This window comes from Lygodium microphyllum, chromosome 1 (assembly GCF_053477565.2).
Source record: "Lygodium microphyllum isolate KBCC chromosome 1, Lygodium_microphyllum_v1.1.10, whole genome shotgun sequence".
Lineage (NCBI taxonomy): Eukaryota > Viridiplantae > Streptophyta > Polypodiopsida > Schizaeales > Lygodiaceae > Lygodium > Lygodium microphyllum.
Genome location: NC_141135.1, coordinates 191,575,555 through 191,647,643, shown reverse-complemented (window position 1 = coordinate 191,647,643; position 72,089 = coordinate 191,575,555). Strand labels below are relative to the sequence as shown.

At 39.3% G+C, this 72,089-nt stretch overlaps 1 protein-coding gene across 2 annotated transcripts; it reads left to right on the top strand.

Moving 5' to 3' along the window:
• The first annotated feature begins 19,436 nt into the window (after positions 1–19,436).
• Positions 19,437–24,587, top strand: LOC148042108 (receptor-like kinase TMK3). Of its 2 annotated transcripts, XR_015691957.1 has the most exons (3): positions 19,437–22,190; positions 23,018–23,713; positions 23,920–24,587. XR_015691957.1 is itself a non-coding variant. In XM_087685572.1 (2 exons), exons 1-2 carry the CDS (start codon positions 19,805–19,807, stop codon positions 23,578–23,580), a joined length of 2,949 nt encoding a protein of 982 aa, XP_087541698.1. In that variant the 5' UTR covers positions 19,437–19,804; the 3' UTR covers positions 23,581–24,587. The 2 variants fall into 2 exon arrangements, 1 of the variants encoding a protein (XP_087541698.1); XM_087685572.1 differs by having other exon boundaries at positions 23,018–24,587.
• Positions 24,588–72,089: the final 47,502 nt, after the last annotated feature.

Below are 72,089 nucleotides of genomic sequence, written 5' to 3'. Positions count from 1 at the left end.
TTTCTTAGACTTAGGCTCAAGCTTACTCTACTAGGTCTTTTGCTAGACTATAATTTCTAGTATCTTGCCACCCAATGGCTTGTTAAAAGACATGTTCATCAAATGCAATGGTGTTTTTATAACTTTAGCCTAAAATCCACTAGTGAGACTAACATTAGAGAGCATTCTACAAAACCTTTTTGAAATAGTAATATTCATCTTCTTGGCCATATTATTTTGAGCAAGATTCTCAAGAGCTATCAACTCTCTCTTGATACGATATCTTGCACAAAATGTCATAAAGGTATGCAAGGTGTACTTTCTACCATTATCGATCCTCAAGCACCCAAGCATATTGCCTAATTGATTCTTTGCAAATGCGAAGAACTTTTGAAATGCATCCAATACATCACTCTTCTTGCAAAGAGGAGAAGCCCAAACCTTCCTTGAGGCACCATCTATAAAGGTGACAAAGTATAAAGCTCTACCCAATGAATTTGTGGTTATTGACCCACACAAATCACTATGAACCAAATCAATACTCCTACTATCTCTCTTATGTGACATTTTAGTTTGATGTCCAAAGAGACAATGCTCACAAAAGACAAGATTAGAAAAATTTAGACAAGCTACTTCAAATGACACAAAGCTTTCATTTGAATGGCTAACATGTGCCCCAAACAATGATGATATAAAGAGACATATGGATATTGAGTGACACTACAAGACAGTATTTAACACCAAAATTATACAAAAGATAGAAAGTACCATATATTAGCCCACTGGCCACAATAAGAGATTCCTTGCAAATATTCTACACATGATCACCAAAGGTCACTCTCTATAACCACATGTATCAAGTTGTCCTATATTGATCAAAATTTTTGTCAACTTTGGAACATGCCATATATTTTGGAAAATTAAAGAAGAATTGTTTGGCAATGACAAGTGTATATCCCCAATGCCAATAGTGCTACATGAATAATTGTTTCCAAGATGGATATGTCCTCTCTTTTCAACATCACAAGTAGAGAACCACTCCCTATGTAGAGTAATATGAAACGATGCTCTAGAATCCATAAGCCAATTTTGAGACATAGCATTATCCATAAAAACCAAGAATGCATCACCAAAAGAGGATACAAATAAGGCATCACCATCACTACAGCCATATGCATTAATCTCCTCTTTACTTTGCTTTTCTCTTTGCCATCATCCTCATTTGTCTTCTTTCCTTTTTGCTTGTTCTTCCACTTGTAGCAATCCTTTTTTTGGTATCCTATCTTGTTACAAAAGTAACAGTCTACATCCTTTTTGTTACATGACTTGCTTCTTGAATTACCTCTCTCATGAAAGTTTCCCCTAGCATTTGACCTTCCTCTGAGCATAAGTGCGTTGGAGCTCTTTGACCTTGCATTATTCTTTCTTTTCATCTCCTCAATGAACCGGCTACTCTCCACATGAGCACTTATAAGATCACCTATGATGGGTGCCGAGTTACAAGTGGCAGTCTCAAAGTATCCCAACTCTCAAGCGACTAATGAGAACATGGCCTTCACTAAATCATGAAAGAGAACCTTTTGAGATGCCAATTGGTTGAAAATGGTTTTGAACTCATTAAGGTGATTAGACATCACGATCCCCCTCCCGCATATATATGGAGATCAATTAGTTTTTTCAACCAATAGACTGACAAGGCTGCACTTTCATTTTCATATAGGTCACCAAGCTCTTTCCATACAACATATGTACCTACCATACCTTTCACATTAAAATACAAGGACTTTGAGAGTATCAATATAATAATAGAGCATGCTAGCTCATTCAATTCCTCCCATACATTTGCAACCATGTCCTAAGACTTAATCCCACTACATTTCATCAGCTTTACTTGCTTCTTATGGACCAATATATTGTATATTTTCTCTTTCCAATATAAAAAGTTCATACCATTAAGCATTTCAATATTGAATAATGCATTCTCTAAATTTGATAAAGAAGCCATAATGACAAAAGTATGTTTGCACACCAAAGTGTAGGAAGAAGTAGATAGATTGCCTCTTCAAATTCTAGCTTATTGAGATAGATGATTTAATTTTGATGTTAAATATTGATATGGAACAATCATTTGAAAAATTCAAATGAAGATGCATGGTTCCCTATTGGCATATTCCCTCTCAATAATGAAACTCTAGATAGAAATCTTATCACAATTAAAGAGCTTCAACCACCTTGGATCTAACTCTCTCTCACCTAGCTATCTCGCACTCTAACTCTAAAGCAATAGTGCATGCTTTCTCCCTATCCAATAAGGCAAAGAACTCAATGCTATCTCTAAGGTATAGCAAAATCTCCTATTTACCTTTTCACATTTTAGTGAATGCTTGAAGGCTTGTAGGTAGCTCCATAATCCACGTAATGTACTCCTTAAATGAATGCCTTAAGTCCTTCATATTCTCACTGAGCACATGCACTATTAAGAGAAGACGATGGAGAGGATGAATGAAAAAAAAGAAGTAGTAGAGCTTCACCTTGTTGAGTCCCTCACTCTTATTCACAACTCTCTCCACACCCAACTCCTGTTTAAACCTCTTACCAAATGGAAAGAAGAGAAGAGAAGAAAGAGATGGAGATGAGCTTCTTTATCCTGAGCCCTCACTCATGCACTCACTCTCTCCCTCATTCTCAACAATAGTTGCTAAAGATAGAATACAAAAAGCATGAAGAGCAGTTGCTCCACGATTACACTCACATGAACAAGGTCTCTATTCACATTTTTAGCTTATATATATATATATATATATATATATATATATATATATATATATATATATATATATATATATATATATATATATATATATATATATATATATATAAGGTTTAGGGTTAGGGTTTCCACCAAAAGTTGGGCATCCTACCCACCTTTGTGGCTCATGACTATTCCTTCCCTTGCTTAGTACTCCCATTTTGGGTTAACTGGACCTAGTCTAGGCTAAAGTGAATAGAGTCATCTTATCCATCATTGGTGAATTGTACATATTATAATTTACATGGGAGTGAGCTTGAGTCTCACAAAATGTTAGAAAATAACATTATCTTCTCACTAAAGTGCCTAAAAGAATATGATGAAACCTAAAAAATAATCCTAACTTTGCAAAGAATTCCTATACCTTGTTCTTGACTTACTTTGACTTTGTCACTCATATTTTTGGTTAACAGTCCCTTTTTTATAATCCAAACTATGAATCATGGAACTTCCTAGCTTAGACCCCCAATTGAAGAAACTCTTCCAAAACCAATGAACATCTACTGACTTCAATCCAAAACCAATCCATGGTAAAAAAACCCTAGCCCCAAAAATTTCAAAAAAAGTGGAGATGGTTGCTTACTCAATTTTGATGGCTTTAACTACTCACCTAGAAGTTCCTTTACTTACTTCCGCAAAGTTAAATGCAAATCTTGATCATAAAGAGGTTCAAATGGAAACGATCTCTCTGTCAGCCGAGTGAAAGCACATATCATTCCCCTTATGTTTGGGGGATCATGAATTCAGAGATTCTCACCATATTTTACCTTTCTTATCCATTGTATATTTCTCAATGTTTCCATACTTCATTTCTTTCTTGCTTACTTACATACTATTCTTTGTGTTGGCTTCTCACCGTTGTCATGCCACTAGGCGGATACAGTGTGAAAAACTTTGGAGTGCATCATCATCCGATTTTCTTATTGATCTAGAGAGTTAGTGTCATCTAAGTCATTAGTGCTAGTGCCTATGGCATGGATGGTCCAAAAATACTAGATTTTTGGATAATTTTAGCCTATTTTTAATATTATTTATTGTAAATATCCTAAAAAGCTAGGGAAACTTCTAGAATAGGCTCGCATGCAAAAAACAAGTTGCTTTTTCAATCAGTTTTGAATTTTCATGAAAAGAAAAGATGGACAAAATCGCGTGCGTCGTGATCACAATTGGCAGGCAGCAAACAACACTTTGAATTGGGAGAAGAAGAAGGAGTGATTTGGGAGATTTCTGAGCAGATGTCCTCAAGTTTTACCCCCCTTTTGGAGTCAATGAAGCCATCAGATTTGGGTTCATAGTAGCAAAGAATAAGCTATTGTTTTGATGCACGTTTTTTGGTCTACGAGGAAGCTCCAAGAGATCTGATGCTTGGATATTGCTTCTGAGAGTAGTGCCAGACAAGGGAAGCTCCAGGAGATCTAATGCATGACAAGAATTTGGTGACATAACTGGTTGGGAATCACCAATAGATACATATTCAACAAAAGGACAAAACACGGATGTACTTGTGGAAGAGAAATAGAAGAGAGATGAAGATAATGCAAGGATATCTAAGGAAGTGACAAGAAGAAGTGTGGATTTGTCTAAAGTTGCAAATCAGCCACCTCCCAAGCATGTTATGGAAGAGCTCAGTCAGGAGTAAAAACATGATTAACAAGCAAGAGGGCAAACAACTGGGATATAAGTTGCAGTCTGATATTGAGATAAGCACAGATGCCTTGGAAGATCCTGTAGTGGAAGAGTCAGCCATTGCATCTACAGATTTTCTTAATGTATCTAAAGAGGTTTACGAAGATCATGTTTTACTTAATGCAAGGACTCAAGTAGAGATTAGTGACTCGTTGGATGCACATGATTTGCAGGATGATAATGTTATCGTTTATGAGATAGTTCATGAGCTCAAGGATATGTCTTTAAAGGATGTTAGATATGATGCTCCACAGTTGGAAACTATTTCAGATGCTTTATCAAAGGCCTTGATAGGCAATTCTAAGATTCTTCAAGATATGGATTGCTTCACTATTTTTGGTAATGGTCAACATGTGTTGGATGCAAGTGAGGCTTAGTTTATGTTTGATGAGGTACACAATTGTTTGTATAAGTAGATTTCTATGCGCTGGACTTTGAAAGAGCAGGCATGTTGCTATGTTTGTTGATGGGTTCATTGATATCATGTATATGGAGATTCAACAGCCTCTATTGTATGATGCACACCCATGGCCTTATGACCCTCAAGGGGGTACTAGGTATGGCTTAAGAGTTATGTAGATGTTGAGTATTTTGATCTATGATCCAAGGGGATGCTTTCTTATATGCATGATAAGCGGCAAGTTGACGTTATGGGTATTTGACTTGGGTGGTGCATCGATGGCACATACCGAAGGAGGTGCAGGTTTAGAGGGGGTGGATGTCGTGCCACTAGGCGGACACAATGTGAAAAACTATAGAGTACATCATCATCCAACTCTCTTATTGATCTAGAGAGTCAATGTCAACTAAGGCATTAGTGCTAGTGTCTGTGGCATGAATGGTCCAAAAATACTAGATTTTTGGACAATTTTGGATATTATTTATTGTAAGTATCCTAAAAAGCTAGGGAAACTTCTAGAATAGGGTGGTATGCAAAAAGCAAGTTGCTTTTGCAACTAGTTTTGGATTTTTCATGAAAAAGAAAGATGGGCAAAATCGCGTAGGTTGCGATCGCAGTTGACAGGTAGAAAATAACACTCCAAACTGGGAGAAGGAGAAGGAGTGATCTAGGAGATTCCTGGGAGAAGGAGAAGGAGAAGGAGGAGTGATCTGGAAGCGATAACAAACTCAAAGGTATGGTGGATCCAAAGATGGTTGATATCTTGCACTTTGTTATGGAGTATCTACAAATAAAGTCCTTCAAAATCTCTTAGTATTTGGTGGCAATGTCGATGTTGCATGCGAATGGAGATTGATGGAAGTGGAACTCTCTTTTGCTTACATACTTTAAAGCTAAGGTGCATAGGGTGGTTGGTCAATCCAATAATGTCAAAACCAAAATTAAACATCTCTCTCTCTCTCTCTCTCTCTCTCTCTCTCTCTCTCTCTCTCTCTCTCTCCAACCATGGTTAATGAGTTGGAGAATTTTGACCCCTTTAGTGATGAGGCTTCTATTACCAATGCTTGAGGTGTTGCAGTTGAAGCTATGGACTTTTAGCTAGTCATGTATACAACTCCTTCTCCAACCTCTACTTTGAGTCTTGTTTTAGCCATTTTGACATTGGCCCACGCTTTGATTCTAGACCTAGCTCTAGATATGGTCACCTTGGCTCTTGCCCCTCCTTAAGTTGACTCAATTCCAATTTCCTCTCACAATGAGCTTTTGGTCCAACTGACTTGGCTATTTATTCATCTTCCCTCCTTTAGACCCCTGTGAAACCCCAACTTTCTTCTACATCCTCTTCTTGGAGCAAATGGACTTGACAAATGGGTTTGAGTCTTTGACCTAACCCTACTATTTTTACTCACGATCTACTCAAGTAGTAACCATCGGTGTCCCTACTTCTATCACTTTGAGCTATCCCTTGTTGTTTGGAGTTGTGGTAGTGTCAATCACCTTAGCTAATTCTACTAAGCCTTTGGTTACTCTCCCCGATTTTTATAATCACACATTTGGAGACACCTATGTCTTGAGCAATCAAGTCGTGTCACTCAAGTAGGAGAATAGTCTACATGCTTGCATTGTAAATAACAAATATTGCTAGGCCAAATTTGAGGCTCAGGTTAAAGTAGAGTGAGAACATATAGACAAGGTCTTGGTAGCCCATAATCATTTTGCACTAAATTTGTAACATAAAATGGTAGACACCACGATAGAAATTGGTGTGCTGCACAATCATATAAATGGTGTAGTCACCAAATGAGAAGGTTGTTACCCATACCTCAATTCACATGGAAGAGCTACATGAATCTCCCATGTAGGAGATGGAGTCCCTATGGGAGGAGCACATTTAGAAATTTTGGGAAGCCATGAAGTAGTCCTCTACCTTGAGGACAAGGATCTCAACTTTGACACCTAGTTGAAAACTTTAAAGCTCAATGATATTGGCTTGGGTGAGGTCAAGCCTTGGTGATCCACTATATTGCTACCTCTTAACCAACTCCCCATATAATCCTAATTGGACTCCATTAACTCAATAGGGGTCTTATCTTTGGATTAATTTCATTGTTGTATATCCTAAGCTAAGCCTCCACTCCCATTTTTTCTTGAGGACAAACAAGTGAGAAAGAAGGTGGTGCTAGAGATGGTCCCTTCAAACAGTGGTGATGATCCTTCTTGGACCCATGTCCAAGTATAATGTATTTTTGTGGATACCATTGGAGAATCTTCTTATTGACCCAATTTTTGAGATCTTCATGAGCATATTGCAATGTCCAAAGTGCAAATTTCCACTTTGCAAGAGCAAGTTGCAATGTTGGAATGAGAGCTCATACATATCAAACTTAATATTGAGCATGAAATGGAGGCCTTAAAAGTATTTGTTTAGAGGAAGCTTAAAATGGTGAGTCTGTCAAGATTGTGGGAGAGAAGGAAGGAGTCTCACTTGTAGCTTTCTTGCTTGCACAATGGGGGAATACATACAAGGGTGGAGGCTGAAAACAGTTTTTCTCTTCTTAGTTGTGTAAGCCAAAAGAACTCTCTTACAAAGAAATAGAAGAACCCTATATATGGGTCTCAAACCAAACTCAACTAACTAAGGTGGCATACTAACTGAGCCACGAACTAGAGTAGATAAGGATAGCTATCATGTAGCTATTATTCATGGGCGGTGTACCAACCGCATCTGCAATTGACAAGTCGGTGACATAAATGCACAACGGTCACCCTGGCATATCACGAGTGGAGCTCGATATCTCAACACTCCCCCTCGAGCTCAATCCCAATTCCTGCACACCAAGCAGGTCTCTGAACTTGCACAGCTTCTCTGCGCCCAATGCCTTCGTAAATATGTCAGCTACCTGATCCTCTGTGCTGACATAAACTAGATCAATAAGACCTAGTAAAACCCTCTCCCGCACATAGTGATAATGCACCTCAATGTGCTTTTTGTTCTAGCATGATAGACTGGGTTATTTGCCAAGTGTATACTACTCATGTTGTCACAATAAATGATAACTGGCCCATCTGTAGGCTGATGCATATCATAAAGTAGCTTATGCAACCAAGCTACCTCACATGCAGCCATTACTGCACCCCTGTACTCAGCCTCTGTGCTGGACAAGGCAACTGTAGGCTGTTTCTTGCTGCTCCAAGTGACTGCAGCACTCCCAAAAGAGAACACATATCCACTGGTAGATCGTCTATCAGAAATGATACCAGCCCAATCAACATTAGTGTATCCATGCAACTGTATCTGAACCCCAGTCTCATAAAATAGTCCATACTGCAATGTGGACTTCACATACCTGAGTATGCGTCTAGCCGCATCCAAATGCGGTTTTCTTGGAGCCTGCATAAACTGACTTACCAATCCAACAACATAGCTCAAATCTGGCCTGGTAATAGTCATATAAATCAAACTTCCTACTATTCGTCTGTACATAGTAGGGTCTTCCAGAAGCTCACCTGCATCTGCGCTCAGCTTCACATTCTGCTCCAAAGGAACTGAAATAGGCTTACAGCCTGTCATCCCATATTTGGACAGCATGTCCAATCCATATTGCCTCTGCAAGAGCTGTATCCCACTTGGTGATCTAATCACCTCAATGCCCAAGAAATAACGCATCTCTCCCAAATCCTTCATCTCAAACTTCTGCTTCAATAGCATTTTCACATGAAGGATATCTTCATCACTGTCACCTGTCATAATCAAATCATCAACATAAATGACAAGTAGCATAATACCTTTCTCTGTTTTTCTCACATAAAGTGAGAAATCTACCTTGGAAATCTGAAAGCCAATAGTGACAAGATACTGTCCTATCTTGTCAGACCATGCTCTAGGTGCTTGCTTCAAGCCATACAAGGCTTTCTTCAGCCTGCAAACAAACTCAGGATGAACAGCATGCACATAACCTAGTGGCTGCTCCATATAGACCTCTTCTTGCAAATCACCATGCAAGAAGGCATTCTTTACATCCATCTGATGTAAAGACCATCCCTTTGATGCAGCCATAGCAATGACTGCTCTTACGGTTGCCATCCTTGCAACCGGACTGAATGTTTCTTCATAGTCAATGCCATATGTTTGTGCATACCCTTTGACTACTAATCTTGCCTTGTATCTGTTCACAGAACCATCTGCATTGTGCTTCACCTTATATACCCACTTACAGCCAATTGCATTCTTACCTTTAGGCAAAGGTACCAATTCCCATGTAGCATTTGCTTCCAAGGCATCCATTTCTTCATCCATGGCTTTCTCCCATTTTTCTTTTCCCATGGCTTGCTCAAAAGAGGTGGGTTCTGGTTCCTGTATCACTTTGACCATATATGCATAGTGAATGGCTGTAAATCCATCATATTTCAGCCTATCCACAGGATACCTAGCTCTCGTAGATCTACGCAAAATAGGTTCACTCCCAGGTGCTCTCAAAACATCCCTGGTCTTCCTTACTCCAGGTGTAACAATAGAAGGAATACCCAACTCATCATCAATGCTCTGTTCTGAGCCACTGGATTCACCATCCACATAAGAGTGACATGCATTCACATCAACCATGGGCTGATCAACCTTCTCTTTTCCTTTTCGTGATACCTGCATACCACTATCTGCATTGCTTTGAGAAGATTCTCCTGATCTCAATCTGCCTGTCCAAGGCGAAGAATGTGAACCACTGCCAGAGGACGCTCCAGGTCCACTAATATTTTGTGATTGCTGCTGTGAATTCTGTGCAACATTACCATTTTGTGCATCTACATCATCTATCACATTTACTGGTTTATACCAGCTACTCATCTCATCAAAAACAACATCTCTGCTCACTGTAAACTTACGAGTAGAAGGGTTATAGCATCTATACCCTTTTTGCTGCAGAGAGTAACCGATAAAGATGCACTTCTCAGCTTTTGGATCCAACTTGGATCTCAACTCATCTGGCACATGTACATAGGCAATGCAACCAAAATTTTTCAAATGAGAAATATCTGGTTTCCTACCAGTATACCTCTCCTCTGGAGTCATCCCATGTATTGCTGTAGTGGGAGTCCTGTTCATTATGTAGACTGCTGTAGCAACTGCCTCAGCCCAATAAAAATCTGGCAGGTCTTTTTCATTGAGCATGGCACGAGATACCTCTCCAATATGCCTATTTTTCCTTTCTGCAATTCCATTTTGTTGTGGGGTATGACTACATGAATATTGCTGCTTTATGCCATGCTCCTGCAGGAACCTTGCAAACTCATTTGAGAGGTACTCTCCCCCTCCATCTGACCTTAGGCATTTTATTTGTAGACCTATTTCTTTTTCAACCATGGCTTTAAGAGTTTTGAAATGCCCAAAAACTTCACTTTTCTTTTTCATAAAATACACCCAAACTTTTCTACTATAGTCATCAATAAAAGTGACAAAATAATGACAGCCTCCAAGAGATGCAGCTTTAGTAGTCCACACATCAAAGTGGATTAATTCCAATGGCTTCTTACTCTCTTGAACATGTCTAGGAAATGGTTTCCTTGCCTGTTTTCCAAACTGATAGGCTTCACATACCTTATGCATTTCTGCAACCTTGAATTTTGGCAATCCTGCAACAATATTTTGGGCCTGCATTGATTTAAGTCGTTGTACATTAACATGACCAATGCGTTTATGCCAGATATCAATATCTACAACTACACCGGTCCCATGTGCAAACATTGCTGCACTCAATTCAGACATGTCTGCATCCAACGTAAACATTCTGCCCTTCTTCTTTCCTTTTGCTATCAAGCGACCTTTATTTTTCATATCCTCAACAAAGCATCCATGAGGATTAAATCTGACCTGCAAGCCCTGTTCAACCATTTGACCAATAGAAACTAGATTCTTGGTGATATTCGGGACATGAAATACATCGGACAGGTATTTCTTTTTCCCATCCTGCATAGACAAATGAATTTTTCCAATCTACACAATAGGATGTACAGTATCATCACCAGTCTCCACAAATCCTGGTTTTTCCATTTTCCTTGCATCCTCCATCCATTCTGCATGACCTGTCATGTGGTTTGATGCACCTGAGTCAACATACCATACATCATACTCCGTTCAAGAGTCTAACTATGGCCCACAAAATGGATATGCATGATAACATAAGGTAACCAATCCTATTACAATATCCCTATCTAGTTAATACAAACTTGAATGAGCCATGTTAGATACTAGCAATGATAACGGAAGCCCACCTACCTAAGCCCTTTCTGCATCCTGAAAAGTCATGTATGCTCCATGTAAGAATGGCTCGTATATTAGCTGATCATCGACCACTATCATACTTGCTCAGATCTTCCACAATGACCCTGTTCTCCAACAAAATCTTCAGCTTATCAACTAGTGGAATAAGGTAGATATCCATGTTCTTGACTTTCTAGCCCCCAGGAACAGTAATTGTTCATGTGCTGCACCATGAACAAATGCTCATTTCTGTCATCACCCTGTCTACTAGAAGATGCATAATTCCCTTGTTGCAGTTTTCCATTCATGATGTCATTCTGCTTTTTATAGCAGTCTTTAGCCATATGACCCATTTTACCACAGTAGTAGCATTCAACATTACTGTTTGCATTTTGACCTCTTTGCCATCCACCACGACCTCTTTGGCTCCCCCTACCTCTAGAGTTACCATGTCCTCCTCCATAGGACTGGTTTTCTTGAGTTTGCTGCATATTCTGATTTCTACCACGGCCTCCAGATCGGCCTCCTCTACCTCTGCCTCTACCTCTTCCAGCATTTGAGTAGAAGACAGCTTCTTTTGAAGTTCCTCCTGAAGAAGATGCACCACCATTTCTGTGCTCCTCAGAAATTAGAAGAGCAATCAACTCCTCAAAATCAGGAAATCTTTCACGGACGAAAATGGATGTCCGAAACTACGCATAATCCTTTCCTAGACCATTCAAGGTCACAAAAACTAAATCATCATCTTCCACTGGCGACCCAATGGAAGCAAGTGCATCTGCAATCTTCTTCACTTTCATGTGGTAGTCATTGATGCTCATACTTTCTCTTTGCACATTATGCAACTCTTGCTTGAGCTGCATTTTCCTAGCTTGAGTATTTGTGCTATACATTTTTGACAAAGTATCCCATGCCTCCTTTGGCGTACTTGCATCCTAAATATGCACAATCATAGAGTCTGAAATACTGATAGATAGCCAATACATAACTTTCTTGGCTCTCTCATGCCATGCTTTAAATGCCTGCATTTGCTGTTGATTGGGAACATCAGGAAGAACTGGTTCTTCTTCATTTCCTGCAACAAATTCCCAATATCCTTTTCCCATAAGGAAATTCATCATTCTAAACTTCCATGCTTGGAAGTTGTTCTTGTCAAGCTTTTCAGTTACAATCTGTGAAAGAGAATCAGACGCCATTACAGAACACTGCAAAAAATTCTGTCACTGCAAAAAACTCAGCTTCACCCTCAAAAGGGCAAATCTGCAAAACTGGCGAAAGTGGTATTTGACCACACAGTCACTTCCTAGTGACGATTTTGCATAAACACGAACCAAGGATGATTCTGAAACTCCCAATGTCTCTGCGGACAAGCATACGATGCAATTTCTATAGTAACTTTTTACCGACCTGTAGAAAAGTGGTCGCACAGCATAAAATAGGGTCTTTTCTTGAGTGCGTGCAAAAAACTTCCGCCTCCAAAACAGGCCCCGAAATGGCCTCAAATAAAAAAAACAGGGTCACCGAGGGCTAAAGCCCTCGCTCGCAGCATATACTGCCCTCTTACTTCACCACGAAGGGCGTCTCAACCTGAGACAATGCACTCTTGCAATTTCCGGTTGTGCTACCTGCAGAGATCTGCTCCCAAAACAGAAAATGAAAGCAACACTGCTCCTCTTACCAGAACACCGCGAGCTTAGCTTGCTTTCTTGAGCTCCTTACCACGAACAAGGCTCTGATACCATGTCAAGATTGTGGGAGAGAAGGAAGGAGTCTCACTTGTAGCTTTCTTGCTTGCACAATGGGGGAATACACACAAGGGTGGAGGCTGAAAACAGTTTTTCTCTTCTTAGTTGTGTAAGCCAAAAGAACTCTCTTACAAAGAAATAGAAGAACCCTATATATGGGTCTCAAACCAAACTCAACTAACTAAGGTGGCATACTAACTGAGCCACGAACTAGAGTAGATAAGGATAGCTATCATGTAGCTATTATTCATGGGCGGTGTACCAACCGCATCTGCAACTGACAAGTCGATGACATAAATGCACAACGGTCACCCTGGCATATCACGAGTGGAGCTCGATATCTCAACAGAGTCAGCTAGTTCCATGATCCAATCTAAGTCTTAATGCAAGCCTTCTTAATATGTGGCTCAGACCCAACAACTCCTTGTAGGGAGGTACCTCTTGTCTTGTGTGAAGCTTTGAAAAACTAGGCAAACACAAGAGGTTACATATGAAGTACAACGCTCTAAAGTGGAATAATTCTCACTTGTAGCATGAAGTCACTTGGCCAATGGAGAAGGTGGAGTGGCTCAAGTAAGATAAGGTGGAGGTACACCAAAACGTAGTCGTGGCCTGTGTGTACATTGAAATTCTTGCAACAACCAAGATGGTGCAGCATTGAATTTGGCAACCATAAGCATGGCATTAGATGTACTTATTGACATTTATCTACCATTTCAACCATGTGCCTTTTTTGGACTTGTCTCCATCAAATCTAAATTGTATTGCTCCTCCTTATGCATTACTATTGTGTTCTTATTGGTGTCATGCACAATCATGTACACAATGTAGTCACCAAATGAGGAGGTCATTACCTATAGCTCAGTTAAATAGGAAGAGTTTCATGAAATTTTCATGTAGGAGATGGAGTCCCTATGGAGGAGCACATCTAGAAATTTTGGGCAACTATGAGAGACTCTTGTTGTAGTAGGTAGTTCTACACCTTGAGGTCAAGGATTTCAACTAACACGTAGCTAAAAACTTCACCGTTGAATCATGTTGCCCTAGGTGACGTCGAGCCCTAATGATCCACTATACTACTACCTCTTGACCAAATCCCCATCTGATTCTAGTTGGACTCATGTGACCAAGTAGCTATCTTCTCTTTGAATTAGTTTCATTGTTGTCTATGCTAAGCCTCCACTCCCATTTGTTTTTTGAGGATAGACAAGTTAAAAAGAAGGTGGGTATTAGAGATGGTTCCATAGACTAAGCAATGCTTTTCTCTTTGAATTAGCTTCATTATTGTCTATCCTAGGCTAAGCCTCCACTCCCATTTGTTCTTGAGGACAATCAAGTTCGAAAGAAGATAGCAGTAGGGATGGTCCCTTTGAATAGTGATGATGAACCTTCCTTGGTTGACCTCTGAGTATATATTTGTGCGTATACTGGTAGAGCTACTTCTTCTTACCTAGTTGTTGAGCTCTTCATAAGCATGTTGTAGTGATGGAAGTGTAAAACTCCACTTTTGCAAGAGGAAGTCATAATATTGGAACAAAAGCTCACAAATATCAATCTTATGTTGGAATAAAAGCTCATAGATATCAAACTTCATATTGAGCATGAAATGGAGGCCTTCAAAATGTGGGCTTAAGGAAAACTTAAGAATGGTGAGTCACCTGGTTCCACGCCCCAATCTAAGTCTTAATCCAAGCCTTCTTAATGTGTGGCTAAGTTCCCACAACTCCTTGCAAAGAAGTACCTCTTGTCTAGACTTCCAATACTTAGATGCCTAGATCATCAACTTGAGTTTGAAAAAAAACGTTGCTTTGAAGATGGCAAAGTGTTACGCTGGGAAATACCAGGTAGAGACAAGAGGTTGCATATGAAGTATGATGTTTTGAAGTGGAAGAAATTTCAATTGTAGAATGAAGTCACTTGGTTGATGGAGAAGGCATAGTAGCTTAAGGAAGTTAAGGTGAAGGCACACCAAAACTTAGCTATGGCCTATGTGTACATTGAAATTCTTGTAGCCAAGATGGTAAAATGTTACTTTTTGCAACCACAAGCATGGCATAGGATCAATCTATTCTTGTTAATGTATCACTTCAACCATTGTCTTTTTTGGCCTTGCCTCCTCCGAAACTAAATTAGCTTGCTCCTCATCTTTATCCACAGTTGTGGAAGCATAAGAAGACCATTATGGTGAGTGTATTGACATGCCGCTATCTGGTATCTTTTTGGATCTCAAATCATGAATGACTCCAATGTCCTTTTGTATCTCAATTTTGGTTGGATGCCAATGATAAATGTAATTCTTGCATTTTCAAATGTCATTTTTGTCTCAAATTTATTTTTAAATACATTTTTGATGGTATTGTTAATGTAGTTTTACATTTTGATGTTGTTAATTCCTATTTGTAGATCTCCAATTGGAAATACCTCAACAATTGGGGTTAATTGTCCATACCATCCAATTGTGTCTTCATTCCATGTGGTTGTTTTACAATGTCTTTTTATATAATGCGGTTGATATTAAGTGAAATGATAATAGTTACAACACACATGGGTTGATATTAAGTGTAAACAATTGCTGGTTACATGTTGTTTTACAAAGTTGATAGCAAAAGTTTGCAATATCAAAAGATTTCCTTACGCCTTACCTAATGACTTGATGACATAGCCCTCTCAATGTGAGTCTAGTTATAGCCCCATGCTCATTAAAGAGCTTATAGAGCTTGGCAAAGGTAGGGTGATTTGATGTTTGTCATAGCATTTTGTTTGGAACTTTTCCACAACAATTAAGATCAAATAATGATCATTACATTGAGACACAAGGTAAGGAATTCTCTCTCTTTAGGCCATTTGATAGAACACCATTTTGTTTGGTAGGTCTCAAAACATTTGCATCTAAATTTTGATATAACCTTTGTTATAGAGCAATAGCAAGAAAATTATTATCCACTCTCTTGTGTACATGCAAGCTCTATGGCTCATAAATGCCATGTTACATGGTGGTTAATTTTGAAGGTTATTGGGCTTTCTGTGATTGCACCCAATACGAGTTATATAGGAAAAATTATGCGCATGATTTTATTTATCTCTCTACATAATGAAAATATCCTCTCCAAGGAAACATCTTTCCTATGTACTCCATCCATTCTGTATCTCACTAAAAGCCTTGCAATCTACAATGTGATATTAGATTATCAAGACCTAAATCTTGCCCCACATGCGGTACATACTTCACTCTTGCTCTTGGTGGATCAAGAGCATCCACATAAACTATTGGTGTTGGATGAATCCACTAGGGTTCAAGAAACATTTCAAGAGGTGAAGGATGTGGAATTTAACCTCTTCAATGCTTTTTGCAGGCAAGAGAATTTACTTCAAACCAGTGCCCTTCTTCTCAAGCAATAGAAATTTTGTTTGTTCCTTAGGTGCTACACCCTTTTTTTCTCTGTACGGTATTTTGTTGACACGGCAGAGGTTCACATGTTCTTGGCACAACTGTACGCCTTGAGTCATAGGTATGTATTGGGACTATATTTGTCGAATGTCCATGCTATCTATAATAGTGGTCTTCTAGGTCTAGCTTTGGAGTACAAAGGGCTTGGATTTTGAAAATGGCTCAAAGGGTAGAAAATTAATGGGACCTTGTTACCCATCATGCAAAGAGAAAAGCCTAGAATTGTAGGGTTACATGTACTATAGGCCTAAAGCTACTTAGATGGTGCACAGACTTTGGCACTTTGGCAATTATTTTTTATTGATGAAGGGTGAAAGTTCCTCGTATCTCATAATAAGCAATGTATCCATGTATGTAATGTGTGTCCATCTCCAACTTGTGCATTGGCATATCTACTTGTCCTCCTATGTGTAACTCCCTATCTCAACTCGGAGCTAGGGTGAACAAGTTTGGATTTGGCTTGTGGCACATTTCACCCCAAGGACATATGTATCTTACCTTGATGCCATTATTAGGAAGACGGCTTGCATAGCACTTACCAAGAATGGTAAGGGTGAGCATAGGTGAACCTAGTATACATGTAGTGGATTGCCTTGCCTATATATACCGTGTTACTAATGCCACTTATTTTTAGTTCTTGCCTAGGTTATGTTGATATCCCAATCACGAAGCTTATGCTATTATTGGCAAGGAACGTGCAAATATATTAGGTCCTTCCATTAACCATATTGATTGAGAAGACTCAGATGATGACCATATGATGAAATTGAAATGGGGATGTTGAGCTTTGGAACCAACCAAATACTCATTCCACAAAGGTACACATGTCTTTTAGTCTTAGAATCGTGGTGCTCAAAATCAAAAATTTGAAAATGGAACCTTGCAAAATAGTAGTTGTGTGGATGGTGCTAGAAGAGGCGATGCAAGCTCACATGGTGGATGAACCAAAGTTGAAGCCATTCTTCACATTTCTCTCCCTTGTAGCAGAGCAAGGGTTTTTTAGTACAAGCTTTATAATTGAGCATTATTCATGGACACTAGAAGTCATTCATCGGCACTTCGAATCATATATGCATGCGTGGATACAACCACAAGGCCATTCATATTGGTGGCCATTGAAGCTTCTCTAGATCTAGGTTGATGATGTGTATATTCTCTTTTGACATTGCATCTTTGTGATTTGTAGTTAAGGTTTCACATAAGATTGAAGCACCATAAAGCTATGAGCTTTGATAAGAGCTCTTTGCAACACAAAAGCATTATATGTATAAATATGTAAACTAAGAATTGCCTTCAAATTGTAAACTCCCACTTTAATGAACTTGAGAGGGAAGACTTTGTGTCAACCACACTAAGAGTGTTCCCACTTAACAATAACATTTTATGCTCCTACATGCCTTGAAGAGCCTCATGTATGGTGGCCTTTAATAAGGCAAATTTGCTTGGAGATGTGTGCTAGTGATAATTTGTGTGCGTTAATATTGTTGCTTTCATGGTCGATGTCCATGCGCCAGTGCAATCCTCATGCTAGAATTGATGGATAGGGGAGAGAGAAAGCTCTCAAAACAAGAGAGAGAACACATGGCAAAAGAGATAGAGAGTTACACTCCTGAAAAACAATTTTGACACCAATGGATATAAAATGAGAAAGATTTATATCTATGAAAGTAAAATCCTCTTCTTTGAATGTTTAGTGTTTTTTCTATATATTTGACACTACATGTTGATTTTTTGTGGATCATGACCAAGACGAATTGCAAAAGGGTAGAATTAACTTGGAAGGAAATACTACATGGGGATTTGGACCTTTATTAGAGCCTACTTTCTTTGGGCTATATGACTGCAAAGAAATGATGCTACTTTTAAGGGGAAGAGTGTTTCCTCTGTTTCTTCACTAAAATTGGAATTTATTTGGCGAAAAGCTAGAGCGAAAAAGGGCTAAAGCTGTGGGTTGATAAACAAGTTGCTATCAAGAAGAAGAAGGCTCAACATGAAGAAAGTGCCTCTTAGATCAAGGTTTGTCTAGCCACTCTTGCTTTGGACATGGATTTCGAGTTTGTGTTGAATGTCATCAAGGAGGCAACAACACACTACTAAGCAATCAATCCCTATGCTTACTACTATCATAATCTACCCAATATGTCTATACATAATATCCATGTAATCGGCTCTATATAGTGGGGTTTTGCCCCTAAAGCATCCACCCGTGCCTGCCATATAACATTTCCTATCGCTCTTAAGCCGGTTACACACCATGCTATGGACGGACAAGTAGTGGAAAAAGAGGTGTCTGCCAAATTATGTGTCAAAAGATGAATGATCCGATTTTCGCGGTTGGAGGACACTTCTAGGCAGGGGATCTCCCCTGCCCTAAAATTCGGGCGTGCCCAATGCACAAGAAGACAACACATTTATTTAAAAAAGGGATCGGGCGACTAATAAGAATTGAATCCTAGCCAATCACCACACCCCTCGAACTTAATACCAATGGGCCAAACCACTGTTGGTGATATGCATGGGCGCAGTTTATTGTGTGACCAGATTAGATGGACAAATTGAACATTGCCCTAGCCATCCGAGGCCGTGTGTAACTACCCTTTAGTGTTAAGGTATCATTGGTCTTCATGTGGCTACTCCTCAAATCCGTTTTTTTGGATAAATGTTTATATGTAACCTTTTTCTCAGTCTAGTATAATATTTACACTGTGGAGCTTCTCTCTCTCTCTCTCTCTCTCTCTCTCTCTCTCTCTCTCTCTCTCCCCACAAAAGGTCAATATTCATTCATAAAGAAAAAGCTTACACATTGTCAAGGGTGAAGGGTTTATTTTTCTGTATTGGCTCTCGAAAAAGTTATAAGTGAAACATTGTGAAAGGCTATGTCCATGTGAAGATGGTTGGTTACTTGGAGGAACATGCTCCGTTAAATCTGACGACTGCAGGAGTAGTCCAAGCGTTAGTCCTGCGCCGATGTTGACATCCATATGCAAACTGAACTGAGTCGTGCGGCGTGTGGAATGTCTGTGCATCTGTTTGAAACCAGTTCTGGCGTATGTGAACAGGCTCTGTAGGAGCGCGCTGTCTTTTATAACTCTTCACAATACAATTTTACGAAACGCGTGCTGCCAACCTGGCCAAAACCCACTGAGGTGAAAACCCGGGCAGGGGTAGCAGGAGATGGTGGTAACACCCCCACCTCAATAACAAAAACCACCCAACATTCTGCATTTCAGGCGCGCTGTGCTTCCAGGGGCTCGGCTCTCTCTTCTTCTTCTTCTTCTTCTTCTTCTTCTTCTCCTTCTCTCTGTCTCTCTGTCTGTCTCTCTGTGTCTTTCTGCCTCGTGTGTTTCACTCTACTGCGAGCAAGAGCAAGAGGACTTCAGGTAAGAACAAGTCTCATCGCTCGCGCGTACTCTCTCTCTCTCTCTCTCTCTCTCTGTGTTCACTGTCGAATCTCCGCCGTTTTCCAATTCGGCCGCTCGCAGCCATGCGGTTTTCTAACCACATACCCCCGCGGCCCTCCGCCGCCCCACCGCACTGGCTGGTCTGCTGTCTTCTCCTCGCGGCGATGCTGAGCTACCTGGTCATGGAGCCCGGGCAGTGTACGACCAACGCTGGCGATCTCAAAGTGCTGCAAGATCTGCTGAAGAGCGCAAGCAACGCGGCCGAGAAGCTGGCGGACTGGACGGGCGACGACCCATGCGGGAGCCCCGCGTGGAGCTACGTGCAATGCAGCGGGTCGCGAGTGACGGAGCTGCAGCTCAAAGGGGCGGGCCTGCAGGGGGAGCTCCCGGCCTCCCTCAACCGCCTCACCAGCCTCCAGACCATCGCGCTTCAGGGCAACTCCTTCTCGGGGCCCCTCCCCTCCCTCAGCGGCCTCTCGCAGCTCTCCTCCGCCTACCTTGGCGACCAGCAGTTCTCGTCCATACCCTCAGACTTCTTCTCGGGCCTCACCTCCCTCTCCGTCCTCACCCTCCAGAACAACCCCCTCAACGCCTCCGACGGCTGGTCCCTCCCGGCCGACATCGCCCTCGCCTCGGCCCTCACCAGCCTCACCCTCACCAACGTCTCCCTCAGCGGGGCCGTCCCGAACGCCCTCGGCAACCTCTCCTCCCTGCAGGAGCTACACCTCGCCTACAACCGCCTCAGCGGCGCCCTCCCGGCGTCCTTCTCAGGCCTTGGCCAGCTGGCGCGCCTGGAGCTCAACAACCAGCAGCCGCCCGGGGGACTGTCCGGCCCCATCGACGTGGTGGTCCAGATGCCCTCCCTGGCCTACCTCTGGCTGCAGGTCAACAGCTTCTCCGGCACCATCCCTCCGGCCCTGGGCTCTTCCGTCTCCCTGCAGGATTGCCGCCTCAACGATAACGCCCTTGTCGGAGAGATCCCCTCCTCCTTCGCCGCCTCGTCCTCCCTGCAGTTCCTCTCTGTCAGTAACAACAAGCTCGTCGGCCCTATCCCAGCCATCCCTTCCCTCAACTCCACCAGCTACATCTTCTCTGGCAACAGCTTCTGCGAGAGCGCGGTCGGGGCGGCCTGCGCACCCGAGGTGACCGCGCTCCTGTCTTTCTTGGGAGGGGTGAACTATCCCGCCAGCCTCTTGAATTCGTGGGAGGGCAACGACCCCTGCTCGTCGTGGCAGGGCATAACGTGCGACTCCGACAAGAAGCATGTGACGGTGCTGAATTTGCCAAGGTCTCAGCTGACTGGCACCATCTCTCCTGATCTGGCCAACCTCACGTCGCTGGCCAGGCTTGTTCTCAGCGGCAACAATCTCACGGGCAACATCCCGGCCTCTCTAACCCAACTTACCTCCCTAGTACTCATCGATGTCAGCAACAACAACATCTATGGCCCCGTGCCTAGCTTCAATGCCCGAGTGTCTGTACTCACAGGCGGGAATGCCAACATCAACAAAGTCCTGCCTTCATCCACTCCTGGGAGTTCGTCTTCGAATTCCCCCGCCAGCTCGAACCCTAACTCTGCACAGGGCAGCAGCAGTAGCAGCAGCGGCAGCGGGAAGAGATTCTCCATGAGTGCCATTGCTGGTGTGGTTGTCGGTGTGAGTGCCATCTTATTCTTTGCTGCCATTATAGGGTTTGTCATCTTCAAAAATAAGAGGCACCGATTTCAAAGGGTGCAAAGCCCTAACGCCGTGTACATGCGCCCTGCCGATGGCGGGAGCGACACGGATATGGTGAAGATCACGGTACAGAGCAACAATGCAGGGGCGGTAACAAATGGGGGAACACTGCAGAGTCACAACAGTGACAATGTCCAGGTGCTAGAGGCAGGAAACCTGATCATCTCCATCGAGCTGCTGCGAAACGTGACCAACAATTTCAGCGAGGACAATGTGCTGGGGAGAGGGGGCTTCGGCGTGGTCTACAAAGGGGAGCTGGACGATGGCACAAAGATTGCAGTGAAAAGAATGCTGGCGTCTGTGGTGAGCAACAAAGGACTGGATGAGTTTCAAGCAGAGATTGCTGTGCTCACCAAGGTGAGGCACAGACACCTTGTGGCCATGTTAGGCTACTGCATTGAAGGCAATGAGAGGCTCCTTGTCTACGAGTACATGCCGCTGGGCACTCTCAGCCAGCACTTGTTCGAATGGAAGAAGCTAGATCTGCCACCTCTCAGTTGGGACAAGCGCCTATCCATAGCTCTAGATGTGGCTCGTGCAGTGGAGTACCTTCATGGCCTTGCCCAGAAGAGCTTCATACACAGAGACCTCAAGCCCTCCAATGTCTTGCTGGGAGATGGTTATCGTGCTAAGGTTTCAGATTTTGGGTTGGTGAAGCTGGCCCCCGAGGGGAAATTCTCCGTGGAGACCAGGCTTGCTGGAACATTCGGATACTTGGCTCCTGAATATGCGGGTAAGCTTACTGTTCTATCATTTCAAACGTCCGAACTCTTGTTATTTCGGGTTGTTTTATGTTTTAAGTGCTCGTTGCTACTTGAGAGCAGTAAAATGTGGTAAAGATTGCAGAACTTCCCTTCTTTTTTCTGTTACTGTAATCTCCTTGTTCATGCTTGTAGCTGTTTGGAAGTATAAGAACGAGCTAGGCTAATGATTGCTCAAAGAAGGGGTTCTAGGTTAGCCGGGCTTGGAAGTAAACTTGTCTTCCGCAGAATCTGCATGTGTTGTTCAATGCAAGGCGGCCTTGACCCTGCCTTCCGAAGGGTTTGATGCGCAGGAATGAATTGGCAACAATCCTCATCTCGTTGCTGTAGTATATTAGACTTGTAGTTGTTCGTACATTGTATGTAGTTTTGAGTCGTCTGTCCGCATTTGTGAACATTTAGATGCATATTGCACTCCATGTTAGTTAATATGATGTGCACTAGGATTTGTCAAACTATGTTGGCTGCGTTTGCCAAAAAGATATTGGCTGCACTTGACTGTGGATGTGGTCTCTTTCGGGTGGTGGCATTTATTTTTGGTATAATATGACAGAGTTGCTCGTTTGCATTTATTAAGATGCTGGCTGGCAGTGGCTGCGCATAACGTGTTGTGCACTTGTGAGTTGTTTGTCTGCATTTGTGGAGTTGTTGCCTGCACATTTTTTGAATCAGTCCGATGGGTTCGTGTCATGCCATGAAACCATCACCAAAATTTACTTTCTTGTTTGATATGATGTCGATCAAAATTTGAGATGATGTATGGTGTGTGGTTGGTTCCTTTCCGATTTGATGTGGGCAGTTACCGGGAGAGTGACCACGAAGGCAGATGTATTTAGCTTCGGGGTGATTCTCATGGAGCTGATCACGGGGCGCAAGGCATTGGACGAGACGCAGCCGGAGGAGAGCATGCACCTGGTGACATGGTTCCGGCGTCTGATGGGCAACAAAGCGGCGATATTCAAGGCCGTGGATCCGGCGGTGGAGGTGAACGACGAGACGTCGCAGAGCGTCCTCATAGTGGCGGAGCTGGCAGGGCACTGCACGGGGCGGGAGCCTTACAACCGGCCCGACATGAGCCACGCGGTTAATGTGCTGTCGCCGCTGGTGGAGCAGTGGAAGCCCGCCGACGCGGCCGCAGCAGAGGACGACGAAGGGATCGACCTGCACATGTCCCTCCCCCAGGCCCTCAAGCGATGGCAGGCCATCGAGGGAGGCGCCTCCTCCATGACTGCCGCAGCCGCAGCAGCTGCCGATGATGGCCCTTCTAATTACTATGATGATATCACGAGGGGCTCTGTGGCCAGCATGCCTGCCTGCCCGTCGGGGCTCGTCCAGTCCTTCACCTCAGTCGACGGTCGGTGATTCTACAAGCACCACAGGCAAGGGAAAGATATGTAGATGCAGACCTTCTCGAGACAGGCCCAGAGCATACAATTACTCCTGCCCCCAACCTCACACACAGTCCGGAGTACTTCATCGGCCAGAAATATTTCATGTAAGGACCCAAGAGCAGCTGTCCTAAGCTTTTAATCCTACGTACACATTCGTACATCCGGAGAGGAAAATGCTCCGCACCATTCACTCTCCCCCTCCCCCTCCCCCTCCCCCTGAGGCCTCCCCCCCCCCCTCCCCTCTCTCTCTCTCTGTCTCTCTTTTTCTCCTCTTTTGCTTCGGCTAATCATTTTTTCATTCTTTCTCGAGGTGTTGAGCGCTTTTCTTCACTGAAAGCAAGCCCTTACACAGAAAGAGCCCCATACAAAACAGGAGTTACACAACATCCATCCATCCATCCATCCAAGGAGAGCCAAGAGTGGGACACCGGTGGTTTGCGAACTTCTTTAGACAGTTCTTTGTAAATAAAAGGGCCTGACTCCTCTGTATTAGAAGGTATTTGCAAAGCTTGTAGTGTGTTTTTTGGGAGAATTTGTCAGCCACCCATGGTGCCGTTACTGCATGTGGGGCTTGTGTGTCCTTGTTGTTCAGAGTTCGCACTCAACGGTGGTTTGTCTGGAAGGGGTTTTCAGTGTGACGCAGGCGCAGAGACGAGTCAGGAAGACGAGGTGGAAGCACGATACGCGCGTAGCGTATCGAGAGACAAACAGTCTGGCACGCAGCTGTCCTGTCCTGCTTTCCTTGACGTTGACCTGTCTGTGCAGCCTGCCTGCCTGTAGGGATTATGAATTTGTCTCGAAGGGTCGAGGAGGAGCCATTGTAACGATTAACGATAATACCTTTTCTTATGAATCAGCATATTTGTCTTTCTTTTCACATGCAAGCATTGCCTTTAAATGAATGGGAACAGATCGTATTAGTTGAATATCAATGTCTATTTCTAAATTTGTTGTCAAGGCCAATCCAATACCCTTGAAAAATCAATGTATACAAACATAACACATCTATATGTGGTGTATTCACATGGAAACTACATCTCGATCATGTGCCCCTATAATTTTGCTCATGAGTGGTTGTAAAATAGAATGTTGGTTGTCACATCTCTTTATTCCTATATTTATGCTTGCCTTTACTTGTCTTCTCTCTTTATCCAACTTTGGCAAATGAAGGGTTCATCATAGAATATAAGAAGGATTTTACTTTCACAAACATGTGGCCTTCTATGGGAAAAGTAAGAGAGTGAAGTGCAATGAAACCAATCACATTTAAGTACTTCATGTATGAATTGATGTTTTTGTTTTGCCTATGAAAAATATAATTAAACATTGAAATAAGTATTCTTTGTAGCCGAGACTATGATATATCAATGCATGGATCACTATATATTCTTCGTGTAAATGTTGGTGCTTTGTAATAGTTATACATGAGTGTACAGATTGCCAAAAAAAAAAAAAAAGATGAATGCAAAGAGGGTGTGCCCATGTGCATAGAGAATATATTGTAAGAGGTTTTATGTGACTACATACAACAACAATCCACCCTTATTGATTAGGGGTAGAAAACATATACAATGGGTCGAAGTTGCATCAACATTCACATATGTAAACCAAGGATACTACTGAATCAATCCACAATAATCCACCCTTGTTAGGGGTATATAGCATATACAATAATCAAACTTGTGTCAATATTCACTTATGTATGTGAAAGGTATCAAAGTACTCGGGAAGCCTTACATTGGAAGTCTTCCCTTATATCAAGGTTATGAGAACTCATTGAGAATGAAGATTGCTACCTCACAACTTAAAAGGGAGAAAGTTGAATTGTTGCCTTAACTCACTTTTGGATCATGACATCGTTGATGATGTAAGTGATGACATAAGCAATGTATGTGGATGTAATCGTTGATAGAAGCACTCTTTATCATCTTTCAAATAATCTTTTAGAATATTTTTAAAATCTTCTAAAAGTTTTTAGAATATACTAAGCTCCTTGGCGTCCATAACATTACTCTCCTTTAACGATGAGTTCCACGAGGAGCAATGTTGTGTGGTTATACTTTCAATGAAGAAAAAGCAAGGAAAAGATATCTACATGAGTATTCCAAATACATGCTTATGGGATATTTACTCATGATCTTAAGATAAGCTTTTCTAGGATTAAAATTGGCCCATCGAAACAATCCAATTTTCCATTGTTAAGTGTTATTAGCTTAATGTGAACTTTGGGTGGATCAAAACACATGCAAGGAGTTATCTTGAGTGCTATAGGATGCCTAGGCTTAAAAATGTAAAAAAGCAAGACATTTTTGGAAAGTTAGTGTTTCCGACTATTCTTAGAAAATTTTTGCAATTTTGTTCGTGTTGGCTTGTAAATTAGACTTGTTTCGTTTTATTTGAGTACATGCATGACCATATTTTAAGTTTGGATGAGAACGTTAGAGAGAAAACAAGTTGTATCTAAGCTCAGGATAGGATTGTTATTCTCAAGGTTTTGATCATAATCGATTGCTTATAGGGTTTCTCACTTAAGATATCTACTTGCCTACTGTTGATGGATGCTTTGGGCTGTCAAGGGACGTTGTTTCTTATCGTATTGCTATAATAGAATTCTTTTAGGTTGCATAGAGTGTCTAAGCTATCATCTTGGAAGAGTTTAGTATGGGCAATTGACTTAGATGTAGTGTTTATAACCCGAGGGTGTAGCTATAGTTGTACAGATTCATTCAAGTGTAATATACAAGGTTTGTTGGAATCTTTCTATCTTCCATTTGTCTTGATTCTTTTCTTGAACCCCTATGGTTTATGGCTTGACACATATTTCCCCTCGATAGTGGTGGGGTTTCTCGGTAAGGCTCTTGGCTTTAATGGATGTCGTCGAAAGTCGAATGTTGGTTTCCATGTTTACTCACTAGCATCATAGCCCTTACAATGAACAAGGAATTCAAGCCTTTCATAAGAGATTCTAGAATTAAGGATAGTCTTGATCTCATAGTTTGGTTGACCTTTGATTTCAATAGGTGGTGGTGGTTGTAAGTTCCTTACCCTTATATATTAAGAAAGTATGGCAAGGCCTCATAGATTTAGATATGAAATATTGGATGAATTCTCATGAATTCTAGTAAAATTGGAGCTGATAAGTGAGCAGATTTAGTTGGCCAATAACCTTGAATGGCTTAAGTCTTTGAATAATCCAGATTTTGGGAGATGTGAGAAGAATATAAATCTCGTCGCAAAAGCCAAACTCAAGATGTTACACTTATTGTTAATCTACATTGTTTTTATATCTTTCTTAGGCTTGTTGAATATTTGGGAGCTAGGAATAGCCCTATTTGTGAGAGGTCTCTCCATTGAGAAACATGTTAGGCTAGGAGGTGGTAAGATGTCAGGGGGGCTTTGGTTGTAAATTTCTTATGCACCTAAGACCTACCTAAACGCCTACAAGCCCAAGATGGTCTTCTTGGAAGGTAAATCAGACACTTGAAGACTGACACTAGAAGTCTATTAGGTGACCTTAGTATATGTAGAGACCCAAATGGTTATTGATCCTTGTGGGCTAGGGTTAGAACCTTCCCCTTGAGGTGGAATCAAGAAAGTTTAGGTGACAAACTCCATGGTATTCCAAGGAGTCCTTGTTAGCTTTGCTTAAAAGTATCTCATGGACTACGAAAAATCGAGCCACTGAAGGTTCTTCAATTGGGCAAACATAGATAGAGCCATGAGATATATATTGGGATAATACTAATTTACATATCAATTTCACATAAATAGACATTGAATACACATGATATAAAGGATATACATATAGTGATCCCCAAGGAGGAAAGCAATGGTAGGATGCAAGGTAGAAAATATGAAGTGCAAGAGGGTTAAGAGAGAAAAAAGCACACAATAAGTTTTGTGGGTACAAAATATGGAGTGTAAGAGGGTTGAAAGAGAGAAGTAGAAAAGAGAGTTTTGTGGGTGTATAATGAATTGGAACACTTGTTTTTTTATTATCTTCACTTATATATCATTATATAGTATGTACGTATAGAAGGAGGACCTACCCATTGGACTTTACCCCCGTAACCTTCCACTTAAAGGCCAATATGCTTTTATGGACATATAAGATGAAAGTGAAGATATTATCCAATATACATTAGCACTCTACAATGTGAAAAGTGAAGGTAAACTCTTTGTGAATGAGAGGACTTGCAACGTTATGGTCCATATAGATATTGAAAAAATCAATGCATTTGTCCTTAAGCACCTCCTTGATGAAGTTGATACTTCACCTCAATGTGCTTTGTCTTTACTCGAAGGACAAGGTTTCATGCCACTTGAATGGAAACTTGAATATAATAGGGAAATGTAGGCACCTCTTGTACAATATTCAAGTCACCTACTAGAGGAATAAGCCATGTAACTTCCTTTGCAAGCCTCAATGGCTCTAAAATACTCAGCTTTAGTGATCAATAAAGTTGCACATGGTTGTAATCGAGAGGCCCAAGAGACTACATCGCCTATGAAGTGAAGACAAAACCTATAGAAAACCTCCTAGAGTCTACACTCTAGGAGGTAGATATCTATTCTTGGATATGTAGATGCTACAAAAATCAACATCTACATATCCAAGAATAAATACATCCTTCTTTTTAAAGTGTATGCACATAGCCCTAATGCCATTCAAGTATCTCATGATACTCTTCACTACCTCCCAATGCTTCTTGCTAGGGTTTGCCATATACCTACTAACCACTCCCACAACATATGTAATATCTAGAAGCATAGCAGCCATGGCATTCATCAAGCTATCAATTATAGATGTATAAGAAACCTTAGCCATTTTAGTCATGTGCTCATCAAACTTAGGGTTGTCCTCTTGGATATAGTTCAAATATGGAGGTAATGGAACATTGATTGCCTTTTTCCTCTCCATATTAAAATGCTTCAATACCTTTGTAACATATTTCTTTTCACTTGTATCCCACTCGATGTGCATGCCAAGAATGTGACCAACATTTCCTAAGTTCTTCATGTCAAAGAATGTTCACTTCTCTTATAGTTTTGCTTTAAGTCTAGGGTTTATTTCGTTTTTATAATAAAAATATATTACTTAATTGAATCCATTGATAGAAACATAGTTTAATATTTTAATAAAGAAATACATATTACTAATTTTTTTTCTAACACAGTTAAATTTTTTAAAATAATAAATTTATTTTTAAAATATAAATGTATAAATTTAATATGCAACTAAATTGCAAACTTGGGCTTTCTCATGGTCATTCAAGCCTATGAATGCTCCCTTGTTATTCTAGGGGCATCCATGCATCTCCATATATGATTTTTGTAGAGCTACAAAGAAATTGAGATTCCTAGATTGAGGGGAGCTAAAGTTTTATGCAAATGCATGATGGGATGGATGAAGTTTTGCTTACAATAGTGAGTAATGGTCATGATATACTAGTACACCTCCTTGGAGTGATAACATGTAGTTCTTCTCAACTGCTTGTCTACTTCATACATCCCTATTTAATTTGTACTAGAGAGGGTCATTTAGGTTGGAAATTTTTAGACAAGTATACACACATAAGCAAGCTATTTGTAGATTAGTATAAAGCCTTTTAATGTAGGCCTAGAGTAAGCCTTGAAAAACATAGTAATATTAGTTCAGCCTTTGTTGAAGAAAGTTTGTCTCTAATTTAACTAGGATGTTGATGTACTCCATAGGATTGAGGGTTTCAAGCTTTTGGGTGGTCTTTGCTTTAATCTAGGATGTTGATCTACTCCATAGGGTTGAGGGATTTAAGCTTTATTGCCTTATACTGAAGCCTTGGTCAATGAAAGGAAGGGGAATTCGACAACTGATGCCTGCTTAAGGCTTGTACATGTTTAAAACTAAAAGGGATCCTAGTTAGTAAAGGGTAACTAAAAGGTCTTAGTTAGAAAAAGACAAAGGGTCGTCATATGAAAATAGGAGGCACATTTAAGTGATTTGGTGGGGTTGCATTAATATTGAGAGGCTACTGGTATAGTATAAGGTAGTTGACAATCTTGGAGCTAATATGGTGGTGCAATAGGAGAGATACCTTGCTAAGATGAGGTTTGGCGACCATATGATGGATGAATGCAGCTAGAGGTAGCAAGTGGTGGTTTGGGATTAGTGATGGCAACCTATAGCCATCAATGTTTTCTAATTCTCCTCTCTTCACTCTTAGGCAAAACACTTGCTCTTCCACTACCACCATTTGAAGGGGGTTTTCTTGTTAAGAGTCATGATTTTGGTAGCATAAAGTCTCATCATCATCTATTCTCACTAGTCTTTGACATAAAAAGAGATTTGTGGAATTCATGAACCAATTAGTGCAATTCCTCATTAGACAAAATCTTGATGCTTGATGTTTTTGATGTGGACATATAGACCAATCATCTTGCTTTAATACTAATGATGTACTTTTATTCTTTCAAGAGTACCCTTCTATATAGGGAATAAAACTATCTCTCACCTACTCAATTCATAATCTAGCTTTGAGCCACAAAGTCTCTCTCTCTCTCTCTCTCTCTCTCTCTCTCTCTCTCTCTCTCTCTCTCGCCATCCTTAAGAGCACCTACACCCTTCTATTTAGGGAATAAAACTACCTCTCACCTTCTTGATTCATACTCTAGCTTTGAGCCACCAAGTCTACCTCTCTCTCTCTATCCTCAATAAAGCAAAGAAACTAGGAAGACCCAAAGTTTATGGTTGACTCTCCTATGGTCACCTTCTTCATTGTAGTCCCTCTATTGAAGAGAAATGTACTTGGCCATATGATCCAAGTGAATGGTGCTTGTGTGCCAAGCTCTCAATAAATTGCCAATATGCTCCATTCCACACCTCCAAAAGGACGTGGAAGAGAAATAGAGAAGAAGAAGGCATATTTTTCTACCTCATTAATCTCTTACACACTCATTCACTCTTCAAGAATGGATGTGGAGTTAAAAAATAGCCCATATGTTATGCAAGATGGACTGAAGAAGATAGAGGAGATGAATAGAAGCAATAGAGGTCTTATCTCTCCAAGTATATATATGTGTGTCTCTCTCTCTCTCTCTATGTTATTATTAGTCATCTACAAGATGGAAAAGGAAAAATATAATAAATCAACATAGAGATGTGAGAGAGAAATGAAATGAAATGATTTGTTGTCATTTGCAAAAGGAAAAAGTGACTTATAAGAACATGAGCTACAACAATCTATGTGATGATACAACTACCCAAAAACAACAATACATGTAAATGAATAGTAAAATAAAGCTAAGAGCTATAGTGCTAACATTTATAGAAGACCCTAGCTAATGCAATCAAGAGTGATAAAGCCTAGTGTACATGGATGAAGACTAGGAATATCATGGAGGTACATGAAACCTATTGCTCTAGCAATAATGATATTGTATCCTCATATACATGTCATTGATGCCTCGGTCAAGGTCTCGAAATCCAGATTGTTCCAATTAAACCACTCAATTAATCAAAGAAGTTAGTCAAAGCCCTTAGTGTTGATATAGGTTGTGGCTATGTTGGAGTTTCCTCAGTGCTCCTTCTAGATGTAGTTTGAGACTAGGAATCCTTTGGAGCCCCTTGGGCCTCTCTCCTAGAGAAATCTATAACCTATCATTGGGTAGGTCCTTGATGTCATGGGGATTTTCTCCTGGGGAGTGTCTCTCTAAGTAGTCATATCTCAAGGAGAAAGAGGCCAAGGTATTGCTATGATCAATGTAACCCCCCCAGATTGTGGATAGTGGTTTGAACATATCTTTGGAGAGAGAATGAAAGAACCCCTAAATCTCATAATATGATGGGCAATGGCAAATGTAGTGCTCCTTTGTCTCTAGCTCTAGCTTATATATCTAACATATGTACTTCTCTAGGGGTATGGATCTATATTTTCAATCTCAAGCTTTAGCTAATGTAAAAAGGTGTAAAATTGGTCAATATCACTTTGAATCCTATGGAAAGAGTGCATATTCGTGTATTTTGCACAAAAAATAAAGCCATAATCTGTGTTATGGAGAAGACGCTCTCGGTAGAAATCCACGTTTATCCCTAAATCCTATACTACTGCCAACCTTATCCTTTTGGTATCTAGTTGAATGAGGTCCACTATGATGGTCTTCCAAATCTCTAAGCAATTGAGAGTAAGACATGGCGTATTAAGGAAATATCAAAAGGGGGTAGTCTATCTATGCTAAAGCCATGTATCTCAAAACAAACTTGTCACATGAATCATGTGGTGGCAGGACTTGCTTGAGCTATTGCATCAAACACATACAATACATGTAAGAAGAATCTCACTCAAGAATACAAGAATAGAGATGGATGCCAAAACACTTTCTTGCTAGTTTTTCTTCCTTATTCTTCTCACAATACAATGTACACAAATCATAGCTATATATACAATATAAAGGCAAGTGGCCTTCTAAGTCAAACAATGCATAGTTGACTATACTAATCGAATGGCATTATAACTATGCTAGTTGTAAGTAGGTATAACTAACCAAATATAACAAGGGATAAGTTTGTGGCCATGTGAGAATCAAAATGACCACCAATGTGCTAAGTGTACACATGTAGATCCATCTAACCTGTTGGTCCATCATCAATGTCTGTAGGTGTTGAGCTTGCCCTCTCAACACTCCTCCTCAAGCTAAATTGCATCTCTATAACTCCAAATATGCCATTAAAATCTTCAAAGCTTCTCTATACCCAATAGCTTCATGAAAATCTTAGCCACTTGATTGTGTGCGCTTACATATACCAAGTCGATCTCACCTACAAGTATTTTCTCTCTAGCAAAATGGTCATGCGTCTCAATGTGTTTTGCCTTAGCATGGAAAATTAGATTTCTAGCCAATTTTATTCTACTCATGTTGTCACAATGAATGACAACAAGGACTCAGAAATCCATATCCTTGTAAATAAGCAACCGATTAATCAAAATCTGTATGTGTATTCTTGACTTTCTAGAGTCATAAGTCCTAATCGCATTGAATTTAAACCTCATAATTCCTTCATTTCTAACCTAGAAATGCCAACTTGCTTTGATTATTCACTCTTGGCCAATGATGTACATGAGAGTCCTCTTGAAAAATATGTAGCCGAGCCTAGCAAAATCACTCTCACTTTGCCAACAAAATATAAGTTTAGGTTGGCTACTAACATCTGGTAAACGAAATGATAAATAACTTTTGAAATCTGAGGAATTTTGTGACTTGCACTTGATAAGGGAAGGGTCTTGTGTAATTCATGAGTAATGTAATCACTAAAAGTTAAAAGGAAAAAGGAATTTAGGGCACTCTCTTACCTTTGTTATTTATATGGGAGAACTTTCATATGATGTTTCCCTTGGTATACCAGGTTGGCTCGCAGTCTAGCCTACCCTTGAGAGAGCATGTGTTTCACTTGATGAATTGAATATTTACACCCCCACAATATGAACTCTTTTATGCACAATAAGGGAAGCAATATATGGGTTGGTATCATACATCTATCAATTACTCCATATACGTTGATTGCATTGGTAACCTTGAGTGTAAGTTATGGAGGATCCATTGGGCCAAGAAGCTCAACATAGTCGGACTTTTTACTTTCTATCCAGATCCTCTAGGGCCTATTGAATTTCATGAGGGAGAGGAGATGACCCAAGCCGAGTGGATTTATTGTAGGATTATCTGGGTCATCCTATCCAACAATATTGTTTTTGCACATAGGTCCTATTCTTCTAGTTATCAGGTGGAGGGATTTTTTGATCTTTCTACCAAGCATCTAGCCCTAGATATTCATAATGAGCCACCTAAATTTGAGGCTATCTTTGTCCAACTGTACATGGATGATTTGTATATTATATGACTTTTGAGTCAAAAAAATATTGCATATAAATAAATAAGTAATGTAGTTGGGTTTCTTCTATTTTTATTAAGTTATGTATCTATAATTATGTTAAATTAATCTACCTTATCACATATAGATTCAAAGCAAACCTTGGCATGACTTCTTGGTTTTTTATACATGTATCAATTTGCTATGCACTTAGTGGATTATGCTTGGTGAAAAGATTTTGTGAAGATATTGGAAAAGTTATATTGTCCCCTTGGATACTATTAAGAAAGGTGATGGACTTGTTATGGCGACTATTACTTTATTGATAATGAGAGATTAGCTTATCTAGAAATAAACTAAAGAGAATTCACTAGATGGAAGAACTCAAGCTTGTCAGGACATTTCTGTTTGAAGAACCACATGTAAAAATCAATATAATTGTCAATGATAAAAGTATTTATCAAGGTCAGTATCTCTACGATCGCATTACTGATATCTTATCTCCTAATAGAATAGCTCATCTAGATAGACCATAAGAGAATGACTACATTATCAAGGGATTTCATGATCAATCAAGCCATTATTGACTTCTTATAGTCCATGAAAAACCACTTTTATACAAAGAGATTCCCATATCCAAGTTCCACAACTAAAAGTATTTTTCAGAATATATCAAGAAGCTCTCTTCAATAAGCTATTCTACATATCGAGGCAATAAAATTTAAGCTTTTGATGTTGTCAAATATCTTATCATGAATGATATTATCTAAGGTTATCATACATCTTTCACGTATCCCCACCACCAATTTCTTTAGTCGATCAACAAGAATAGAAATTTCTATTAAAGCAAGGCGACAATGAAGGTATAAAGATAGAAAGAAATGATGAAACTTGGATTGAACAAATGGAATACTATTTTTCCATAGTTGGTACAAGTGTAGCTAATCAAGTAATGATCACCCGATTACACCTCACTAGGGAGGTCTGATTATGGTGGAAACAATGGTGTCATGACGAGGCTATCACTAAGACATCCCAACCATGGTGGGAACAAATCAATATAGCTTTCTAAGAAAGATACATGTTTCCAACCTATCAAATCCATAGAATGGATGAGTTTTTAAGCCTAAGGCAATAGGGACTAATGGTGTAAGGATATTGCTCCTATTTTTTGTCCCTTCTAAAGTACAACCCAAGAATGACTATGATGCAACTAGCACATTCATGTCAAGGATTAATTCCACCTCTGAATGGGAAACTAAAGGCCATGAAGCCTTTTGATCTTTGATCTTGAATATATATTGTTATGAGCTCAGCCTTTGATGGAATCTCTCTTAAGAAGGAACTTTCGTGCTATCCCCATCCACCCGAACCATGGAATTTCCTATCTAAAGAAAGCTAGGGTCAATCTTCATATGGAAAATAGGGGCCACCTCAACCTTATCAATAATGCCCCTAATTGTCAAACTAACAACAACAATCCTTACATTGAAAATCCCAACCCAAGAGCCCACCAACTAGGTTTATTTTTATGTAAACAGTTAGGCCATTTTAGGGCTCAATTCCATGCGGACCCTGAAGAACCATCATGGCTTAGCAAGTATGTAGATGTGTTTTCCAAAGATTTAACCAAACTATGGCCTAGTTGTGATGTAGATCATGAAATTAAATTAACCCCAGGGGCCAAATCGGTAGCAAGGAGGCCTTACAAAATATCTATTCCCAAGGGCATTGAATTAAATGAACAACTTAGACAGCTCCTAGAATAAGGATTTATCTTACCAATCAATTCATCTCCTATACTTTTTCAAAAGAAAAAGGACATAAATTTAAGGCTTTGCATCAATTATCATGGGCTAAATTAGGTAACCATTAAAAATAAATATTTGATTACATGGATTGATGAGTTACTCGATGATAGGCTTCAAGGAGTAAGGCTATTCTCAAAAATTGACCTAAGGCTAGAATACTACCGAATCTACATTAAGGACAAGGATATCCCAAACACTGATTTGAATACAAGTATGGCCATTTTGAATTGAGTGTAATGTCCTTTGGATTGACTAATGCACTAGCTTCTTTCAATAGATTACTTTTTACCCCACCTTGCGCTCATGTGCGGGATGGTGGTTCATTAAAAAAAAAACCCAACCACCAAAAAACCAGTCCCCAACCACCTGCGTTCCCTCCTCTCTCTCTCTTCTTTCTTTCTTTCTTTCTTCCTTTCCTTCTGCTTCTCTCTCCTCCCCCCTCTCTCTCACTGCCTCTCCAAGTTCACCCTCCTTCCTCTTCCCCTAAGACCTCCACCCTCTCCCACCTTGCCACCCCTCTTCCTCCACCCTTCTCCTCCCGTGGCTTTGTCTAGTTTTGCCGCCTGCATCGCCCACCCACTGAACTGCCATGCGCCTCATTGGCCATCTTGCTGTTGCTTGCAATGCCTCCCTATGCCCGCTGGCTGCCTTGTGCCTTATTGGTTGCCCTACTGCCCGCCCGCCCGCCTTCGTCCACCCTCCATTGCCTCCTTTTGTCCTCCCCTCCTCCAAATCCCTCCTCTATTTGCCCTTTTTTCAACTCACGCCCCTCCTCCAACTTCTTCCACCCTCTTCCCCCCTCCACCATGCTCCCAAACCTCCCTTCCTCCCCCACCTTGCCAACTCTCCCCCCAACCACCCACCTCCCCTATTGAACCACCCCCCAACCAAACCTCCCATTCCTTTCACCGCTTAAGCCCCCCTTCCCACCCATTTCCCTCCCACCCACCCCTTCATCACACCTGCCCCTCCCATAATCCTTGTACCAAAAACCAAAGTACCAAAACCTAACAAAACACAACCACAATCATATAAAATTGATATTATAAATTTTAAAAAATAAAAAACAACACAACAAAAAAGATAAAAATCACAATCAAATAAAAAAATAAAAAAATTAAATAAATAAACAAAATTAAAAACTAATACATTGCCCTATCCTTTTGTTCTTCTTCTTTGCATTGCTATTACTTGTTTATTTTATTATTATCTAGGAGGCCGACTCTTTGCTAGTCAACCTATTATCCTCTTGCTCATGGATTTTCTATTGCTGTGGATTTTTGGATGTGGGGTTTGCACTCCTTGCCATCGTGTGGGTGTCCACACACCTCCAGGTTCATCTTCTTTTCCCTTGTTCATGTGCACCATAACACAAAATAATTTGTAAATAAAAGTAATCCTACCGTTGCACCCACAAAATGAACATACAACACCACTAATTTTGTAGTTAAAATCAACCTAATTGTTAAATTGTAAAATGAACCACCGCAATTGCACGAGCGCATGGCATAGTATCCACATGTTTTGTCAATCGGTCTTATCAGTCCCTGTCTTTTCCGTTTGTTAGTCAATGGTTCTATTATGAGTCTATTTTGATCTGCTTGTTCTATTCAGTGTTCCGGTATGATTAAGTTTAAATTTAATTTGACTGGTTGATACATGGTTTTAGGGTGCATGTATTTTTGCATATCGTGAAGCTTTTAGTCGCATGTGTGCATAGGTCATGTCAAAATTTTTCTATACAATGTGGTCAGCTTGGGGAAGTTTGGTCGAGTCATGTCTATCTTCTAGTTTTCTTCCTGATATTCATCTTAGTGGTGGACTATGTGGATTTTGTAAAAACTCACTCTTTTTCCTAGATTTTATGTTTGTGTGGGTGTTATCCTATGTGGTCCGAATAGCATCTCCCTCCACTTCACCAATAGTGGTTCAACATGGACTATGGGCCCATGATTACTCCCTCCTTCTGAAAGCTGATTGTATCCATCGGGCTTGTCGTTGTCCTCAAGTTTCTGTCAGTGGATGCAAAAATTTGCTATTCCTTCTTGGCATCTTACAATAAATATTATGCTTATCTTTTGCTAATATCACCAAGGCATTGTTCTTACCCCTTTCCACCTCCTTTGTGCCTAGTGGTAACCAACTTCTCATAGTAGAAGAGATCATTGTCCTTTTACAGAAGAAGATTTCAACCCCCTTAATACTTAACAAAGTTATTAACAACTCAAGGATGTCACAACCTATCTCTTCTCTTGTATGGAAGCAATTGTGTTGATCCCTATAGGATCACTTCATGGGTGTCGGCGGGTAAGCTTGCATCAAAGTGCCTATCCAAAGAATTATTCACTGCATTTTGTCAAGATACTTGAAGGTGTCACATTTCATTGGGTAGTATTTCTTTTGGCTAAAATGGACCATCACTTCCAATATGTTAGGAAAGGTTAGCTTAGAAATATGTCACATTTAATTGGGTAGTATTTCTTTTGGCTAAAATGGATCATCACTTCCAATATGTTAGGAAAGGTTAGCTTAGCAACGTGTCATATGGAGCTTTTCTCTAGAAGGTTATTACTCTTGCACCTCCTCCAGGTGGAGTGCTAGTACTTGATCTTGCCACTCTTCTGAAGAAACCTCCACCTCCTATTTCCTCTCCTCGTCTAATGCAACTAAACTCTAGTTTTGAAGATGTGCCTCATACTAGGTTCCCTCAGATGTTTACATAATACAAGGGGTCCTTCTAGTCCTCCTCCTATTCCAGATCCTCCTGTATAGGAATTTGCTCCTACTATTTCTAACAACTTTCTTCCTTGTTCCTTTTTTGTATAAATCTATTTGTAGCCCAATGGGAAGGACAATTAGATTCGCATATCCCTTCCTCTTTGTAGACAATGTTATCTGGACCCATGCTTTCATAGTTGGTTTCTAGTGTCTAGTCTATTATGGAAACCTCCATCACTTCCTGTCTTTAGTCCATCTATATAGATGTTTACACCTCTTAGCAAGCAAGACAAGGTGGACTTCCTGACTAGTCAACTTATCAAGGCTTTGGAGGATCTAACGTTTGAGAGAGCTACCTTGAGTGACATTTATAAATAGATGAGTGTGGCTATAACTTTAATGGATTCATAGAAAGCCACCATTAAAGAGCTAGAAACAAAGATCACTACTTTAGAGGAGGAGAATGTGTCAATAACTATAGAGAAAAATTATGCTCTTGAGAAGATGATAGCATTTGCCAGTAAGCTTTGTATATGTGAGAGTTAGTAATAACAACACTCTCAGGAAACTATAGAGTCGTAGAAGAAGCTTATTGAAGAACTACATAGTAAAGTAGCTTATTGAAGAACTCCATAGAGTCGTAGAAGAAGCTTATTGAAGAACTCCATAGTAAAGTAGCTACCCTTTTTGTACCTCCCCTAGCTCCTATGGTCTCTTCTGTGTTGTCTTCTAAAGAGGAGCTTGACCATAACAAAAGGCTAAGTTACGTGATGGTTTCTCTACTAGGGTTGAACGCCTTCAATAGCCCATGAACTGTGTCCAAGTTGATTTTATTCATTATGCTGAATTGGTATCACCTCTATATATTTTTTGGATTAAGTATAATCAACAATGCTTAGACTTGTATATTTCCCTGAGTAATATGGATTTAGAACCTTTGGAGGATGGGTGGTAGAATTTGTGGTTTGCAGACTTGGTGAAATCTGTGTTTGATAGATTTGTGGATGAGCTGATTTCTCATGAGAGGCACAATTACTTTCATGTATCTTAAAGGAGATTTGCAAATCTGTGATGAGGAGGACATGAATGTTTATGTGGGTAATGTGATCTTACACTCTCTCATGTATGTACATTCAGTTGAGATGACTTTGGGAGATGGCTTGAGAAATTATCATTAACAAACAACTTGGTGTAGAGGACATGTGTAGCATCCTTCTTTGGAGGATGGTGCCATGGATCTACGTTGGAAATGGAGTGTTCTTCATAAATCTAATATCTAGCCTTTACGCTCTCAAGTATTAACACATATTGTGGATAATCCTTTATTCATAGATGTATTATTCCAAACTTTCAAATTCTGTTGTTCTATTTATCCTTATGATCCCAATGATCTCCTTTTCTATTCCCTTGTTTCCTATTGCCTACGTTTGTATGTCTTCATTATAAATTCTAATCCAAATACCATTCCTATCTTATCTTTTACTCCTACTAACTCCCCTCAAATTCCTATTTTTACAAGTTGTCCATTCATTGCAAATTCTACATCTTTTCCTATCCTTTTTGAACCTCCCCCTATTGTTCCACCTATTCCCTATATTTTTTCAGCAGAGTCAATTCAAGCATCTTTTCCTCCTTTGCTATCATCATTGTCCCTTCAATTATCATCTTTTATGATTTGTCTTACCCACCTTTGCAACGTTCTCCTATTATTTCAATACCCCTACCTACTGAATATGTCAATCTTCCTCCACAATCTGTGATGGATACTCTTGGATATGATAGTGATATCCTCCGTCAATGGCAGTTGGATGTTACATGATTCTTTGTGACAAGACCATTGACCTCTCATTCATGGGTCTTGGGAGAGTCCTTCAGCATTTTAAACTCCTATCTTAATTTTTCTCAAGTGCATGCTTAGTTTGGGGATACCTCTGTATGTCTTGCAACTCATTTTTTTTGGTATCTTGCCTTCATGTATCAATTGTCCAATCTGAATACACGAAAGATAATACCAATTTGCAAATTAATCCTAATGAGGATGTAATAGTGGCTCAAAAGGATGTATTGTACTGCTTTGCATAGGCTTTTCCTACTAGATTCATTATCATATTGGAAAGGATGTGTTGTCTTCAGTTTCTCCAAAATGTGCCTATATACTTTGTCGATGAGAGCAAAGCCTTGGAACGTCTCAAGCTTAGTATAAAGTTTAAGAAGAAATATCTTTGTCTTACATAGAAGTGGAGTATGTATTTTATTATATCTTTATTTTAAATGAAAAATTTCATTCTTTTTGCTCTCCATTTTTTGAAAGCATGTGCCATTCAGACTACATCATTGTTGTGTATATGTGAGTTCCGTGTTCTATATTTTGTGATGTCTGTGTGAGGTGTGTGTGTTTTATCCTTGTCATGTGGAGATGAAGTTGAAGCTGAATATATTCAAAGGTATCCGGTGGTTGAAGTTAAAGATCTTTTGGAAGATTATGTGCCGAGATGCAAAGAAAACTCTTATATCCTTTATTGGTTTGAGTTTATTGGTTTAATTATTAAAGAAATGTTTCGTAGTGGTTATGATTTTTCTTTCATGGATTTGTTCAAGCTAGAGTTGATGATTGAAAATGTTTATTATAGAGCTTTTATTCTCTTTTTTCAAGGTCGTGAGGATCCTCCTTGATTAAGTATGAGGATATATTGAGGAGTGAATTGATTTTTTTTTGGAGCTAAAATTTCTTGTTTTTAAGAGCTCAAGGTTTGATTTTGTGGTTGATTGATTGGTTTTTGGATGGTTTGGAAGTTTTTTGAATTGTTTTGGAATATACTGTGTGTTGAGAAACACGGATCTAGAGCTATGCTAGCTATGGCGGACGAAGGTTATACACATAAAGCATGACTGAGATAAAGGATTGTAACTCAAGTGAATTAGGTTCCAAGATAGATTAACTTGGACTCATAAACACAATCTTGAGTGTCACAAAATGATGTACCTTACCTTGAAAATAGAGCCAAGTACATTCTTATATAGCTTTTGGATGGTTTCACTCTTCCTCATTGTGCTTATGGGATTTAAGACATCTCTTCCTAGAGCATACATCATTTGTCTATCTTCCATACAAAGCTACTTATGGGCAAGCCTCTTTTGGGCACACATTCAGTCTCTATGGGCATACATCTGGCCTTTATTGCCAAGCATCATTTGCTATTCTCAACACCCCCCCTCAAATGATGAGTCTCTACCCTTGCTGGCTTTTATGGCCTTTATGGCCAAGCATCATTTGCTATTCTCAACACCCCCCCTCAAATGATGAGTCTCTACCCTTGCTGGCTTTTGCCCCCCTTGCATGTGAACATGGACCAGGAGACTAGCTCTTTGGTAGCCTAGTCAAGTTAAGGCTTGAAACTTTACATCTTGGTAGGGTTTTTTACATCCACTATGGGAAAAATTCTTTGTTGTTAGCAGTGTAAATTTCTTCATTGCTTCTTTGGCAACCTTTGCTTTTCTTGATCTTCTGGGTGTCTTTGATATTCTTGGACTCCTTGGTTTCCTTAGTTATTTTCGTCTTCATACTCTTTACTTTGATTTTTGTTATGCTTTTTATCCCTTTTGTTGATGCGTGATACATGCTTTCACTGATGGGTACGTGGCCTTATCTTGAAAAGCTCTCTTTGACATGCATGGCATAGATCTTTGGACACATACATTTTAGGATTTTCTGAGTAGTGCAATGGCTTGTGAATACAAGATAGATACACGTTTCTTTGGATAGCATTGGGGTTTGGAGTACATTGACATGTATCTATCTTGTGCATACAAGATAGATACATGTTTCTTTGGATAGCATTGGGGTTTGGAGTACATTGACATTGGATATTTTAGAGTGATGTAGGCAAACCATTTCAAGTGTGGGAAGGTCTTACCAATCGGCTTTTAGCTCAATGGTAGTGTCTAATCCCAATGTGGTTTCACAAGAAGATGCTAGTAGTGATTTGATCAATAGAGCATTTGCATATCACGACTCTTTTGAGTGTGAACTACGTGTTAGAGTGAGTACACCAATGGATTCAAACACTATGAGTGTGAACAATGCTTATAGCTCATTGATTTGGGAAGTAAGTGTAAAAAATGGGGGAATTTTAACCTTAGTAGATAGGGTTTTAATTAAAAAAGATAATGCAGTCGTGAGTAGCTTCTGGCGCAATCGTGAGCAGCTTCTGGCGCCGTTTTTTTTCATCTCCTCCTCTCGATGTGCTAATGATTTTGCTGCTTGTGAAGAGAAGGGCCTTATGTAGCTCGCAATCTGATTTATTTTCTAGATTGTTAGCTCTTTGAGTTGTCTTTATCATGTAGATGCTTGAGCTGGAATGCATTGACTGAGTTGACGAATCTCAGCAGCAGTGTCCTCTCTCACTTTGACTTTGACAACAACAGTCGTTCACAGCAGCGACTCAAGCTTGCCTTCTACACAAAAATAGGGTCCAACTCAAGACATCTGTTAGCATCCTTCAGGTAGTGCACCAAGCTTAGACCGAATCTGAAGGTATAATTTGAATTTCTAGATCTTTGATTGCTTTTGCCTCTCTCTCCTTCACTTCCTCTTCGCTTACTGCCACTCTATTGGCAGCATCAATTTGAGCATAGCATTTTCTAACACCCTCTACCAATTGAAAATAGGCTCCCAAATTGGCTTCAATTCCTCTCACTAGAGAGTCTCTCTCTCTTTCTCCTATACCACCAAGCTGATTCTACTCCTTCTAAGCTAAACCACTATCCTTATTGTGAGGACCAAAAAATGAGGTAGTAGAAGTAGAAGAGAGAATGGGTGTGGCTAGACATAGCTCACCATGGCTATGGTACCATGTTGAGAAACATAGATCTAGAGCTATGCTAGCTATGGCAGACGAAGGTTATACACATAAAACATGACTGAGATAAAGGAGTGTAACTCAAATGAATTAGGTTTTCCAAGATAGATTAACTTGGACTCATAAACACAATCTTGAGTGTCACAAAATGATGGTACCTTACCTTGTTCCAAAAATTTTCTCTCTTTCCAATGACTTTGTTGGGCTCATAGATAATGAAACCATCTTTACCCATAGGAGACAACACTTCTAAAACTTGAATGGATGGATCCTCATACTTCTATAATGAGAAACATGGAAGGTATCATGGATATGCATTGAAGAAGGTAAGTCAAGTTTATATGCAAGCTCTCCAACTCTATTAAGGATTTGATAGGGCACATAGAACCTATAAGCTAGTTTGTTATGGCCTTCTTTCAAAGAAACATATCTAGACTTAGGCACTTTTAGAAAATCCCAATCGCCTTCTTCAAACTCTAAAGGTCTTGTTCTCTCATTAGCATAAGCCTTCATGACATATTGTGCTTTGAGAATGTTCTCTTTACATTGATTCATCAAATCTTCCATTTTCTCAAGTTTAGCCCTAGCTTGTGGATTCACGTTATCATGGAAAAGGGTAGAGGGTATTTGCACTTTGTAATTATAAAATTATAATTATAAAGCACTTCAAATGGCTATATGCCAATGCTTATATGATGAGTGCCATTGTAACAAAGTTAAACTAAATGTAGCCATTGGTTCCACAAGGCTTGAGTACCATGACAAGAGTGAGGAAGGTAAACTTCCAACCACTTATTGATGTGCTTTGTTTTCCCATCCGTTTGGGGGTGATATGATGTACTAGTAGTCAATTGTGTTTCCATAGAAGAGAATAAGATCTGCCAACATTTCCCCATGAAATTAGTATTATGATCGAAAACGATCTTTAATGGCATCCCATAGAGCTTGAAAACACCCTCCATAAATTGAAAGTAGCAAATGGGGCTTTCATTGGGATGAGATGGGCTAGTTTAGTCTACCAGTCCACAACCACATAAATGCTATTTTGTATATGCTCTATAGTAGGCAACCCCATGATAAGATCAATGCTTATGTTAGTCCACTTCCCTTAGGGAATGGGTATTGGTTGAAGCAAAACCACCATGCAGAAGCATGGAATCTTTATTTTGTTGACATGGTAAACATTTCATGACATAATTTGTAACATCCCACCAAATGCCTTCCAATAAAAGCTCTTATGGATAGTGTCAAATGTCTTGAACAACCCATGATATCCCACCAATAATGAGTAGTGTATTTCTTGTAAAATATTATTCTTGAATGATGTTTGGGGCATCAAATAAACCTATCTTTATTAGAAGTCCATTATGCCATTTAAATTTGAAATATCTTCACCTCTTTGTTGTTGAAATTATTTAATCATAGTAGTTTCTTGCTCATCAAGAAAATACTCCTCTTGGATGTCATGAATCCAATCTTTGTGTAGGGTAGATATTATGGAGAGTGAACATTCCCACATTCTTAAAAAAGCATCAACCACTATAATGTTTTCTTTACTTTCCATGTAGAAGATTTCAAAATCATAAGCTTAAAGTGTGGACAACCACCATCTTTGGTTTGGGGATAAAGTAGGTTATGAGAGGAAATATTTTAGTACAACATGATGATCACATTTAAGCTTAAAATGACTGCTATAGATATAGTGGTGACAATTTTTGATAGCATGAAGAATTGTGAGCATCTCTTGCTTATACACATGAAGTTGGTGCTCGTTGTCATCAAGTTTCCTAATTTTGTAGGCAATGACTCCATGATCTTGGTATAAACCAATCCATATACCTCTTCCACTTACACTTGCACATATAGTGAATTTCTTAGAGAAATCCAAACTTACCAAAATATAGAGTACCAAAAGAAAGCCTCTTTTTTCAATCGATCAGTCAATGGAGCCGTAAGATGCACAAAAATTTTAATAAAACTTTGGCAGAAAGATGATAATCCAAGGAATCCTCTCACAGATGTAGAATTAGTAGGGATATGCTAATCTTTCACACATTGCACCTTCTTTGGGTCCACTCTAATCCCACTCTCACCAACTATGTGACCCAATTATTCCACTTTATCCTCCATAAAAGAACACTTTGACTCCTTTGCAAAGAGCTTGTGCCTTCTCAATGTGTCAAATACCTCCCATAAATGCCTTAAATGCTCCTCTTTGAAATTTTTTATATATGAGGATGTTGTTTTAAGAATAATAATTACTTTGAACAAGAAGGGTTGCATAAGCTTATTCATAAGTGCTTGCAAAGTGGTTGGTGTATTTCAAAGACCAAAATGCATCACCAAAGATTGATATAATCATTTTTCAATCCTAAATGTAGTCTTTTAATCACCCTCTTTCATACATATTTGATGATACCCTGATCAAAGATATATCTTAGTAAAGACTCTTTCATCCTTAATTTCATCCAAAAGATCATCGATGGGGGGAAGGTCACACCTATTCTTGATGGCGGACTTATTTAATTCCCTATAATCAATGCTTATATGGAGCATCCCATCTTTCTTCTTAACAAGTAACAAGAGAGATGAGAATGATGATTGGATTGGCTAAATCAACCCCATTCACAAGAACTCTTCGACCTGCTACTCCATCTCCTCATGCTCAAACTTGGATAATTGATAGTATGGCTTGTTGATGGGTTTAGTATTTGGCACCAAGTGAATAGGATGATTGACCTCCCTCTTGGGTTGCAAGGAAGATGGTGGCTAACATAAACTTTTATATTCCTCTAACAACTTACATAGTGCTGAATTTTTTCCCTTTGAAGTGGTGGTCTTTGTCCTACTTGAAAAGAAGAAGAGTGAATCTCTCTCTTCAACTTCTTCATAAAGATTAAGTTCACTTGCATTTGATCCACACCATGCAATGTTACTTGTTGTCCACCCTAAGAAAGTTCCATTTTCATTAAGTTCAAGTCCATCATAAACTTTTTAAGTGTTTTAATCCAATCACAACCAAGAACTATATCAATGGGTCCCATTTCCAAGGCTACGAGATTACCTTGAATAGTACATAATGGTGAAAACTTGATAGGAGTTCATAGACACACCATGAATAGGTTCAAAAGCTTCATTGGTAACTTATAACCTCAATGGCACATCCGTATCCTTAGGCAATATCTTCATCCCATCCAAATATTTTTATTCAAAAAACTATGTGTGTTGCTCATATCCACAAGAACATAGGTAACTTTACCATTTACAAGCCCCTTAAGCCAAAGAGTATTTTCACCTCCATATCTAGCCCATGCATCATAAAATATAGTGCACAACATCAAAGAACCACCCAAGTTGAATGGAAACACATTCATAAGATCATAAAACTCCACATTACCAACATCCTCTTCTTCATGTAGTTCTTCATAAGTGGGTAAGGCTACCATTTGAAACACATCATCTTCATTTACTTCTTTATTCGATCCTTCTTTAATGATCATGCTAACTTTTACATTCCTCCCATTTCTTCTATGACCAAGGATCCACTTCTCCCCAGATTAAAAGCACAAACCTTTGATGTATATATCCTTGAGTTTTTCATTTGTTATTTGGCACTTTCCTTGCAAATTGTTGGTTGAAGGTTTTCCAACAAAGTTTGTTTGCCTAAATTCTAGTTTTACTTCAACATTAGGCCTTAAATTTGTGTGCCTTGTTTTGCTCCATAAAATGTTGGACAACTTGGGACTTTTGCTGTGTGGGATTTGAAATCTTCCCTCTTACCTAAATGCTTTTGGTAGCTGAAATTCTATCCCAAACTTGAGGATTGATTTGATGAGATATTTCACATAGTTTTGGGCTAAAAAGAAGACATGTCTTTATGATATTTTTGGCTATGCCCTTTACCAAGCTAAATGGCCTCTATGTAATACTTCCACGCAATATTAAAAGTTAGTTGGTTAGTTCAAAATTTAGTTAGTCAATTAATAAGTTAGTAAGGTTACTAACTAAAGATTACCTAAAGTAAAAATTAACTAATGTTAATGACTAACAATTTTTATTTAATTAAAAATATTAAAAATAAAAAAATGAGAGTCGTAACCAAACATTTTTTCTAGATTGACAAGGACTGTAGTGATCCATCACGGAAGTTACAACATGAACGAGAGTTATGAGCCATATTAGTCATTAGTGTCAATGTGTATAGTATGAATGGTTGAAAAATATTAGATTTTTGGACAAGACTAGTATATTTTAGATATTATTATAAATATCCCAAAAAGATATGGAAATTTCTAGAACAGGATGTCATGTAAAAAAAGAAAGAGGTTTTTTTCAGCCATTTAATGTAAAAAAATTATTGGCAAAATCACGCACGTCGCGATCATAGTTTACAGGCATTAAACAACTCTTCGAATAGGGAGAAGGAGGAGTGATCTAGAAGATTTTTGATCAAGTGTCTTGGGGTTTTAACCCCCTTTCGGAGCCAACGGAACCATCAAATTTATGATTTGAGAATCAGATCGTTGATTTTGCCAAGATCCCCTCCACAAAGAGCTCTTCTTCTCAGCCATAACCCTTCTTCTCTAATTCAACTATAAATATGAGGGATGGGGAGTAGTTTAGGAAGCATAAGGATACCTCGAGAGGCTGCGAGAGAGAGGGAGGTAGAAGGATACCCCTCCAAGTGGCTGTGAGAAGGAGCTTGAGGGAGAGAGAAAGAGAGAGAGAGAGAGAGGAGTTACCCCGAGAGGCTATTACGAGGGAGAGAGTTATCTCAATCCCCCTTGTCTCGGTCTTCGACGAAGCCATATTCTCTTACGCTCTCCCATCTCGAATCTATTCCGCCTTCCCTATGTCTCAAACCACTCGCAGATGATGGCTCCAAAGTGACGAAGTGGAAAGACCATGGGAACCACTGCAACCAGTCAAGGAACGGGTTTTTCTAGAGATATGGGAGTGCCCGAGGTTGCTGGAGTTGCCACTACCAATGGAACATCGGGTGTGGCGAATGTGAGTGGGCAAAGACAAAATTTCCAATGTTGTCGTGCCAAACGAGGTTATTCATTACTAGGTTATTATTTCACCACATAAAATAATTACATAAAATATTAGCTTCTATACTTACACGAATTGTCAGTTTCATACTAGCACACGCATAAATAATTAATCACTATGAATTGTAGCTAGAGATTCTAATCGTAGAATCATGTTGGAGATAATTGCCGGAAGTTATTATGAGCATTCGATATAGTTATGGTCAAATGCGATAAGGTTAAGTGTTGACTAATGCCATGGATTTGTAAGTCATCTGGTTAAGTTATTGACACAATATAATTCTTTAAGGAATTTTGCTTATGTTAGGTAAGATAGCCCAAACGGGAAATTCATGCCTTGCTTAACATGTTGTTATAAGAGATGTACTCAACACTTCTTTATGGGGAGGAGAATCCTCATTAGAATGTAAGGTTACCTTAGGATAAGGTCTACCTTGGCTATGGAAGCTGTGAATTGCACGATGGTGCAATTGTCATTGTATCATTTGATATACATTTGAAAGGACTCTTTGTGTTTGCTAAAATCTAGATCTCTGATTGAAAATATTAACAAATAGGATAAAAGGAAGGTTCGTGCTAGGCTACCCCCAAGCTAGTTGCGATGCCCTACTCCAAGGGGGTTATGGTTATTGCTTTGTGAGGCTTAGACTAGCTCCGTTAGCGAAAGGTCTCTCCGTAGGGATAGTCTCGAGCAGTAGGAAATGTGGGTGCTAGGGGGGGACTCTGGTCATAAATCTTGCATTGTTCCTAGAATTCGATGAGCCCCTTCGTGACCTAGGATGGGATCTTGGAACCCTAAATACTAGTTACAAGGGTGGAATCTTGGTAGAAAGAATATCCTTATGGAATTTTGTGTATCTTTCGTAGGGTCGAAAAGATGGGAAATTGTAATAAGATTTCAATATAATAAAGAAATTTGTTTAGTTCAAGGATTGTTTGAATTGTATGGGTATTTATGAGATAAATTACATGAAGAAACCTGTGATTTTATGAACTAATTAAGGAAGCTGGTTGTATATGTTCCAATAAATGTGTTGTAGGTAATTAAAAAACTAAAGATGATTTCATCATCAAAGAAAAGCGAGTGGGTGTAACCCTTGATGGGTCCATCCAATGGTAGGGTAGTCTCAATTAGCTGGGAGCTTTTCTAAATCAGCAATAGGAATAGGAAGATGATAAATTGACCAACTAGTCATTAGGTAGAACCGACTTGCATTGTTTTAGGGGGTCAGAATGGGATTTTGCCTTATGGGGGTAGGAGGGTTGATGTACCACACTTCCCTTCGTCTCCCATTCTCTTTGAACCAAGTGCAATGGCAAGTCCGTCGCTTCAGATTGAGTAATCATGTAGAAGTGGAAACTCAAAATTATTGATGCTAGCTGGCTACTAGGAGACCCATCTGATTTTACGAACCCAAAAATTCAGGTCGATCCTAGTGGGTTTGATCAAAACTCTTCCATTGCGAGGTAGACTTATAGGGCCTAAGTGACAAACCCCGTGATACTCCAAGGGAGCGTCGGGTGGCATCATTTTGGAAAACCTATTGATGGACTACAAAAAGGTGTGTCGTGGATTGAGAATGGTAAACACCTCACAGTTGGTATCAAAGTGCACGTTAGTATAGAATACAATGTAAGCTTCAGAAATAATTCGAGTATCAAACTTTTATATTAACACTATATATATTTCACAAAAAATTAACTTGGGAATTGTCAAAAATTTCCTAGAAGTTTTCACCCACAATAATTCCCAACGAAGCCCAAGAGAAAATGAATCTTTTGAAGCAAATCAAACCTCTGGAATTTGACAGGAAATGTGAGAATGTGGAAGACAATGCATACATTTGGATCAAATCCATGGAATATTACTTTATTGCTGCTGGAATTGTCCCAGCCAACCAAGGCATGATTGCTAAGCTAAAATTAATTGGTGAAGCTTGACTCTGGTGGAAGCAGTGATGCCGAGATCAAGGTGTCTTTGAAAATGCCATTACTTAGGATTTGTTGAAAGAAGGTGCAAGAGGAAGATATTTACCTCTAGCTTATCCCACCCAGAAGATGAATGAGTTCTTTAATTTGAAGCAAATGGGACTGTTGACCCTGGAAGCATATTAGTCCAAGTTTGTTTCACTTCTTAAATATGCATCCCCCATGGATACTGCTTAACAAGTGTCCAAGTTCTGCAATGGGCTAAATTCTTCTCTCAACACTCGTTTGGAATCAATGCGCCCAATAGACCTCTAAGATGCTCTGATTAGAGCTACTCCTATTGTACGGGAAGTACAATTAAAGCCTAAAATGATAAGTTCTGAAGCTACAATAACCAAAACAAAGGAGGATTCAAAGGTCAAGCAAAAAGAACCCAAGGCCAATTCTACCAAGGTCAGAAGAAAAATGTAAAATCTAATGCAGTTAGAAATTTTGTTCCTACTACCCAGGGAAACATGGATGGTCTTAAGTGCTTTCACTGTAATGAGCCAGAACATTTCAAGAGAGATTGTCCAAAGCTTGGTGGAAACCATCACCAATGCCAATTTTGAGGTCAAGGTAGAGCTGCCCAAAGCCATGGTCAAGTAGCTATGGCAAGAGGAAGAACGTCAAATATTAGCCTAAAAGAGACTAATAGGGAGGAAGACCCTACTATGGAAGAAGATATTGAAAGAGCAACTGTTCATGTTGCATTCCACAAGAAGGGTCCAAATCGTCAATATTCAGTAATACAGACACTAGCTAGTTACTGAGGTAAATCATTTAAAGTTTTGATCGACTCTAGAAGTACACATTCATTTATTTCACCTGATTGTGCTAAGAATTTAGGAATAGATATAGTAAATGCATCAAAACTGCTTGTGGAATTAACAAATGGAAAAGAAGTACTTTCTACATAGCAAATTGCCAAGGTAGAGTTTAACCTAGGAGAAAACCTTTCAAGTATGAGGTTCAGAGTAATGAACTTAGGAGCTTATGAATGTTTACTAGGAATGGATTGGATGATTCCCAATGATGCGCATATCCATCATGGAAAAGGTCAAGTCACATTCCAGGATTTGAACAGTGAAATAATAACTACACAAGGTGAAACAGGGAAACCTAAAGTTCAATTAGCAAAAGCTTCTCGAATTGTGAAAGGCTTGAAGAAAGGATTACTTGTTTACTTGATCAAGCTTAACAAGGTAAATCAAGATGGTTAGACAGAAGAAGAACTATCTTGGTTAACAGAGTACACCGACATATTTCCTGAAGAGCTAACTGAGTTACCTCCAAAAAGAGAAGTTGATCATGAGATCAAACTTGTTCCAGGAGCCGCTTCAGTGGCAAAGAGACCTTACAAAATGTCTATTCATGAAGCCATCAAACTAAAGAGTAACTCAAACAACTGCTAGAACAAGGGTATATTTGGCCAAGTAGTTCACCATGGGGAGCCCCAATATTATTCCAAAAGAAGAAAGATGGAACTCTCTGTCTTTGTATCACTACTAAGGGCTAAACCAGGTAACAATAAAGAATAAGTACTCGATCTCGAGGATGGACAAGCCTCTTGATTGTCTACAAGGAGCAAGGGTATTTTCTAAGATTGAGATCTTCAGTTAGGATATTACTAGATCAGAGTCAAGAATGAAGATATTACTAGATCGGAGTCAAGAATGAAGATATTCCGATCGCCTTCAACACAAGATACATTCATTTTGAATTAATTGTGATGTCTTTTGGGTTGACAAATTCTCGAGCTACCTTCAACAGGTTATTGCAAGACATTTTCAAACCTCATCTTGATGACTTTATTCTTGTATTCTTTGATGATGCCCTAACTTATTCTAAGGAGGAAGAAGATCATGAACCACATCTTCGCATTGTCCTAGAGACAATGAGAACACAAAAGCTGTATGCCAAGAAGAAGAAGTATGCCTTCTTCAAAAGGAAGATTGAGTACTTGGGATTCATAGTGTCTGCTGAAGGTATATCAGTAGATCCTGCCAAGGTCAACGATGTTCAAGATTGGCCACCCCCAACCACTACCAAGGAAGTGAGAAGTTTTCTAAGTCTAATAGGATGGTATAGGGTATTCATAAGAAACTATGCCCAAATGGTAGCACCTCTTACAGATCTACTCAAAAAGAAAATTGCCATTATTTGGACACCAATTGAACAATCTAGCTCTGAGAAACTAAAGCATAGTTTGATAACTGCTCCTATCTTAAGGCTACCTGACTTAAGCAAGGAATTTGAAGTTGTCATAGATGCCAACTCTCTTACATCTTCAAGAAAATTGAAAATCCATGAAAAGAGATATGCTACTCACAACCTTGAGTTGTTAGATGTGATTCATGCTCTCAAATTATGGAGACATTACTTGCTTGGAAATAAGTTTTCCTTAGTCACAAATCATAAAAGTCTTGAGTGGATTTTTACTAAGCCTGATCTTAATATGAGGCAACAAAGGTGGATCGAAATTCTGTAGGAGTATGACATTGAAATTACGTTCAAGCCTGGTAAAGAAAATGTAGTAGCAGATTCCCTTAGTCATAAAGCCTTTCTTAATGCTCTTATCGCTGAAGAACCATCTAGGGCAAAAACTCTGGCTACAATGGTATTAACGCCAACTAATCCTATCATCGAGTTGACCAAGGATGAAGCAAATAAGGACCCAAACTATCAATAATTGTTTTGGGAAGTTCAGAATAAGGAACAAGATCCCAAGCTCAAGATTAAGTATCAAAAATTCTCTATAGATGAAGATGAAGGACTTGTTTGTTTCAGAATGAGACATTCCTTCAAGTCAGACTCTCAAGAGAAGGATACTTTGGGAAGGACATGGCTCTCCTTTTTCAGGACACCCAGGGTATACAAAAACTCTTAATGCTGTCAGGAAAAGCTATTACTGGCAAAGACTCAAGGGCGATGCACTTAAGTATGTCATTGAATGTCTAAATTTCCAAAGGGTAAAATCTGAACTTGTCAAGTTACCACGAAAACTCTAGCCACTTGACATTCCCTAGATGAAATGGGAGTTTATTAGCATGGACTTTGTAGTTGGGTTACGTGTAAGGAAGATATAACTCAATAATGGTGATAGTAGACATTCTAACAAAGGTTTCTCATCTTATTCTAACAAAAACTAATTACAATGCTTCAGATATTGCTAGAATTTTTGTAAAAGAGATTTTAGGTTATATGGGTTACCTAAAAGGATCATCAGATCATGATTCTCTTTTCACATCACATTTTTGGAAGAGTTTATTTGAAGCCATTGGAACCCAAATTTGTTTCAGCAATGCTTATTATCCACAAACTGATAGGCAAACAGAACGAGTTAATCAAGTAATTGAGGATATTCTGTGTGGATATTGCAGCAAGGAACCTAAAAGGTGGATTTAGTATCTAACCTTAGTGGAATTTGCTTATAATGCCTCCTATCATTGAAGTATTCAGATGACTCCATTTCAGGTAGTATATAGTCAAGATTGTTGTATGCCACTTAATTTTTCCGATCCTACTCTAAGGGTAGAAGCTTCAAGAAAAATGTTAGAAGAAATTGATGATCAAATCAAGATTATTAGATAGGATATTCAAGCTTCCAAGGACCGACAAAAGGTATATGCTGATCTAAAGAGGCAAGAATGAATCTTCAAAGAGGGAGACATGGTCTTCATCCATGTCCATCCAAAGAAGAGTTCTTTGTCTTTAGGAGAATTTAAGAAGCTAAGTACAAGATATTGTGGACCCTATAAGGTTCTTAAGTGCTTAGAACCAAGCGCTTATAGGATACAACTACTTGAGAATATAAAGATCCACAATGTATTTCATGTTAGCTTATTAAGTATACATAGCTAACCCTAACCATATCCTTGATGATCAACAAGTTGTAATACCTAACCAAGGAGTCCTTGAGCTACAACCTGATGAAGTAATTGACGTAAGGGAGAGACAATTGAGGAGTAGAACCCTTAGAGAATACCTTGTCCAGTGGAAGGATTATCCTGAAGAAGATGCTACATGGATAGATGAGAATGCTCTTCATCAACAATACCCATGGTTTCTCTTGAGATGAGGACATCTCAATTTCTCTAAGGGGAGGAGGATGTAATACTTCCATGCAATTAAAAGTTAATTGGTTAGTTTGAAAGTTAGTTAGTCAATTAATAAGTTAGTAAGGTTACTAACTAAAGACTAACTAAAGTAAAAACTAACTAATATTAATAACTAATAATTTTTATTTAATTAAAAATATTAAAAATAAAAAAACAAGAGTTGTAACCCGACATTTTTTTCGGATTGACAAAGACTATAGCGACCCATCACAGAAGTTACAACGTGAACGAGAGTTGTGAGACATATTAGTCATTAGTGTCAATGTGTATAGTATGGATGGTTGAAAAATATTAGATTTTTGGACAAGACTAGCATATTGTATATATTTTAAATATCATTGTAAATATCCTAAAAAGATATGCAAATTTCTAGAACAAGATGTCATGTAAAAAAAGCAAGAGGTTTTTTTCAACCATTTAATGCAAAAAAAATAATTGACGAAATCGCGTGTATCGCGATTGTAGTTTACAAGTAGCAAACATCACTTCAAATAGGGAGATGAAGAAGGAGTGATCTGGAAGATTTCTAATCAAGTGTCTTGGGGTTTTACCCCCTTTAGAGCCAACAAAACCATTAGATTTATGATTTGAGCATCGCATCGTTGATTTTGCCAAGATCCCCTCCACAAAGAGCTCTTCTTCTCAGCCACAACCCTTCTTCTCTAATTCAACTATAAATATGAGGCATGGGGAGCAGTTTAAGAAGCACAAGGAGACCTCGAGAGGTTGCAAGAGAGGGGCAGAGAGAGGGAGATAGAAGGATATCCCTCTAAGAGCCTGTGAAAAGGAGCTTGAGAGAGAGAGAGAAAGAGAGAGAGAGGAGAGTTAGCTCAATCCCCCTGTCTAAGTCATCTTCTCTTACACTCTCCCATCTCGAATCTATTCCGCTTTCCCTATCTCTTGAACCACTTGCAGACGATGGCTCTAAATCAACGAAGTGGAAAGACCATGAAAACCACCACAACTGGTCAAGGAATGGGTATTGCTAGGGATATGGGAGTGCCCGAGATTGCTGGAGTTACCAATACCAATGGAACATTGGGTGCGGCAAATGCGAGCGGGAAAATACGAAATTTCCAATGTCATCGTGCCAAACGAGGTTATTCATTACTAGGTTATTATTTCACCACATAAAATAATTACATAAAATATTAGCTTCTATACTTACATGAATTGATAGTTTCATACTAGCACATGCATAAACAATTAATCACTATGAATTGTAGCTAGAGATTCTAATTGTAGAATCATGTTGGAGATAATTGCCAGAAGTTATTATGTGCATTCGATATAGTTATGCTCAAAAGCAAAAGGTTAAGTGTTGACTAATGCTTGTTATGAAAAGTGAAACTCTATTTAAAGGATCTGTAAGTCATCTCGTTAAGTTATTGACACAATATAATTCTTTACAGAATTTCTCTTATGTTGGGTAAGATAGCCCAAACAGGAAATTCATGCCTTGTTTAACATGTTGTTATAAGAGATGTACTCAACGCTTCTTTATGGTGAGGAGAATCCTCATTAGAATGTAAGGTTACCTTATGATAAGGTCTACCTTGGCTATGGAAGCTGTAAATTTCATGATGGTGTGATTGTCATTGTATCATTTGATATACATTTGAAAGGACTCTTTGTGTTTGCTAAAATCTAGATCTTTGATTGAAAATATTAACAAACAGGATAAAAGGAAGGATCGCGCTAGGCTACCCCCAAGCTAGCTGCGAGGCCCTACTCCAAGGAGGTCATGGTTATCGCTTTGTGAGGCTTAGACCGGCTTCATTAGCGAAAGGACTCTCCGTAGGGATAGTCTTAAGCAGTAGGAAATGTGGGTGCCAGGGGGCTCTGGCCATAAATCCTACATTCTTCCTAGAATCTGATGAGCCTATTCGTGACCTAGGATGGGATCCTAGAACCCTAAATACTAGTTACAAGGGTGGAATCTTGGTAGGCAGAATTCTATTGTGGAATTTTGTGCATCTTTTGCAGGGTCGGAAAGATGAAAAATTGTAATAAGCTTCCAATATAATAAAGAAATTTTTTTTGTTCAAGGATTGTTTGAATTGTATGGGTGTTTGTGCGATAAATTACGTGAAGGAACTTGTGATTTAACAAACTAATTAAGGAATTTGGTTGTATATGTTCCAATAAATGTGCTATAGGTAACTAAAAAACTAAAGATAATTCCATCATCAAAGGAAAGTGGGTGGGCGTAACCCCCCCAACGGGTCCGTCCAATGGTAGGGTGGTCCCGGTTCGCTGGGAGCTTTTCTAAATCAGCAATAGAAATATGAAGACAATAAATTGACCAACTAGTCATTAGGTAGAAACGACTTGCATTATTTTAGATGCCTGGAAGGGGATTTTGCCTTATGGGTAGGAGGGTTGATGTACCACACTTCCCTCCATCTCCCATTCTCTTTGAACATAGTGCAATGGCAAGTTCACTTCAAATCGAGTAATCGTGTGGAAGTGGGAACTCGAATTTACTGATGCTAGCAGGCTGCTAGGAGACCCATCTGATTTTAAGAACCTAGAAATTTAGGTCGATCCTAGTGGATTCGGCCAGAACTCTTCCATTGCGAGGTAGACTCAGTAGGGCCTAAGTGACAAACCCCATGATACTCCAAGGGACCACCGGGTGATGTCATTTTGGAAAACCTACTAATGGACTACAAAAAGGTGTGTTGCGGATTGAGATTGGCAGAAACCTCACACTCTGAATAGTCTTTGGTTGCACAATACCAATCTTGAATGAAAGATGAAGGCCAAGTCCATACATATATTTATTGAGTTTTGCCAAATCTAAAATTACCTCCACATACATTGATAAATTCAAAATATAATAGAGTATTCTCTAACAAACATGTCTCTTTGCTTGAGATCATACCACCTCCTTTGCAATTTCTCTTAGCCAACCCTCCCAAGTAACAAATTCTTTGCAAATATTCCTTATGTATCTCCACCAAGTGTGGGAATAGTCTTCAAGTTGAATGGATGCATAGTAGATCTTTGCTTCATCACTACAGGGATAGAGTGTAAAATACATCTCCAATTTAATTATCCACTTCTCCCATTCCATTGGTAATTTTTCCTTTTGAAGTTTGGGATACTGGTTTTCTCTTTATACTCCATTCTAAGATGGTGGTGGATTTGTATTATGTTGTCCATAAGATGGTCACTTCCATGAATCTTTATTCTATGAGTGGTATCTATAGTAGGGGTTACCCAATTTGATTGATGCCCAATCCATGAGGAGATGGCTATCCCTTGGAAGTCCTTCATAACACTTTTAATGGGTACAAGCATGTAGTAATGGCATACCCTTGGGCCCTTTTTATGCTTGTGATTCCTTGTGGATGAATGAATTACTACTCAAATGGTGGCAAAATTAGACCCAAATATTAATCAAATAATATCCTTGCACTTATAAATTTTTTGATGGACTCTGAATCATCAAAGCTCCTCTCCAATTGGGATTGTGTTTAGGGTCATAATCGATAATGAAGGCTCACCTCTATTTTATCTTATTGACTCTCTTGGCATCCACTTTTTCCTTAGGGGGATATATGTGACAAGATCATGCTCTGCTAATGCTAGGAAAACAATATTGGCATGTAGGGCTAAAAGGATTCATTCCAAACTTTTAATGATATGCATGTATTGAATTGTACAAGGAGTGAAAAGATAGGGGAATGGGTAGGGATTACTTCTCAATAGCGACTCACTTCTTCACATTTAGTTTTACTTACCCTCTTTGGTACTAATTCAATCATGGCACTTAAAATTGACACTTAATCTAAACAAGGTTAATGTTAGGAATTCAATGATGAGGATGATTGAGAGTTGAGAATTAACCATGCATGGTTGGACAAGGACTCCTTCCAAAATTTTGAGTTCTAGGGAGTCTATGATGCAATGCAATGTGACATTTGATAACCTTATAATACAGTTAACCTGTTTTGTAGTAGGAGGATAAGCCCAACAATAGGATTGAAAGAGAGATTAAGAGTAAAATTGACTAGAGGTACCTCTTGCAATGAATGGACTAAGAGTTGATAAAGAGTTCATTAATGGTCCTTCAATATCTTCTTTATTGAATCCAAACTTGCTATTGAATACTCCTCTCAAGCTGGAAAAGTCTTTAGAGTGCTTCGCTCCAACTTAAAATACTCCCATGTAGCCAAGATGAAACATATTTTCCAAGAGAACTTGAGAGTATGCTAAAATCACTTCAATACTTGCTAATGGAGTATTAGACAACAATGCTCCATATCTTGAAAGCATGGTTCAATCTTTAAACAATAATGGTTGCTTGGGCTATAGGTGAACTACGAGGAGCATAATGAAGCAAAAGCCCCTTCAATATATCAAGATGTTTGAAGCTTTCAACATATAACCATGGATTCCCCTATTGTTCTAGTAATGATTTATTATTCTTTTGCTCAAAAAATGATCAATGGCCTTCAATGCCTATTGTAGAAGCTTGCCTTGGTCTTGACAAATAATAATGACCACTCCATGTTGAGATTTGAGTTCAAATATGTGACATATACGGTTGTCTTGCTTGGACTAGTTTAGAAGGATTTGAATAGGTTTGAATGAAGTAAATAAAGCCTTCGATAGTTAATGAGGAATCTTGCTATGGCTATTAGAGATGTATTATAGTTGTCCATGAAGGAGAAGAGCTAAAGAATGAAGACATTTTCTGGTTTGAAGTTCATGTTGGTAGCATAAATTAGACTAAACCATTGTTGTCCATATCAGCTTAACACAGATCACCATAGTTGTCAAGGATTACAAGAAATATCTAGTGGTCATTGAGGAGGAGGAAGCCATCTAAGAGAGATAGAAGCCATATCCTTCATGGAAGCTTGTATGGACTTTTGAGAAGGGAAAGCGAAAAACCCTCTCTTCTTGTTCTTAATCCTTGCAGTCTTCCGCTTTTTCATGGCTCTCTCAATGTCTTCAAGTCTTCTTTCTAACTATCTAATGTGTAGGACCAACAACTCTTCTCTATTCAAACCCTCTTCCCATGGTAGGACACTCCAAGTAGCAATAGTCCCTTTTTTTTCTACACACTAAGGTTCATTAGAAGCTATCAAGGTGTGTAGATAAAAAGGGGGGTGGCAGCCCCCCCATTGTCCGAGTGCATGCGGATGATGGGAGGGCTGCCACCCCCTTTTTTTTCTACACATTAAGGTTTTTCCTAAGGGGATATAATGCCCTTGAGGTTTTTCCTAAGGGATCATAATACCCAAAATTGTGAGCATGTTGTTATCATCCATCCATAGAATTTTTTTCTTGTGAGTTCTATCAATTGTAAGGACATAATAGAAGATTATAAGATATAAGACCATGGGGAAGCAAAGGCATGATAGGTTCAAACTTGTGTGCATTGTGTCATATATAGTTAGGTGTCTTACAAGTTGTTACATGATATAAAGAGGAGAAATTATAGTATGACATGGTGGTTGAGTGAGAAACTTGGTGATATAGCTAGACACTCGAGCCCAAAAGGTGAGGATGGTACCATAATGTATAAATGGGTGCTATAGATACACATTAGGCCTAGCTTAAAATGCTAGCATAATGTCCATGATAGGTGATATATCTAGAAATTAGAGGCCCTAGGCTAGAGTGTTATCATAATGTTACGTAACACATAGAGGACACATGGTATGATATTATGACTGAGTGAGAAACTTGGTGATATAACTAGAGATTGGAGCACCTAGGCTAGAATATTGCTAGCATAACATACATGAGAGGTGATATAGACAACATAGGAGGCTCCATGATACAATTCAAGCATAATGCACATTATTTTGGCAATTAAGGACACTTGGGATGCTAGGATAAGTCACACGATTTTGGTAATTCGAGACACTAGAGGCCTAAAAAGGATGTTGAAATTACATGGTATCCATAGATGTGGAATATAATTAAATAAGTAATAAAATTAGAATAAAATTAAAATGCAATTGATAACAAACACTGATAGTATTGATTCACTCTGATCAATCATTTTAACTAGATTCATTACAAACAATGATAATGATATTTTCTTGTAGTTTTTTTACCATTATCTCGTAATAGAGAGAAGATGTGTTTAAAAATGAAAATGCAAATGCGATCATAACAAGCTCCCTCACAAGCTACATTCATAAAATTATACCACTGGCACCTAAGACTCATATTTTGTATCTTCGAGATAAAAAAATTTGCATGATATTTTGATGTGGCATTGGCTTGCATCACAAAGTCCATGACCACATTTAAAGTATTGAAGTTTTTATTGAGATAGATTTATGATGGTGTCAAAATTGTTAGGTCAAAATACATTTGTAAAAGAACTCACATAATCCAAGCTCTTATATGTATGTCAACCATGGGGCATATGATAAATCTAATGATAGTCAATTACTTCTACAATAGATTTGTGGCACATCTCGCCTTGCTTTTCTCGATGATGCTATTAAACATAGATCAATATTGTACACCATCCCTTACATTCTATGTAACCCTATATATCACATATTACCATTACATTTTACATCCTATGGCATTTGCTAACATCATTATTCTTACACCATACCTTTCATCCTCATACCTTTATATTAGTGTGCATGTTAAGTGGGTGGATATGTGACCCACTCTCCTTTGAGGGTAAAACTTGTCTTGTATCCTAAATAAGAAGAAGATTAGAGTGCAAATATTGAAAAATTAATGGAAAATTTTTAATCAACCATAGTGGTGATATATTAAATACTTACTTTGGTGCTCATGAAATTGTGCACCATATAACTCCATGGTCTTTCCTACAATGGTCTCCATTTCTATTCCATTTAACATAAGGACCTTGGTTTGATGTTTACATATATTCTGTGTTTGTGATCAATCACAAGTACAACATGCCCAACTACAATCGCCATTTCGAACATGGTACTAATGGCCATCTCTTGTGCAACTCTATATTGAAGCCTAACTTCTATCACCATGAATAAGATTCACATGAAAATATGGTATTTCTTTAGCTCTTTGAATGGAATTTTCTATGACCTTTAAAACATTAAAGTACTTCTTGAAATCCAGATCTTTTAGCATATCTTGGTACCAATAGTATGTATGATAAGAGCAAACCAACTTCTCAATCAACTAGTCGATGCATTGACCATGCAAGTTGCATTTCCCACTAAGAAAGTAACTCTTGAAAATTGAGTGGTAAGACTCAATGCTACCATTTGTCTCTTGATTTGCATGAGGGATAATTCTTATAGCACATATCCACATTCCTACGATAATAGTACCAATTGGTTTTCATCATGCTCTAGCTTAGTTGGATTCCATATATTAAATGATGATGATGTCTCATTGGTATCTTGCAATTATTGAACATACTTTGACTGCTCTCTTAAAAAATTGGAAATTCCAAGTCGGACTTGAAGATGGTTAAACTCCTCAATTAGTAATCCCCAATTCTTTCTCCCCATCCTTTGTCTTATTGAAACAAAGAGAAAGGGCATCACTTGTATCAATAAACTTGTCATCTACAATTTTAGTGTTCAATTTAAGTAACTCTTCATTGGATTCATTTTTGACATCAACTATGCCATTTGCAGCATCAAAAGCCTTTGCAATGAATACAAAACAATAATCCTCCCTAATATTAAAGAGTCTTTGGATGTCTAATAGTAGTATCTATTCTTTTTCCCTAATAGGAAAACTTGGAAGAGAAGGAATAATATAGAAAGAAAGGGAGTTCGACAAATATCTACATTTGCATGGATTTCTTCAATAATGGTATCAGCTTTGAAATGGGCAACAAGCATACTATTGTATATAGGGTTACTATACATATTGACCATGTATCCTTGAAGTAATTGATGAATGATTCTTCCTCTTGTATTTTTCATAGAACTTTGATAGTAGAGTTTGAGCCTCATCTATCCTAGCATTCTCATGTGAATTAGGAGTACCTTGCATGTTTATAATGTTGCAAAGTGCTCTAAACATATCAGCACAAACTTGCCATATACATACATGTATAGGAAGACCAAAAACCTCCTTGTGAAAACACAAATGGATAAAATCACTTTGTGGCTAACCATGATGAGAAAAGACAACAAGTGTAATTGTAGGAAGAAACCTTAATGAATAGCATTGGTTTCTACTTGAGCATCAACCACCATAATAGCATTTGGTTCCCATGAATTATTATAGTCCAAGAATCGATTTCTTAAAGCAGCTAGCCATGATGTAACTGATGTGGTACAAGAAGAGGATGTAATGGTCCATGCCACAAGCACTCCATTGTGAAAATGATCAAACATAAGAATGGTATAAAAATGGAATTGCATAGAGAAGATAACAAATAAAAAAATTGGGGATAACATAATTACAAAATTAAAGCTAAGAAAGAATAAGAAATATAGTACCTTATCTTTATTAGTGCCAAATGTTGCATCCATTGCTAGCAAGCTATTATGACCATACTTATTGAGAATTTGAAGTTGCCATGTTGTTTGGATACCCAGTATCAAAGGATTATCTCCATCACCATAAGGTTGATAAAAGAAGATACTACCAAGATTGGCTAAAGCCCAATTATGGACACTTTTCGTAGGCAAGAATAAGGAGATGTGACTCAAGAGGAGAGAGTAATTAGTGCTTTAAATATCAGTTATCTGGCCTTGATTGGATAATTCTTGGTCATCATTTTTTTCCCTCACACAAGAGTGCATTAAGTAACAATTTCTTGCTAAAAAGCTTGAAAATACCAATTCTAACATCATTGCTCCCTCTATTATGGATAGTGTGCATTTTGTTGGGAGCTCCAAAATGGTGATAGATGCATGATATATCACATATATTCATGTTAAAAAATAGCAATAGTGTGTGATATGACATTTATGTATTGAATTATAATGTCTGTCATTTATAGAAAATATCAAAGGTTGTTTCAAAAATCTCAAAAAATCTGTTTCAATTGCAAAAGCACGAAATCAAAAGCTCGCAAAAATAATGCACCCTTCCTTAAGGTAGGCAATCACTTTGATTTTCATTTTAGGTTACCTTAAGGAGGTATGATTTCAATTGAACTAGAGGCTTTAAGTAATGTGGTTCTTTCCCTTTAGAGTCTCTTTTAAGGGTCCCTTTAGGAGGTATGATCTCTTGGCCTAGATGCTTAAGCTTACTACTCTTTTCTCCTCTATCATTGTTAGAAAAGGTGGTGGGCAATTCACTCTAGCCTTACAACCTTAGATGAAAAAGTGGGGTGTGTTAGGGAAAAATCAAGAGATAGATTAGTTTTTGTGTCACCATTCAACCATGGATTAAACCACTTAAAGAAGTCAAAGTTGTACTGAAGTGAAGTATAGCTATCAATAATTTTTGGATTTTGGGCAAGGAAAAAGGCATATGCACTTAACATGATGCTTCCTACTCCTAGCTTGCTAGCCACATGTAGCTCTTCCTCTACAAGGAGTTTATTATACAAGGGATGTTGTTGGACAGTGGTAGAAAGCTTGACTCCATGGATAGCTGATAACTCTCTTAGGGATGTAGGTGCTACATACGTGGGATCATGCATTGAGGTCTAGAGGCACTCCCTTTGCTCAACAATTGTCACTAGTTGACTACCAACTTTATCTGCCCAACTATGGTGAGACTACCATTTCTACTCAAATGTATTTGGCCCTTTCCCTCTTTGTTCCATTACTTCTATTTTTTCTTTATTTGTCTCATGAAGCATAGTGTAGGATGAGGGAATTAAACATAGTTTTCTAGCTATAACTTTTGCCATATCTTTCATGACTTCCTCAACAATGGCTGTTTAATGGGAGTAGATGTGTTGCTACTCATCCCATGTTAATGGATTTCTAAGAGATTTATATACTCTTATATTGGTTTTCCAATGTCAATGTAAATGTATGCACATGCGAGCCATGTTAGCTTATTATCTAGCTATATTAAACACTTCATTTCTAGCTCATTAGTTTGTTGCACTATCTCTTTAGCCATCTTTTAACCCCATTGCAAGAAATGAAAAAAATAAAAAAGGCCAAAAGTACAAAGATACCCTAAAAACCCAAGGAGAGTGCAAAAATGAAAGAGGCACATTTTAAAATGCAAAGGCATCCTTAAATCTTTGTAAAAGAGTGCTAGGCTCCCTCCTATGCAATTTGTAAAGATTAGATGGGCATGGGTCAAGCCACAATGTAAATAGAAGGGAATAGGAAAAGAGGACCTAGGCTAAAACGGTTAGTCATGTAAAAAAGGGATGGGTGCCCAAAAGGGATTAGGGCATATATAAAAGCCAAAAAGTGAATAGAGAAGCTCATTCTTATGTGTGGCCAAAACTAGCTCTCCTCTTCTCCGTCTTCTTCTTACTCTTGATTACTTGTGCTTATGCTTGTGCTTGTACTTGAGAGAGGGAGAGTGAGAGTGTGAGGGTGAGGGACCAAGGTGGAGAAGCTCTCCATCTTCTCCTCTCTTTTTCTCTTATCTTATCTTCTCTTGCCTTGCATGCGCGACAATGGAGCATGGAGCTTGGAGCTTGAGGATCGAGCTCACTTGAAGCTTGTACTTGGATCGTGGGCTACCGAAGTGCTTGAGGGAAGAGAAACGTGATCGAGCATGGAGGTAAGCTCACTACACTCATAGGTGTAAGAGTGCATACAACTATGTAAGAGGTAGCCATTGCACTTGGCTTGAAATGATTTAAACAATAAGCGGTCCGCGGGTCTTGGAAATTGAGCATGAGCTCCCACATTTTTCTTTTGTTTCCAAGACCAAAAAATTCAAGCTTTGAGTGCCCTGCTCCGAATCAATGGTTGAATGGTGATTGAGGTAGACAGGTAGGAAGTGAGGTAGTTTCAAGAGGTATTTGATCTCCTTAGGAAGTAATTTTTTGATTTTTGGGATCTATACGAGTAGATTTGATTAGTCTAGGCATTTGGTTGTGACTTGAATGCATTAGGATAAATAAAAAACAAGAAAAAAGAAGGTTATACACAATAGGATTTCTACTGTTGTAATAGGTCAAATAGAGAAAAAGAGCTTTAATGTGCAATGCATCAAAAGGAAGAAAGGGGAAAGATCAAAACTGAGTAGTAGAGAAGAGCTTTAATAGGCTAAGAATAGGTGGGAGAGCTCATTTGCTCATTTGAGAGTGAGAGAGAGCTTGAGAGAGGGAGAAAGAGAGAGCTACATGCAAGAGGGGAGATTTTTCTTGGTGATCTTCATCGCACCATGTTTTAGCCCTCCAGGTATGCTCTGGATGTTGTTTGATGCTTTTTTATTAGTGTCAACACCGTGGTTCTAATCAGTAGCAAGGGGTGTGTAGGATTTTTTAAGATTATTCATTGTTTTGTAACCCACTATCACATCGGACGCGCATCACACAAGGTATGATTACCCTAATTGGATCGTTCGATTTTTGTCCATTTGGGCACCCTTCCCTCATCCAAATCACTAGACTTGCACACTCTGACCACATGTCCACTCCTCGGACACAATCATTTGTCTAAGTCTCCAAACTTGAACCACCCTGTTTGGACCGTCCTACTCAGATTTGCCAATCAGACCATTCAACTCAGATGCAGTCTATCGACCTGGACCCCAAGCACTTGGATGCCCAAAAATTAGGCACACTAACTCAGATCATCTGACTTGACCACTCAGACAGAGTTAAAATCAAAGAATCCAATTCTAGGAATCAGATGACTAAAAATAGGACACCAAAAATAGAACTTGAGAGAAGCGAGAATATCCTAGACCAGACACAGAGCCCCCAACCCGGAGCTGAGCAACACCCCTTTAGACCTCCGGACACCTTGAAAGGCTCATAAAGCCTCGAGACTCTAGAAATCATCACTTAATAGCCTAGGAAGCGACTGCGAACACAACCTCTTAGATCACCCATCTGAAATGTCTTAAAGGACCCAAACAAATTTGTTAGGGTGACCACCACCTACAGAAGTAGACTAGAAAAGTGTGTGTTGCACCACATTATTTTCATCACAATTCACACACTGGCAATTGCATAAAATAAGAACTTCAAGTGTACCTAGAAAGCTAAAAGCTTGATTTCACACTACGCATGAAAGGAAGTAGCCCACGAGCACTTGAGTGTACTAAAAATTGAGAATTGTTTGAAATAACAAGGAACACACGCAAGATAAGCAAAATTGAATGAACCCATTAATAGAAGAAGACCCTCAGATCTTGAATGTGCAATCAAGGATACTAAGCCACAGAGCAAGCCTCTTAGAGAGCAAAAGGAGTTGACATGATTAGGGACTCAATCCTACCCGAGTTGATTAGCTTGATCAACACTCTAGTAGCCCAGGAGATTGACGAAATGTCAAGATCTAGCACCAATCCCAAAAACGATGAGCTCAACTTGGGATATTTCCTAGTCGACATCTAGCAAATGATAAATTGGTATGATTTGTAGAACAAAATGGAGCACCATGGTAGCCTAGTCCCTCCACGAAGAGTGAATATTGGCAAAGAAAGCACTGCAAGGTATAGCGGCCTATAATTAGGAGCAATGAGCTCAGAGGCTAAGGTAGGAGATAGAAATATGAGAGGTCTAGCGAGTTTTATACTTGCCAATAGAAACAAAACAAGACCCAATGCTAAGAGGAAAAGAGCACTTGAAGCCAACCTTATGTTGAGTGAGCTTCTCACAAAGTAAATCATAGATAACATGGCTGTGGAGCAGTCCTAGCAACTTCATGTCAAGATTGTGGGAGAGAAGGAAGGAGTCTCACTTGTAGCTTTCTCACTTACACAAATGGGGGAATACACACAAAGGTGGAGGCTGAAAACAGTTTTCCTCTTTTTAGTTGTGTAAGCCAAAAGAACTCTAGTACAAAGAAATAGAAGAACCCTATATATGGGTCTCAAACCAAACTCAACTAACTAAGGTGGCATACTAACTGAGCCACGAACTAGAGTAGATAAGGATAATTGTCATCTAGCTATTATTCATGGGCAATGTACCAACAGCATCTGTAGCTAACAAGTCGGTGACATAAATGCACAACGGTCACCCTGGCATATCACGAGTGGAGCTCCATATCTCAACACTCCCTCTCGAGCTCAATCCCAATTCCTGCACACCAAGCAGGTCTCTGAACTTGCGCAGCTTCTCTGCGCCCAATACCTTCGTGAATATGTCAGCTACCTGATCCTCTATGCTGACATAAACTAGATCAATAAAACCTAGTAAAACCCTCTCCCGCACATAGTGATAATGCACCTCAATGTGGTTTGTTCTAGCATGATAGACTGGGTTATTTGCCAAGTGTATACTGCTCATGTTGTCACAATAAATGACAACTGGCCCATCTGTAGGCTGATGCATATTATAAAGTAGCTTATGCAGCCAAGCTACCTCACATACAGCCATTGCTGCACCCCTGTACTCAGCCTCTGTGCTCGACAAGGAAACTGTAGGCTGTTTCTTGCTGCTCCAAGTGACTGCAGCACTCCCAAAAGAGAACACATATCCACTGGTAGATCGTCTATCAGAAATACTACCAGCCCAATCAGCATCAGTGTATCCATGCAACTGTATCTGAACCCCAGTCTCATAAAATAGTCCATACTGCAATGTGGACTTCACATACCTGAGTATGCGTCTAGCCGCATCCAAATGCGGTTTCCTTGGAGCCTGCATAAACTGACTTACCAATCCAACAGCATAGTTCAAATCTAGCCTGGTAATAGTCATATAGATTAAACTTTCTACTATGCGTCTATACATAGTAGGGTCTTCTAGAATCTCACCTGCATCTGCGCTCAGCTTCACATTCTGCTCTAAAGGAACTGAAATAGGCTTACAGCCTGTCATCCCATATTTGGACAGCATGTCCAATCCATACTGCCTCTGCAAGAGCCGTATCCCACTTGGTGATCTAATCACCTCAATACCCAAGAAATAACGCAGCTCTCCCAAATCCTTCATCTCAAACTTCTGCTTCAATAGCATTTTCACATGAAGGATATCTTCATCACTATCACATGTCATAATCAAATTATCAACATAAATGACAAGTAGCATAATACCTTTCTCTATTTTTCTCACATAAAGTGAGAAATCTGCCTTGGAAATTTGAAAGCCAATAGTGAACAAGATACTATCCTATCTTGTCAGACCATGCTCTAGGTGCTTGCTTCAAGCCATAGAAGGCTTTCTTCAACCTGTAAACAAACTCAGGATGAACAACATGCACATAACCTAGTGGCTGCTCCATATAGACCTCTTCTTGTAAATCACCATGCAAGAAGGCATTCTTTACATCCATCTGATGTAAAGACCATCCTTTTGATGCAGCCATAGCAATGACTGCTCTTACGGTTGCCATCCTTGCAACCGGACTGAATGTTTCTTCATAATCAATGCCATATGTTTGTGCATACCCCTTGACTACTAATCTTGCCTTGTATCTATTCAGAGAACCATCTGCATTGTGTTTCACCTTATAAACCCACTTACAACCAATTGCATTCTTATCTTTAGGCAAAGGTACCAATTTCCATGTAGCATTTGCTTCCAAGGCATCCATTTCTTCATCCATGGCTTTCTCCCATTTTTCTTTTCCCATGGCTTGCTCAAAAGAAGTGGGTTCTGGTTCCTGTATCACTTTGACCATATAGGCATAGTGAATGGCTGTAAATCCATCATATTTCAGCCTATCCACAGGATACTTAGCTTTGGTAGACCTGCGCAAAGTAGGTTCACTCCCAGGTGCTCTCAAAACATCCATGGTCTTCCTTACTCTAGGTGTAACAATAGAAGGAATACCCAACTCATCATCAATGCTCTGTTCTGAGCCATTGGATTCACCATCCACATAAGAGTGACCTGCATTCACATCAAACATGGGCTGATCTACCTTCTCTTTTCCTTTTCGTGACACCTACATACCACTATCTGCATTGTTTTGAGGAGATTCTCCTGATCTCAATCTGCCTGTCCATGGCGAAGAATATGAACCATGCTAGAGAACACTCCAGGTCCACTAATATTTTGTGACTGCTGCTGTGAATTCTGTGCAACATTACCATTTTGTGTATCTACATCATCAATCACATTTACTGGTTTATACCAGCTACTCATCTCATCAAAAACAACATCTCTACTCATTGTAAACTTACGAGTAGAAGGGTTATAGCATCTATACCCTTTCTGCTTTAGAGAGTAACCAATAAAGATGCACTTCTCAGCTTTTGGATCCAGCTTGGATCTCAACTCATCTGGCACATGAACATAGGCAATGCAACCTAAAATCTTCAAATGAGAAATATCTGGTTTTCTACCACTATACCTCTCCTTTGGAGTCATCCCATGTATTGCTGCAGTGGGAGTCCTATTCATTATGTAGACTGTTGTAGCAGCTGCTTTAGCCCAGTAAAAATCTTGGCAAGTCTTTTTCGTTGAGCATGGCATGAGATACCTCTCCAATATGCCTATTTTTCCTTTCTGGAATTCCATTTTGTTGTGGGGTATGACTGCATGAATATTGCTGCTTTATGCTATGCTCCTGCAGAAACCTTGCAAACTCATTTGAGAGGTACTCTCCCCCTCCATCTGACCTTAGGCATTTTATTTGCAGGCCTGTTTCTTTTTCAACCATAGCTTTAAGAGTTTTGAAATGCCCAGACACTTCACTTTTCTTTTTCATAAAATACACCCAAACTTTTCTTCTATAGTCATCAATAAAAGTGTCAAAATAATGACAGCCTCCAATAGATGCAGCTTTAGTAGTCCACACATCAGAGTGGATTAATTCCAATAGCTTCTTACTCTCTTGAACATGTCTAGGAAATGGTTTCCTTGCCTGTTTTCCAAATTGACAGGCTTCACATACCTTATGTATTTCTGCAACCTTGAATTTAGGCAATCCTGCAACAATATTTTGGGCTTACATTGATTTAGGTCACTGTACATTAACATGACCAATGCGTTTATGCTAGATATCAATATCTGCAACTACACCGGTCCCATGTGCAAACATTGCTGCACTCAATTCCGGCATGTCTGCATCCAATGTAAACATTCTGCCCTTCTTCTTTCCTTTTGCTATCAAGCGACCTTTATTTTTCATATCCTCAACAAAGCATCCATGAGAATTAAATCTGACCTGCAAGCCCTACTCAACCATTTGACCAACAGAAACCAGGTTCTTGGTGATATTCGGGACATGAAATACATCGGACAGGTATTTCTTTTTCCCATTCTGCATAGACAAAGGAATTTTTCCAATCTGCACAATAGGATGTGCAGTATCATTACCAGTCTCCACAAATCCTGGTTTTTCCATTTTCCTTGCATCCTGCATCCATTCTGCATGACCTGTCATGTGGTTTGATACACCTGAGTCAACATACCACACATCGTTGCTTTCTTCTGCACTTGTCACAGAATTGGTCATGTGCTGCACCATAAACAAATGCTCATTTCCGTCATCACCTTGTCTACTAGAAGATGCATAATTCCCTTGTTGCAATTTTCCATTCATGATGTCATTCTACTTTTTATAGCAGTCTTTAGCCATATGACCCATTTTACCACAGTAGTAGCATTCAACATTGCTGTTTGCATTTTGGCCTCTTTGCCATCCACCACGACCTCTTTGGCTCCCCCTGCCTCTAGAGTTACCACGTCCTCCTCCATAGGATTGGTTTTCTTGAGTTTGCTGCATATTCTGATTTCTACCACGGCCTCCAGATCGGCCTCCTCTACCTCTGCCTCTACCTCTTCCAGCATTGAGTAGAAGACAGCTTCTTTTGAAGTTCCTCCTGAAGAAGATGCACCACCATTTCTCTGCTCCTCAAAAATTAGAAGAGCAATCAACTCCTCAAAATCAAGAAATCTTTCACGGACGGAAATCGATGTTCGGAACTGTGCATAATCCTTTCCTAGACCATTCAAGGTCACAGAAACTAAATCATCATCTTCCATTGGCGACCCAATGGAAGCAAGTGCATCTGCAATCTTCTTCACCTTCATGTGGTAGTCATTGATGCTCATACTTTCTCTTTGCACATTGTGCAACTCTTGCTTGAGCTGCATTTTCCTGGCTTGCGTATTTGTGCTATACATTTTTGACAAAGTATCCCATGCCTCCTTTGGCATACTTGCATCCTGAATATGCACAATCATAGAGTCTGAAATACTGATAGACAGCCAGTACATAACTTTTCTGGCTCTCTCATGCCATCCTTTAAATGCCTGCATTTGTTGTTGATTAGGAACATTAGGAAGAACTAGTTCTTCTTCGTTTCCTACAACGAATTCCCAATATCCTTTTCCCATAAGGAAATTCGTCATTCTAAACTTCCATGCTTGGAAGTTGTTCTTGTCAAGCTTTTTAGTGACAATTTATGAAAGAGAATCAGACGCCATTACAGAACACTGCAAAAAATTCAGTCACTGCAAAAAACACAGCTTCAGCCTCACAAGGGCAAATCTGTAAAACTGACGAAAGTGGTATTCAACCACACAGTCACTTCCTAGTGACGATTTTGCATCTACAGGAAACAAGGATGATTCTGTAACTCCCAATGTCTTTGGGCACAGGCATACGATGCAATTTCTATGGTAACTCTTCACCGACCTGTAGAACAGTGGTCGCACAGCAAAAAACAGGGCCTTTTCCTGAGTGCATGCCGAAAACTTTCACCTCCAAAACAGGCCCCGAAATGGCCTCGAATAAAAAAAACAGAGCAACCAAGGGCTAAAGCCCTTGCCCGTAGCATATACTGCCCTCTTGCTATACCGCGAAGGGCATCTCAATCTGAGACAATGCACTCTTGCACTTTCCGGCTCTGCTACCTATGCAGAGAATTGCTCCCAAACTCGAAAAATGAAAGCAACACTGGTCCTCTTACTAGAACGCCGCGAACTTGATTTGCTTTTTTGAGCTCCTTACCACGAAGCCGGCTTTTATACCATGTCAAGATTGTGGGAGAGAAGGAAGGAGTCTCACTTGTAGCTTTCTCACTTACACAAATGGGGGAATATACACAAAGGTGGAGACTGAAAACAGTTTTCCTCTTCTTAGTTGTGTAAGCCAAAAGAACTCTAGTACAAAG

Bases quoted from the DNA above. Each gene is read 5' to 3' on its own strand.
- LOC148042108 (XM_087685572.1), top strand. From the start codon at position 19,805: ATGCGGTTTTCTAACCACATACCCCCGCGGCCCTCCGCCGCCCCACCG. The intron at 22,191-23,017 runs GTAAGCTTACTG...TGATGTGGGCAG, and splicing joins CTTGGCTCCTGAATATGCGG to TTACCGGGAGAGTGACCACG.